We start from the raw sequence: 72,089 nt of genomic DNA on the forward strand, positions 1-72,089 counted from the left end.
GCCTATAAATGTTGTAAGCTCGATGAAATGTCTTGGTTTGTTTCTTGATTCTGGTTTGGTATTTGACGTGCATGTGAATTCTTTAGTGTCCAAGGTAAATTTTGTTTTAAAAAGTTGTACTGTTTGAATATAGTTTTGCCAAAGAAGATTAGAATTCAGTTGGTCCATGCCCTGATTATGCCTCATTTTTTATATTGCATTGATATTTTTGGGGGTAGTTGTGGTTTTGTTTTTCGTAAGTTGAAACTTTTGTTTAATAGGGTTATGCGATATGTTTTTTGTGTTAAACGTCGTTATCATATATATATCTCCTTCTGTGAAAGAGTTTCTTGGTTGTTCATTTGATTGCTTTGTGAGTTTAAGGTCTATGTTGTTCTTCTACAAACATTTTAAATTGCAAACACATTCTTCTCTTTTGGAACTCTTTAAGTTTTCTAGATCTGTAAGGAACACGCAAATACTTATACCACGCTTGACTCCTCTGTTGGAAAAATCCTTCTATGTTAGAATTGCTCGTATTTTCAACAATCTGCTGCCAAATCTTAAGATATTTAATTCTTCCTTAAAATGATATAAGCGTAAATTATATGATCACTTCAACCAACATATTGTTTAAAATTTTTCATGATTTTCTTGTTTGTTTTTGTATTTCTCTTGCATAGCTGACTCATCTTATTCTTAAATCAATTTTTTGTTAATTTTTTAATGTTTAATTTTAATTATCTTTAAGATTAAGAATATTATAAATAATTTTAGAGTAGTTATATATAGAAGTTCTTGGAACCGTCCATGGCCCAAGGGGCTAGGTAACTGTGTTAATTGAATATAAATAAATAAAAAAAAATATTATTCTAATTATAATTATTACAAATATTCATATATACCCTTAACTTTATCTTTGCACTGTAACGATTCAAACACATTCCACATAATTTTTAATAACTAACTGTTTCAAAAATGGCAAATAGAAACCAAACCTAGTAGGTCATCAAGCTGAATAGCGAGTAGAAATAATCCTTCTAGAACTTCTCAAAATCAACATAGTGCAAGCACTTCGGGAGCAACACTCTTAAACAATAACACTTTAGGTAATCAATCTTTGCCAAACAATAATGCTTCGGATCAAAACATCTTGAACATGTCAACACACTCTGCGAGTAGAAATAATCGTTCTAGAACTTCTCAAAATCAACATATGCAAGCACTTCGAGAGCAACACTCTTAAACAATAACACTTTAGGTAATCAATCTTTGCCAATCAATAATGCTTCGGATCAAAACATTTTGAACATGTCAACACACTCTGCAGCGGTTTTTAATCAAACAGTTGTCCAAAATGTAATTCCACCTTTAATGGCATGCAATGTTCCACCACCAACAGGACTTCAAACGACATCCCCACCAGGTACTATTACCGCTGTAGGTAGTCCAGAATTTGGTAGTGCAACCGCCCAAGAGGTAAGAAACCAATTTGAGAAGAATTCTTGACACCAACCCCTATTAAAAAATGTAAATTTAGAGGCCCTTATTAATAGTAATGATAGTCCAAGTTTAAGAGAGTATATAACTGCCTTTGTTAGAATAGCTTAAAACCAAGCCCTAAGACCAATGGAAGAGAGATTAGCAGTGATGATACCTCAAGTGGTCAGAAATTCAATTGATTCCTTGAGAAATTCGTCCTTCAATCCTCAGGATCCGAACAAGAACCAACGTTAAATTCTCACGACATTCCAAATAACTTCCAACAGAGACAAAACAAACCAACAACAATAAAAGAGAACACTATTCCCAGAATTTTAGTCAAAATTTTGCAATTGGTTATAAACCAATGACACCACTACAATTGCAAAAATGGGGACTAAAATTTGATGGCTCGTCAAAAAATATTAGCATTGAGGAATTTGTATTCAGAGCTGAATCCTTAAGAATGGATTACAGTTGTCCTTGGGATATTTTCGTCAAAGAATTTCATCATTTGTTAGCAGGAAGAGCATATGATTGGATATGGCAATTCCGTCAGCAAACTCCTTTGTGCGAATGGGAATTTTTGAAGTACAATCTTATAAACAAATTTAGAAATTTCGAATCTGATTTTGAAATTCAAAGAAAGATTATAGAGCGTCGACAGCTTCCCAACGATGCTAATATTTCTAAGCGTATGCATTATCGGCAACCACAACAACAATTTAGGAGAATCCATGAGATTGAATTTGACAATGACTCTTGAGACCCGACTTCTGATGTTGAAGCTATTCATGCAACAACAACAGCAAAGCAAATTACATGTTGGAATTTCAAGAAGACAGGTCACACTTACATAGAATGTGAAGTCGAACAACGAAATATTTTTTGCTACAAATGTGGGTTCGATGGAGTTACATCACCTAAATGTCCTAGATGTGTGGGAAACCGCTTCAAGAGCATGGGGAACGCTGGGAATCCATGTTCGCAGAAGGACACATCCCAGTAAAACTATCGATTCCAGACATACCAACAACAACTACTACCCAGACATTTAACTATAAGCCAACATCAATACATGTTGCGAAATCAATTTGTCCAACAACAACAAAACTAATTTATATTCTTCCAGAAAGGAAACTTATTGCATCAGCATACCTGGAAGTCGATAACGACATTAGGCCTTATATGAAAGTGAAACTTAATGAAATCGAATTCATAAGTTGCCTAGGTAGCAATTGCATAGCAAATGCTGAGAAAATGAATGTCCAGGTTTTTAATTTTAAATCTTGTCTGAGAACAGCAGACGGCAAATTGTAGGAAAAGTTAAATGTGATGTACAATGCGGAAATAAGGTTAGCAATATGACATTTTACTTAGTCCCAAGCTTGAAACAAAGTCTTATATCGTTTGAACCAAACATAATCAACAAAGAAGTATTAGAGATTGATGAGGAAAGGAAAATGCATGATCTTACGTATGAGCAAAATTTAAAGTTAGAGACTGCTAAGTTCTCATTTCGTTGCTATACGAAGTATGGTCTAGGGAAAACTCATATGGAACAGCATTCCATCGATATTGAAAATTCAGCTCCTATGAAGAGTCCCGTGAGTCCCGCAGTACAAAAACTCATGTACGACGAACTATGCTGGACCGTATGCTGGAACTAGATGTAATGGAGATAGCACGAAATGCAGAATGGAACAACAGAGTTACCCTGGTCATAAAACCTAATAAAAACAGGTTATGTTTAGACGCAAGGGAACTCAATAAAGTGACGCGTAAAGATGCATATCATTTATCTAATATCGAAGGTTTGTTAGCTAGACTCGGAGATACGCATTTAATATCAGCAATAGATCTAAAGGACGCATTTTGGCAAATTCCTTTGGAGGAATCAAGTCATTTGACAGCATTCACGGTCCTAGGTAGGCCGGTAGTGTGGTCTAGTGTGTTTTAAGAACTTCGATGTCCATATAGAAATGCTCAAGACTGTAAGAGATAGACTAACAAACGCTGGCTTAACAATAAATATGAACAAGTCAAAACTCTGTTATAGAGAACTTCGATATCTTTGTTATATTGTTGGAGCAGGAAAGTTAAAACCTGATCCAGGAAAAATTGAAGTCATTATGAATATCAAATCACCCAATAATCAGAAAGATTTTAGGAAATTTCTAGGTACTGTAGGGTGGTAACGTAGATTTATTCATGATTTTTCCACATTAATATCCCCTCTTACAGATACCTTAAAGAAATCTCCAAAGTTTATAATGACCCCTGAAGCAATTAAATCTTTCGAAAAATTAATAATATGTATAGTCCCAGTCCAGTACTATCCAGTCTCGATTTCTCAAAACCTTTCTTTGTGCAGTGTGACGCATCGAACGTCGGAGTTGGTGCTGTTCTTTTTCAAAAGGATGACGACGGTGGTAAACATCCTATCGAATACTTCCCCAAGAAATTGAACAGCGCAACTATTCTACTACAGATAAAGAGTGTCTAGCAGTCATCTTGGCTATTGAGCGGTTCAGAGAGTATATAGAATATATAGAATATATAATATATGACCACTCAAGCCTACAATGGCTGATGAGATAGTAGGATTTGAATGGACAGTCGTAGATTTTGAATGGACAGCACGATGGGGTTTAAAATTACAAGGCTACAGGTTCACTATTGAACATAGAAAGGGAACGAAAAATGTTGTACCTGACATGCTCTCACGCTTAGACATGGAAGAAATTTCTGTTGACAAAACATCCATACTAAACTTCGATTCAGATGAAGTCAAAAACCCGAATTACCTAAGTCTTATTGACACAATCGAGCAAAATAAAGATAGACTACCTGACTTAAAGGTACAAGAAGGAGTCAAAGGGTCAAATTCAATACAATTGATATAGAAAGCGAGGACGCTTGTTGGAAGATTTGTCCACAAAATTGTAAAAAAGGTCGCATGAGATAGACACATGTCATGGTGGAATAGCTAAAACTGTACATTATATACGACAGTACTTCTACTGGCCTTCAATGGTCACAGACATAAGAGATTTTTTAAGAAATTGTGATACTTGTAAGGAAATAAAGCATCCTAGACAAACACTTAGACCCCTAATGGGAAATGAAGTGGTCACATTACGATCATTTCAGAAGATCTACATTGACTTTTTAGGGCCTTACTTTAGGCCAAAGACAGGAAAGTGTTTTATATTCATAGTTTTAGATGACAAAACTAAATTCGTTTTGCTCAAAACAATGACTAAAGCAATCATATCTCAAGTAAATCAATTTCTTGTGGAAGAGGTATTTTATAAATTTGGAGTTCCTGAACGTATTCATTCAGATAATGGAAAACAATTAAGGGTTAAGGAAAATGTTTGGTATAAAACATTTTCGTACAGCAATACATGTACTACAAGCTAATGCAAACGAAAGGGTAAACCAAACAATCCTTAGTAGCATTCGTAGTTACCTACAAAAAGATCACACAAGATGGGATGAAAAGTTGTCCAAAATTGAATGTGCACTACGCTCAACACTTCATGCTTCTACAGGTACAACACAATACTTCGCTTTACCAGGCTACCAAATGATAACAAAGAAACTAAATGCCTTAGAAGACGGTGAAAAAGTTCTAGTACCTAAATCTGACCAAATAATACATAACAAGATCAACAAAAAGATACATGAAGCCTATGAACGAAACACAAGATCATACAACAAGAGAACTAGATTTATAACCTCTAAACCTGGACAGGAAGTCTTCCGAAAGAATTTTGTGCCAAGCAATTTTGCAATAGGTATAAATTCTAAACTCTGCAAACCGTGGATTAAGTGTAGGATCAGAAAACCCCTAGGAAACTGGTTATACCAAATTGAAAACCTTAAAGGAGATCTAATAGGGACTATCCACGCACAACACCTTAAGCAACAGTATTAGTACCTTTTAACTAATATTAATCTTAATAACTAATTTTCTCAAAGAAAATATTAGTGACAATAGTATAATCAATTTCAAAATATACTTATATTCAAATTCCCCAATTTACTATAACAATCTTCATACGAAACGAACTGTCAGTGTTTTCATAGATTTCAGATTCCCTTAAGCTTACCTAATTGGAATAATAATTACTTCAATTGGAATAATACCTTCCTTTTTCCCATCATGTTTATTCGCATGTTATCTGCAAACACACAACAACAAACCTCTGAATATGCATTATATGCATTTTCGATACATATAACTGGGAAATAAAAAAAAAATATTAAGTTTGTAAATAATCGAGTATCATTAACATATCTTATAATGCATGCAGTTAAAAATATATCCATTTACTACGAGAAGTTAAAATATTGCCGTAGAATCATCTGCTTATTGAAAATCAGATTACATTTAGTAGAGTCAATATTCATAAATATTAACTTGAATGTTCCATATATTTTCTATAAATGCTTCTGAAAATAAAAACAAAGATAGAAATTTGTACAATGAGTAACAAAACTTTGTATCTCAATTAGACTTACCAAAATCTGCTTTAAATTCCCAACTGGACCAATAGAGTACATACACAGATGTAGGTAAATATTCCTGCTAACATTCTACATCCTTCATAACACAAAAAATAAAACAAACACTTGTTGCAATTTAATATAACAAATAAACTGCTTGGAGAATTCTTCTCCTTGTGTAAAATCTCCATTATTTATTTTTCCTTTACGTTGTTGTATTGCTGGCCATGACAAAGGCCTGTTGCAAATATCCAACAAAACCTTTGACACCATAAACACACAAGTTTTCCAATTGCCTTCGACAGTACATAACAACAAAGTGACATATTTTTACATTTTTTGTTGATAAATTCTGCTTGTTGTGTTTTTAATGTAAATATTTTCCTGCCAATCCAAAGATTCAAACAAACGTCCCTTATTACCTGCAAAGAAAAAACGTTAACAACATGTGGTACGTGGAACTACTATATTTGCCTTTTTATTGTCTTCCGTACATATATTCCCAACTCTTTTACACTACACAGGTTACGTAAAAAGAGCTGGCTTTGTGACAGTCACCCTCGGGCTGTGGACACAACACACTTAATATACTTCAAAATGACTTTTTATTTTGCAATTTAGCGGTTTAATGTTTCGAATGTAAAATTACAGGTATACCACAATCGTATTTTGACCATCTTTATATTATCTAGTCATAACTACACTGCAGTATTACAACAGTTCGTAACAACAAATCGTATTATATGTTGGACAAAAATTGAAAAAAGCTTTAATAATTGCTATAAAAAGAGCTTGAGCTGCTTTAAATTATTTGAATTTTCAAAACTATTATAGAATTATTAATAAATTCTAATAAATTTTGAATTCAAAAAAAAAAAAAAAATTAAATGCTGCCTTGATCAATGCTAGAGAGCCATCTATACACAACACTCAACACTAAAAATTGATACCACTAGAAAATGGAATCAATTTTACCATCTCTTAAACTCCAACATGTGAGTTTCAACCTTCACAAAGTCACCATGACATTGTTCTTCCATTTCAAACGTTGAAGTTCTACAGTAAGATATATAATAACAATTAAAATTAAAAAGGTGAAGTTTTTTAAGTCTTGTGTTATTGTGATAGTGGTAATTAAACGTTTCATTTCTTTTAGTTATATTAATAAAAACTAAAAATTGGAAAGTTTAATGTTGAAATATTAATAAAGAAATATTAAAAATTGAGAATATTAACACAAAACTAAAACAATCCAAATAAGGCAGAAATCAGAAGTGCTTCAAGTGCGACTTTAACACCGCCGCAGTCGCCAAGTTGCTAGATGTAAATGGAGACAATACATATTCTGGGTATTAACTGTCATTAAGATACCTGTATATGTTTAATTCATCATAAGGACACTATTATAAGTGAGCACAACCATAAAATATAAATCAAAAAATGACATCTACCACGATCTAGATGAAGAAGTTACCTTTCTCAAAATTGGTATGCTTAAATCTAGATTTCGTAGTAGTTAGCTAAATCATGCTTTTGATAGAAGTTCCACAACAGTCACACATTTCACGCGTGGTTAGTTTGACATAAAATTAACATATTTGGAAATTAAAATGTAAGGCATATGTTTAGGCGTTAAAAGACCTAAACATTAGGGTAGACCGAAGAAAAACCCGATAAATTTAAATTAATTAAAAAATCAATATATAAATAAAAGTAAATCAAAAGGAGAATATATATATATATATATATATATATATATATATATATATTAAAAATTAAGAATAATAATAACAAAAATGCAATAAAAATTTAATTTAACTATTGAAATATTTTGAGTCATTTTGTTAAGAAAAAAGATGTTTTGAACTTTAAAATAATGGGTTGAATATTTATTAGTGTGTGGTAAATTATATTTGGGGTATTTTCACTTGAGTCTGATGGCACAGAAAATACCATAGATGACTGTAAAAGTCATATGGGGAGGAAAAAGCCATCGAGGTTACCATCTAAACCTCACATGGAATGGAATGGAAATCTCATTTGTATTTATTTTGAATTGAAATGTTAAATATGGTTATAAATCGAACTGCATCCGTTTCCTTTGTACCGTTTTTCTATTTTTAAATTTCATTTTGAATTTCCGTTACAAAAAAATAATTACAGCTAAATTGTTAGGTGGTTTGTTCATGTAATCGACCTGGAGGGTTTGGATTGAATTATCTATATCCATGGGCATAAAGTCTCCTAAATGTCATATTGTCCAACTTTAGACAGATATGTAATGCTTGTGGCAAGGATGTTGATTCGCGCACGCTGATTACTCCCACACATATTTCTCTTTAAGTTGTTATACAATATATTTCTCTAATATCGGAATCCTTGTGTTGTTAAGACTTACCTTAAAAGCTAACACTCAACAGAAAATCAAGACGGAACTAACAAGACATATTTAAAGAAAGTTGTAGCCTTGGCGCGAATTTGTTAAAATTTGAAATTGACACAACAAACAGATTTCAACGACAAGTGACGCAAGAAACTGCACCATGATTCCATTTCAAATAAATGGACACAAATCTTTCCTAAATTTAACAATGTAAATTGATTCAAAAAATATAATATAGTTATAGCACAGTGCAGCAAGTGAGTTCTTTCAGAAGAAAGCTTCACTGGTGGATAATTAAAAGTCATCAAATACCCACAATTATGGATTCGCCTTTATTACAAAATATTTTTACATTTATACAAAAACTGATAGTTATGGGCTATTTTCACAAATCAAAAACGAAATCCGCAGTTACGGATTTGTTACGAAACCCAAATTTTTGAAATCCGCAGTGACAGACTAGCCTTAAAAAAGAAAAGAAAAATGGAGTTGTAACCATTTATGTAACATTTATGTTGTAACAATATGAGATTTTTATTTCGAAAAAACAAAAAATATTGTGTATTAGCTACGAATAAATATGTACGTAGAACCTGCTGAAAATTGAAAGCTGTGATCTTCAATAGCTCTAGGGTACAAGTCCTCTTCTATCAATATATAAACAGAACTCGACTTAAAGCAATTATATTCGGCTAAAAACTCTTTGATAATTTTTTGTTGTTGCTTCGTCAAATCGCTAGGGGTTGCATAAATTTATACTCCAACTTGAGCAATGAATTCTGTTGCGAAATAGTGTTAAGAAGTTCGGTCCCAATATAAAATTGCGGCATAACGTGGAACTGGCAATCAGAACTTTGGTTTCCAAAAGTGACATGTAATTCAACAGATTTTGCGATTGTAACAGCTGGTCCATCTTTCAAGATGACATTTGCTTGTCTTCTGCAAATTGTGTCCCGTTTCGCCGCTTGCAGATACTAGCCTCCCCTCTATTGTTCTCCACATTTAAATGCGGCACCATTTTGCGCTCCTCTCTTTGAATATAGTGCACTTTTCTGTGGTTCTTTGGAAATACAGTTTCTATTTTGTGGATGATCGTCACGATTTGATTCGATGATCCTTATGATTCCTACGATAATCACCCTGTCGGGTAAAATGTTGTTGATGGCGAGACGGCTCTTGCCTTCCAGCGTTTGGAATACTTTCGACGAATAACCATTGGTAGTTCGATTGGGTATTTCTAAAGATCCTTTCTAATATTTTGTTCCTCAGTTACGTCGGTATGCTGCATTAAATGCTCGATGGCTAACAGATATTCCTTAAATGGTTCTCTGTGCCGCTGGGTGCGTTTTCTTAATTCGTCATCCAGTTCTCGAAGTACCTCTAGATAGCTTATTTAAATCGACAGCATACGTTTCAGCTAAATTTTCGACCCATAAACACATATCCTACTGGGTCTATTCCATCACGAAATCGAATATTTCATTTGTATATTTGACGTAGGAGTGACAATGCAAGTGTCTTATTGCTGTCGACTTGGGTCCGACATATATTTGAAAGTGCACCTCCTTTATCGAATTGGGCTCAGTTACATTTTCTTAGCTTAGTCTCTTGGTTACGATTGCAGTTTCCTCTTCGTTTGTAGTACAAATATGCTTCGTCTTTATTAGAACCACACGGTGATAGGCTAAAAACTCGTAGCATGTTTGATGATGGTATTTTCATCGGGGATTTGTACGGAGTCGAACACTCGTGCTTGTATTCTAGGAATCTTGATAAACCCGGTTCTTCGTAATCGAGTCTCGTCCACTTTACCAGCAGAATTCTGGCTGAAATTAGTAAGATAAGATATTAAATCTTCCTTTATTTTCCTTTTTTATATTTATTTTTTTTTCTTTTCAAATTTCCCTTGACACTATAATATTTATATATTTTTTAATTTGACAATAATGCAGCCAAAAGAGGGATGTACTGACGTTCAATCGCATCAGTACAGCTCGAGGAACACTGCGTATTTCTTCCACGCCCACCTTCCGCTTACGTTCATTCGCGTCAGTACAGCCCGAGGAATAGAGCGGATTCCCACGACACCCAACTTCATCTAACGTTCAGTCGTGTCAGTACAGCTCGAGGAATAGTGCGTATTTCTACGACACCCACCTTTCTCTGACGTTTAGTCGAGTTAGGGACTATTGCATAGAATACTTAGATTCAATTCAACCAACAGACGACTTCCCCGAGAATGTGCAACGCACCTCTTTTTAAGCGATTTTGGCTGGTGATGATCACTTGAACTGTCACCACATTCATGGTTGAACTTCCACTTGAAATACTGCTATTGGCCGCTACGGGCTCTGCTTTGTATACAAATTTAAATGCTACCTTCTCCACTTTAGCTTTAGCCGTTAATTAAACACAATATCTTGATTATTTTTATAACTTAAAGGTAATTCTTCCAATTAAGTTTCATGTAATAAATATAAAATATTCATTTTCATATGATGTATAATAAAATAATGTTAATGATTGCAAAAATATGAAATATGTACGCCAAAAGCGCATATCGTAACTTTTGAGCCAAGCTACTCGAGCAAAAATAGAAGGTTCAGTCATACATGATCTATGTGGGAAATGAATATTCAATTGGAAAATCAAATAATTTCTTATTATTCAAAGGGAATTATCGGACATACGGCTTCGTATACTTCCTAAAAAACAAAAAAAAAATGTTCTGGAGAAATTAATGCAGTTTTGTGAAGAAAAAAAAAAACCAATGGACACTCTGTAAAAAGTCTACCAGAGTTTTTCTAGTAAAATAAAAATAAACTCTTTCTGAAAATGTGTATTAAACAAGCGTTAACCAAAACATCAGCGCCACAGGAGAATGGTTTTAATGAAAGGCAGAATGCCGCACTGGTTGAGAGTACCAAAGCTATGTTATACGAACATGATTTACCAATTTATCTTCGAAAAAGCTACAAATATGGCGGTTTATGTTAAAAATCACATAGCTTCGTATGTTTTAATTGGTAAAACTTCTTATGAATTATGGTTTGACAAGAAACCACCAATGATTTTATTACACGCTATTAAAGGCAGACCAAACAAGACTTGAAGCGGAGATAAAAATAGAAATTCAATGACAAACAACAGCGATATTGAATTGTGTATTGCACAATTGAAGCCGACATCATTAGAAGAACTTTTGAATAGTGAGGATTTGCGCAATTTGATGGAAGCAAATGACGAAGAACTAAAGGAATTAAATAAAAACACATGCATTTTGGTGGAGAGAACAAACGAATTTAATTTTTTGTTCAGCCTCTGGGTATTTAAACGTAAGTGCATATCTAGTGGAGACAGCGAAAGATACAAAGCAAGATTGGAGGTGCAAAGATGTTTTTAAAAGGCTGGTGTCATTACAATGAGTTGTACTCTCCCGTGGTTAGATACAAATCGGTAAGTCATATTGAGTAGTACTGCAGACAAAAAAACACTCAGTGCAAAATTTTAGTTTCCTATCACATGCCGCGATGACAACATACGGACGAACATGTCTAAATTGATTTAGAATTTCTCTCTTATCAATACTTTGTTGGGTCTTAAATGATTATTTGCATAATACAATCACTGCTTAATTCTATATATGTATATAAGACGTGCAATATTCTTGATTGGAATTATTTGAGCATTGTAATCAACAAACGGCCACTTATGCAAAATATAGTATATGTACGTTGTATTTGTATGTATTTGTTTTAGATACGGAACCATTTAGTGGTGAATTGATATTTTTGTTGAAAAGTCATTTGTTGACGAAGAACTTTTCATTGCAGAGTTGAATAATATAGTATTATAACAAATTATTTAAAATACTGACCAGATTTATTTTTGAATTTAAAATTTAATTTGAAGCTTAACAAGTAATGTGGACAGTTTTCATCACCAGCTCTCCGAACACTAATTAAGTTTTTTATCGCTTTTTGCATAGTAAGGTATGTTATGCTGTTAAGTTAGGAACTGTCTAGGTTTATTTGAATGGATTTTTTATTGTTATTAGCCCGCAAAATTTAAATCTGGTTAAAGTGCAATTGTAGTAAACATCGAACAGAGCAAGTGAAAGAATAAAAAAAGTGAATTTGGGGCATTCTATTTTCTATGAATGTTATCCCTATTCCTTTTGTCACAGTTGTGTTGTGATATCATACTCGAATAATATAAATCCGACAAATATGAGCATCAATTCTCTGACCTAAATTGCATTGAGACAGGAGATAGGTATATACACATAGTTATGTTGTTACATATTTATGCTTGACAGGTTGATCCTTGTTTGTTGTTCCAGCATACACACACCCTCTATCCAGACGTACCGCAGCCTTCGCTTAGCCATCAGTAATAAACATACATACGTTGATTAGTTCCTCAGTTTTGTTATGTGTGCGCTACGCCCTCTTGTGCGTCGATTGAAGTCAAGTACCACATTTGGTACAAATTTTAAATTTTTGAAAGCATTTTTTGACACATTTTTCTTCATTCCAAAACTATTTCTCGATATTTAATTTATTTTTTTTTTTTTTTTTTGGTGGGAATTTTTTGGGATAGTTTGATACGTTTTTTACTTTGGAATTTTGAAGATTTTGGAAAACTCTTTCGGGTTTTCTACAACATCGTTTAAAAGATAATTCTTTGAAAGTTTTACTTAGAAATCATGTCGCAATATCCGCTTGTTGTTTTCAATTGCAAATTGATGGCGCAACATAAAGTAAAAGTCATTCATGAAGGCAGTTCGTATTCTGCTAATGTGTTGACAGACCGTCCTGCTAAATTCGACCTCAGGAATTGACATTAGCAGGCAGTCATTTCTGACCTAATACGTTGAACATGTGTAAAAATATATAATTGCTTTAAGTCGAAAATATATATTGCAATCAAAAGGTGACGAGATTTACCTTAGAAGCTAACACTCAACAGTAAATCAAGACGGAACTACCAAGACAGACTTGAGGAAAGTTGTAGCTGTGGCGCGAATTTGTTGAAATTAGAAATGGACACAACAAACAGATTTCAATCTATTTTTTTATAAATGAAAATGATCATGTAACGAAAATGACGACAATGTTGCTTATTGCGTTGATGTTGAATACTGTATTTAGTACACTGCAACATCGCCTGAAAGTAACATAGGCTATATACATTTTTGAAATTCCACTTGGAGAAATGAAATTTGGAATGTGTAGCGGAAATTAAAAAGAATATACGTTTGTCAAATTATAGTGAAATCGGTTCAGATTTGGATATAGCTCCCATATATATTTTCGCCACCGAAGCTGGAACCAATTACGACCAACAAATACCAATTTTCAGACAAATCCGTGAAAAAATGTGGCAAAAATAATCAAATTACCGAAGATCGGGAGGTACCGTTATAAGGGGGCTATACCAAAACGTGGACCTATAATTAGAATGTCTCGCCACACGAACTAGGACCCATTATGACCCGCAAATACCAATTTTTAGACAAATCAGTGAAAAAATGTGGCAAAAACCATCAAAATACCGAATATGGGGAGGTACCGTTATATGGGGGCTATACTAAATCATGGACCCATACATGCACTGTTTCGCCACCGGAGCTGGAACCCATTATGACCAACAAATACCAATTTTCAGACAAATCCGTGAAAAAATGTTGCAAAAATCATCAAATTACCGAATATCGGGAGGTACCGTGTGTTTTTAATGTAAATATTTTCCTGCCAATCCAAAGATTCAAACAAACGTCCCTTATTACCTGCAAAGAAAAAACGTTAACAACATGTGGTACGTGGAACTACTATATTTGCCTTTTTATTGTCTTCCGTACATATATTCCCAACTCTTTTACACTACACAGGTTACGTAAAAAGAGCTGGCTTTGTGACAGTCACCCTCGGGCTGTGGACACAACACACTTAATATACTTCAAAATGACTTTTTATTTTGCAATTTAGCGGTTTAATGTTTCGAATGTAAAATTACAGGTATACCACAATCGTATTTTGACCATCTTTATATTATCTAGTCATAACTACACTGCAGTATTACAACAGTTCGTAACAACAAATCGTATTATATGTTGGACAAAAATTGAAAAAAGCTTTAATAATTGCTATAAAAAGAGCTTGAGCTGCTTTAAATTATTTGAATTTTCAAAACTATTATAGAATTATTAATAAATTCTAATAAATTTTGAATTCAAAAAAAAAAAAAAAATTAAATGCTGCCTTGATCAATGCTAGAGAGCCATCTATACACAACACTCAACACTAAAAATTGATACCACTAGAAAATGGAATCAATTTTACCATCTCTTAAACTCCAACATGTGAGTTTCAACCTTCACAAAGTCACCATGACATTGTTCTTCCATTTCAAACGTTGAAGTTCTACAGTAAGATATATAATAACAATTAAAATTAAAAAGGTGAAGTTTTTTAAGTCTTGTGTTATTGTGATAGTGGTAATTAAACGTTTCATTTCTTTTAGTTATATTAATAAAAACTAAAAATTGGAAAGTTTAATGTTGAAATATTAATAAAGAAATATTAAAAATTGAGAATATTAACACAAAACTAAAACAATCCAAATAAGGCAGAAATCAGAAGTGCTTCAAGTGCGACTTTAACACCGCCGCAGTCGCCAAGTTGCTAGATGTAAATGGAGACAATACATATTCTGGGTATTAACTGTCATTAAGATACCTGTATATGTTTAATTCATCATAAGGACACTATTATAAGTGAGCACAACCATAAAATATAAATCAAAAAATGACATCTACCACGATCTAGATGAAGAAGTTACCTTTCTCAAAATTGGTATGCTTAAATCTAGATTTCGTAGTAGTTAGCTAAATCATGCTTTTGATAGAAGTTCCACAACAGTCACACATTTCACGCGTGGTTAGTTTGACATAAAATTAACATATTTGGAAATTAAAATGTAAGGCATATGTTTAGGCGTTAAAAGACCTAAACATTAGGGTAGACCGAAGAAAAACCCGATAAATTTAAATTAATTAAAAAATCAATATATAAATAAAAGTAAATCAAAAGGAGAATATATATATATATATATATATATATATATATATATTAAAAATTAAGAATAATAATAACAAAAATGCAATAAAAATTTAATTTAACTATTGAAATATTTTGAGTCATTTTGTTAAGAAAAAAGATGTTTTGAACTTTAAAATAATGGGTTGAATATTTATTAGTGTGTGGTAAATTATATTTGGGGTATTTTCACTTGAGTCTGATGGCACAGAAAATACCATAGATGACTGTAAAAGTCATATGGGGAGGAAAAAGCCATCGAGGTTACCATCTAAACCTCACATGGAATGGAATGGAAATCTCATTTGTATTTATTTTGAATTGAAATGTTAAATATGGTTATAAATCGAACTGCATCCGTTTCCTTTGTACCGTTTTTCTATTTTTAAATTTCATTTTGAATTTCCGTTACAAAAAAATAATTACAGCTAAATTGTTAGGTGGTTTGTTCATGTAATCGACCTGGAGGGTTTGGATTGAATTATCTATATCCATGGGCATAAAGTCTCCTAAATGTCATATTGTCCAACTTTAGACAGATATGTAATGCTTGTGGCAAGGATGTTGATTCGCGCACGCTGATTACTCCCACACATATTTCTCTTTAAGTTGTTATACAATATATTTCTCTAATATCGGAATCCTTGTGTTGTTAAGACTTACCTTAAAAGCTAACACTCAACAGAAAATCAAGACGGAACTAACAAGACATATTTAAAGAAAGTTGTAGCCTTGGCGCGAATTTGTTAAAATTTGAAATTGACACAACAAACAGATTTCAACGACAAGTGACGCAAGAAACTGCACCATGATTCCATTTCAAATAAATGGACACAAATCTTTCCTAAATTTAACAATGTAAATTGATTCAAAAAATATAATATAGTTATAGCACAGTGCAGCAAGTGAGTTCTTTCAGAAGAAAGCTTCACTGGTGGATAATTAAAAGTCATCAAATACCCACAATTATGGATTCGCCTTTATTACAAAATATTTTTACATTTATACAAAAACTGATAGTTATGGGCTATTTTCACAAATCAAAAACGAAATCCGCAGTTACGGATTTGTTACGAAACCCAAATTTTTGAAATCCGCAGTGACAGACTAGCCTTAAAAAAGAAAAGAAAAATGGAGTTGTAACCATTTATGTAACATTTATGTTGTAACAATATGAGATTTTTATTTCGAAAAAACAAAAAATATTGTGTATTAGCTACGAATAAATATGTACGTAGAACCTGCTGAAAATTGAAAGCTGTGATCTTCAATAGCTCTAGGGTACAAGTCCTCTTCTATCAATATATAAACAGAACTCGACTTAAAGCAATTATATTCGGCTAAAAACTCTTTGATAATTTTTTGTTGTTGCTTCGTCAAATCGCTAGGGGTTGCATAAATTTATACTCCAACTTGAGCAATGAATTCTGTTGCGAAATAGTGTTAAGAAGTTCGGTCCCAATATAAAATTGCGGCATAACGTGGAACTGGCAATCAGAACTTTGGTTTCCAAAAGTGACATGTAATTCAACAGATTTTGCGATTGTAACAGCTGGTCCATCTTTCAAGATGACATTTGCTTGTCTTCTGCAAATTGTGTCCCGTTTCGCCGCTTGCAGATACTAGCCTCCCCTCTATTGTTCTCCACATTTAAATGCGGCACCATTTTGCGCTCCTCTCTTTGAATATAGTGCACTTTTCTGTGGTTCTTTGGAAATACAGTTTCTATTTTGTGGATGATCGTCACGATTTGATTCGATGATCCTCATGATTCCTACGATAATCACCCTGTCGGGTAAAATGTTGTTGATGGCGAGACGGCTCTTGCCTTCCAGCGTTTGGAATACTTTCGACGAATAACCATTGGTAGTTCGATTGGGTATTTCTAAAGATCCTTTCTAATATTTTGTTCCTCAGTTACGTCGGTATGCTGCATTAAATGCTCGATCGCTAACAGATATTCCTTAAATGGTTCTCTGTGCCGCTGGGTGCGTTTTCTTAATTCGTCATCCAGTTCTCGAAGTACCTCTAGATAGCTTATTTAAATCGACAGCATACGTTTCAGCTAAATTTTCGACCCATAAACACATATCCTACTGGGTCTATTCCATCACGAAATCGAATATTTCATTTGTATATTTGACGTAGGAGTGACAATGCAAATGTCTTATTGCTGTCGACTTGGGTCCGACATATATTTGAAAGTGCACCTCCTTTATCGAATTGGGCTCAGTTACATTTTCTTAGCTTAGTCTCTTGGTTACGATTGCAGTTTCCTCTTCGTTTGTAGTACAAATATGCTTCGTCTTTATTAGAACCACACGGTGATAGGCTAAAAACTCGTAGCATGTTTGATGATGGTATTTTCATCGGGGATTTGTACGGAGTCGAACACTCGTGCTTGTATTCTAGGAATCTTGATAAACCCGGTTCTTCGTAATCGAGTCTCGTCCACTTTACCAGCAGAATTCTGGCTGAAATTAGTAAGATAAGATATTAAATCTTCCTTTATTTTCCTTTTTTATATTTATTTTTTTTTCTTTTCAAATTTCCCTTGACACTATAATATTTATATATTTTTTAATTTGACAATAATGCAGCCAAAAGAGGGATGTACTGACGTTCAATCGCATCAGTACAGCTCGAGGAACACTGCGTATTTCTTCCACGCCCACCTTCCGCTTACGTTCATTCGCGTCAGTACAGCCCGAGGAATAGAGCGGATTCCCACGACACCCAACTTCATCTAACGTTCAGTCGTGTCAGTACAGCTCGAGGAATAGTGCGTATTTCTACGACACCCACCTTTCTCTGACGTTTAGTCGAGTTAGGGACTATTGCATAGAATACTTAGATTCAATTCAACCAACAGACGACTTCCCCGAGAATGTGCAACGCACCTCTTTTTAAGCGATTTTGGCTGGTGATGATCACTTGAACTGTCACCACATTCATGGTTGAACTTCCACTTGAAATACTGCTATTGGCCGCTACGGGCTCTGCTTTGTATACAAATTTAAATGCTACCTTCTCCACTTTAGCTTTAGCCGTTAATTAAACACAATATCTTGATTATTTTTATAACTTAAAGGTAATTCTTCCAATTAAGTTTCATGTAATAAATATAAAATATTCATTTTCATATGATGTATAATAAAATAATGTTAATGATTGCAAAAATATGAAATATGTACGCCAAAAGCGCATATCGTAACTTTTGAGCCAAGCTACTCGAGCAAAAATAGAAGGTTCAGTCATACATGATCTATGTGGGAAATGAATATTCAATTGGAAAATCAAATAATTTCTTATTATTCAAAGGGAATTATCGGACATACGGCTTCGTATACTTCCTAAAAAACAAAAAAAAAATGTTCTGGAGAAATTAATGCAGTTTTGTGAAGAAAAAAAAAACCAATGGACACTCTGTAAAAAGTCTACCAGAGTTTTTCTAGTAAAATAAAAATAAACTCTTTCTGAAAATGTGTATTAAACAAGCGTTAACCAAAACATCAGCGCCACAGGAGAATGGTTTTAATGAAAGGCAGAATGCCGCACTGGTTGAGAGTACCAAAGCTATGTTATACGAACATGATTTACCAATTTATCTTCGAAAAAGCTACAAATATGGCGGTTTATGTTAAAAATCACATAGCTTCGTATGTTTTAATTGGTAAAACTTCTTATGAATTATGGTTTGACAAGAAACCACCAATGATTTTATTACACGCTATTAAAGGCAGACCAAACAAGACTTGAAGCGGAGATAAAAATAGAAATTCAATGACAAACAACAGCGATATTGAATTGTGTATTGCACAATTGAAGCCGACATCATTAGAAGAACTTTTGAATAGTGAGGATTTGCGCAATTTGATGGAAGCAAATGACGAAGAACTAAAGGAATTAAATAAAAACACATGCATTTTGGTGGAGAGAACAAACGAATTTAATTTTTTGTTCAGCCTCTGGGTATTTAAACGTAAGTGCATATCTAGTGGAGACAGCGAAAGATACAAAGCAAGATTGGAGGTGCAAAGATGTTTTTAAAAGGCTGGTGTCATTACAATGAGTTGTACTCTCCCGTGGTTAGATACAAATCGGTAAGTCATATTGAGTAGTACTGCAGACAAAAAAACACTCAGTGCAAAATTTTAGTTTCCTATCACATGCCGCGATGACAACATACGGACGAACATGTCTAAATTGATTTAGAATTTCTCTCTTATCAATACTTTGTTGGGTCTTAAATGATTATTTGCATAATACAATCACTGCTTAATTCTATATATGTATATAAGACGTGCAATATTCTTGATTGGAATTATTTGAGCATTGTAATCAACAAACGGCCACTTATGCAAAATATAGTATATGTACGTTGTATTTGTATGTATTTGTTTTAGATACGGAACCATTTAGTGGTGAATTGATATTTTTGTTGAAAAGTCATTTGTTGACGAAGAACTTTTCATTGCAGAGTTGAATAATATAGTATTATAACAAATTATTTAAAATACTGACCAGATTTATTTTTGAATTTAAAATTTAATTTGAAGCTTAACAAGTAATGTGGACAGTTTTCATCACCAGCTCTCCGAACACTAATTAAGTTTTTTATCGCTTTTTGCATAGTAAGGTATGTTATGCTGTTAAGTTAGGAACTGTCTAGGTTTATTTGAATGGATTTTTTATTGTTATTAGCCCGCAAAATTTAAATCTGGTTAAAGTGCAATTGTAGTAAACATCGAACAGAGCAAGTGAAAGAATAAAAAAAGTGAATTTGGGGCATTCTATTTTCTATGAATGTTATCCCTATTCCTTTTGTCACAGTTGTGTTGTGATATCATACTCGAATAATATAAATCCGACAAATATGAGCATCAATTCTCTGACCTAAATTGCATTGAGACAGGAGATAGGTATATACACATAGTTATGTTGTTACATATTTATGCTTGACAGGTTGATCCTTGTTTGTTGTTCCAGCATACACACACCCTCTATCCAGACGTACCGCAGCCTTCGCTTAGCCATCAGTAATAAACATACATACGTTGATTAGTTCCTCAGTTTTGTTATGTGTGCGCTACGCCCTCTTGTGCGTCGATTGAAGTCAAGTACCACATTTGGTACAAATTTTAAATTTTTGAAAGCATTTTTTGACACATTTTTCTTCATTCCAAAACTATTTCTCGATATTTAATTTATTTTTTTTTTTTTTTTTGGTGGGAATTTTTTGGGATAGTTTGATACGTTTTTTACTTTGGAATTTTGAAGATTTTGGAAAACACTTTCGGGTTTTCTACAACATCGTTTAAAAGATAATTCTTTGAAAGTTTTACTTAGAAATCATGTCGCAATATCCGCTTGTTGTTTTCAATTGCAAATTGATGGCGCAACATAAAGTAAAAGTCATTCATGAAGGCAGTTCGTATTCTGCTAATGTGTTGACAGACCGTCCTGCTAAATTCGACCTCAGGAATTGACATTAGCAGGCAGTCATTTCTGACCTAATACGTTGAACATGTGTAAAAATATATAATTGCTTTAAGTCGAAAATATATATTGCAATCAAAAGGTGACGAGATTTACCTTAGAAGCTAACACTCAACAGTAAATCAAGACGGAACTACCAAGACAGACTTGAGGAAAGTTGTAGCTGTGGCGCGAATTTGTTGAAATTAGAAATGGACACAACAAACAGATTTCAATCTATTTTTTTATAAATGAAAATGATCATGTAACGAAAATGACGACAATGTTGCTTATTGCGTTGATGTTGAATACTGTATTTAGTACACTGCAACATCGCCTGAAAGTAACATAGGCTATATACATTTTTGAAATTCCACTTGGAGAAATGAAATTTGGAATGTGTAGCGGAAATTAAAAAGAATATACGTTTGTCAAATTATAGTGAAATCGGTTCAGATTTGGATATAGCTCCCATATATATTTTCGCCACCGAAGCTGGAACCAATTACGACCAACAAATACCAATTTTCAGACAAATCCGTGAAAAAATGTGGCAAAAATAATCAAATTACCGAAGATCGGGAGGTACCGTTATAAGGGGGCTATACCAAAACGTGGACCTATAATTAGAATGTCTCGCCACACGAACTAGGACCCATTATGACCCGCAAATACCAATTTTTAGACAAATCAGTGAAAAAATGTGGCAAAAACCATCAAAATACCGAATATGGGGAGGTACCGTTATATGGGGGCTATACTAAATCATGGACCCATACATGCACTGTTTCGCCACCGGAGCTGGAACCCATTATGACCAACAAATACCAATTTTCAGACAAATCCGTGAAAAAATGTTGCAAAAATCATCAAATTACCGAATATCGGGAGGTACCGTTATATGGAGGCTATACCAAATCATGGACCCATACATGCAATATTTCGCCACCGGAGCTGGAAACCGATATGCCCCGCAAATACTAATTTTTAGACAAATCCGTGAAAAAATGTGGCAGAAAAAAAAAACTAAAATACCGAATATCGGGAGGTACCTTTATATGGACTATGCAATGTTTTGCCACACGCTCAGGGACCCGTTATGACCTACAAATACCAATTTCCAGACAAATCCGTGAAAAAATGTGGCATAAATCATCAAAATACCGAATATCGGGAGGTACCGTTATATGAGGACTATACCAGAACGTGGACCGATATATCTCATTTTCAATACCAACCATCCTAGACACAATTCAAATAGCTCTGCTAAATTTTGGCGCCGATTTCACGTAATTGATGCGCCAAACAAGATATGTATGTCCAATTTTAATAAAATTTAAAACAAGTAACGGGATTGGGGGGCAAAAATGAATTTGTCAAATTATATTGAAATCGGTTCAGATTTGGATATAGCTTCCATATAAATTTTCGACCGATTTCATGTATTTGATGCACCAAACACGTTATGCATCTCTAATTTCAATGAAATTTGGAATGTGTAGCGGAAATTAAAACAAATATACATTTGTCAAATTATATTGAAAGCGGTTTAGATTTGGATATACCTCCCATATATATTTTCAACCGATTTCGTTTATTTGATGCACCAAACACGATATGTATGTTCGATTCCAGAGAAATTTGGAATATGTGACGTAAATAAATTAGTCAAACTAAATTAAAATCGGTTCAGATTTGGATATAGCTCACAAATATATTTTCCGCCGATTTCACATATTTGATGAACAAAACACGATACGTATTTTCGATTCCAATGAAATGTCGAGTGTCTAAATTTGGTACAAAAATAAATTTGACAAATTTTATGCAAATTCGTTCAGATTTGATTATAGCTCCCATATATATTCTCGTCCGATTTCACATATTTAATGCACCCAAAGCGAAAGAGACGAAATCTGGCACCAGAAAAAAATTGGCAAAATATCTTGAAATCAGTTGAGGTTTGGGTATATCTAACATATATATTTCGGCCGATTTCATATATGTTATGCACAAAACATGCTATATATGACCGATACCAATGAAATTCAAAATGTGTGGCGGAATTTGGTTACAATAATAAATGTGACAAATTAATTGCAAATTAGTAAAGATTTGGATATAGCTCCGATTTCACATATCTGACTCACCAATTTCAATGAAATATGAAAGGTGTGGCGGAGTTTGGTGTAAAAGTATGTTTTTTAAAATTATATTTAAATCGGATCAGATTGGTATATGATTTAAATAAGAACCATTGATCCACAACGCTTAGGATAACACTAAAAAACAACACAACAATTAATTTCAAATACGCTTATCACGGGGAATAAGTTTGCTATGAAATAAAAAAATCCGAGGGACAAACCCTTCGTGTATGCATGTCATGTTACTGCTTTTCTAATGGTTTTGTTTATTTACGCATTAAAGTAGAGCAATATACATTTTTTATATTTTAAATTTGTTTTTTTTGTATTTATTCGTAAATAAAATTTTGAATGCATATTGAAAATACCAGGGATTCATCGGTAATTTTCCTGTAGAAAATGAAGGCGCTTAGAAACCGAACCAAAGAAATATTGGTGGAAACACAATATTTCTCCCAGATGGATTTCAGAATGCATAGGAAAAAAAGAATGAAATAAAAACACAAAAGGATTAGAGTACTGAATTAAACAGTATAGAAATATCCTTTATTGAAAGAAAATTTTAGGTTTTTTTGAAAGTAAGTAAAAAGAGAAAAGGAAAAAGTCAGTGAAAGCACAGACGACATGTTTCGAAAATGAAAGCAGAACGCATACATATACGAATAAGTAAGCGGCAATGTCAAAGTGTATGTGAGAAAAATCATTGAAAAAGAATCAGGAAAACCTGAGATGCCAGAAGTTAGGATATTTTCCTTTCACCCACGATTTTCACTTTAACATCGCCGCCACCTTGCAGTTACACTGCAATGAACGAAATAAGAACAAGGTCATGTCGTGTGTACTTTTCCGGATTACAACGTAATCTAAAAGGAATGTACGTTATCAGAAAAAAACGTTGAAGGAAAGAATATATGTAGCTGAAAAGGAAAGTTTGTGTTTCGTTCATAAGAATAAAAATAAATACAAAATAGTGCAAATTTTTCAATGGAATTCAGTTTTGGTTTAGTTTAGAATATACATAGGATGTTTGTTTCAGGATAGAAACTAGGACGAATAAGGTCCATAAATGGCCCAGCCAAATATGGTGTTGATGGCAGTCCTGGTCTTGAAATGGTACCTTCTATGACTATTTTAGTGTACAAGTCAGCTCCAATTATGTCGATGGTAGAACGCTCATAGAATTTTGAGTCGGCCAGGCATAAGTTGACATAATTGTCCTTGAAGTCTGCAGGCAAGTCTTTGGAAGGAGTTTTAATGTTTACCTTCATCATCGCTTCGACTTTCTGTGCAGAATCAAACCGGGATGTCAGGGTTAGAGGGCACAACGATTCCTTGTCCAAGGAGAGCGTCGTCATATTCTTGGAGTCGGTCAACCTTTTTAATACTCTGCTGACAGTTGAACCTGAATCCAGTAGGCATCGTGCTGTCAACTTCACTTTCCTATCCGAAATCCGAACGACCACTGTCGGGACCAAAACAATAGTATTTTGGTGTATCAGCGATAATAGTGTTTTGGCAGTAATGCCGTTGGTAGCTGAAGGTGTAGCTTCGGGATGCGCGCGATCTGTGAGCTGGGCACGACCTTCGGGTTGAGGACGTCGGTGATGTTGAGTGCGTTCAGTCGATGGGCGAAATAAGGTGTGGTGCCGCTTGTGGCACTTCTTGCAACCCTGCGATGAAAAGCAGCTGCCGTGGGAATGCTCGTGTGCGAGTCAATTTTTGCAATATTTGTATTTCTTCACGACATTGAGACGGCCAGATGTACTCATGCCCATAAATTTCCGGTATAGGCGCAATGGATGTCGGGTGTGACAGATATGGCAAGAATATGCCAGACGCTGTTTCTCCACGCTGGAGCGGATGATTGAACGAGCACGCGATGGCGATCGGTTAGACATATTGTTCTACTTGGCGTAGAAGGAACGAATATAACGGATTGTTACAGATTAGACATCAGGAACAGATTGGATGGAAGAAAGTATTAGTTTTGGGCGGATAATACGACGATTTTCGTGACTGGCCGGGTGATAGTTCCCCGTTGGGTAACTATATCCGCGACTCATACACATTCGTCTGAACCCAAATATACTTTCGAAATTCGTCCTAGACGCCACGCGTTCAGTGGAAGATAGTCATCGATGACGGCTACTAACGAATCGACGGTGACGTTAGGTTCAGAAGTTTGCCATTTATTGCGTTTCTGAAGCTCACGCAAGTATTCGCTTTTCCATCGTGAACAGAATGTCTGGTGAATTGCCTTCAGTTTTTTCGAACGATTGAGAATGGAAGTGGAAGAAGTATCAATTTGAGGATCGACGGGAACCAGAATAGGAGTCCCAATAAAGAAACGCGCGGGAGTTAAGGCAGCAAAGTCAGAAGGATCCTGCGAAATTGGTGACAATATCCTGGAATTAAGGCAAGCTTCTATGCGGGACAACAAAGTGGAAAATTCTTCGAATGTAAACTTCATTGAACCTGCGAACTTACGGAAGTAAGCCTTGAAGCTCTTAACTCCGGCTTCCCACAATCCACCCATATGGGGAGCACCGGGAGGTATAAAATGCCAAGTTAGTCCTTGTAGAGCATAAGGCGGTGACTCCGTCACGGGAGGCTTGCAGGAAGTTTTGGGCTAAGATCTTCGAAGCCCCTACGAATGTTGTTCCATTGTCGGAATACAAATGCAACGGACAACCTCTGCGTAAAACAAAGCGATGAAACGCTGAAAGAAACGTGGATGTGGAAAGATCCGAAGTGAGTTCTAAATGGATAGCCTTCGTTGTGAAACACACGAAAACGCATACGTATCCTTTAGTGATGCGACAAGACCGACCGTTGTATATTTTTAAATCGAATGGACCAGCAAAATCTAGAGTTCGTGCAGAAGGGCAGCCATTAGTTGCTTCTGACAACGTTTTTTGTAAAGGATGCAAACTTTACACTTGTTAATTGTGGTCTTGATGAGGTTTTCCACCTTAAGAATCCAATATTGAGAGCGAATTACTCTCAGAACTAGCTGGAAGATTCTCCATCTCCCAAAAGCGTGAAATCTCTTTATGCAAAGAGATTTCGCAAAAATTAGAGATTATGTTGACCACCCTGGACGAATTCTTACCTATGGGGCCCGTCAAGATCCATCCGAAGACTGTCTCTTGGGCCAGAAGAAAGCCGCATATACCTGATCTTGAATTGGAAAGCATTAGGGCTGGCAGCACATCGCTGCCAAAAAGTAGGTCAACTTGTGAGCTCTTGTAGAAGTTAAGTTCAGCCAACGAAATATTTGGAAGATCTTTGAACGAAGCAGTCGGAATAGAATGACTTGGCAGATTCCCCGAAAGTTTAGGAATTACAAAGGCAGTAATTGTTAATTCAAAGTTGTTGTCAAATTGTGAGGAAAGAATGAAAGATCACTGTTTACGTACGCTGGCAGAATTAGAATCATTCAAACCTGAAATTTTTTTTATTAAACAATGATTCTGAAATAAAAGTTCCCTCGGAAACAGAATAAAAATGGGATCCAAGCTAGCCACGCCAATTTCGTAGGTCTTGAGAACAGAGATGCATGAATTAATGTTTCTTTGGAGGTGTTTTAAACTCTGAGAAGATTCAGAAGGAACTGAAGGAAGATTGAATAAAACTTTAAGCTGGCCATTTACGAGAATTCGCTTATTTTCGTCGCGATCGCACAAGCTGGGCCAGGCTTGGCTGAAACCACTATTAGTAAGAGGACTCTTCTGAACTTTCTTTTGCTTCGCCTTTGGTCTTGTGAACTAAATGAAATAATTTCTCAACTGGACAGTAAGTAAGGTACGTCGTCTTATACTTAACTCGAATTGTCTCTAGTTTAGAAGCTGTGTCTTCATCACCCGACTCTTCGTCTCCATTGCACTCGGATTCAGGATCTCGGATGTATGTATCATACTCGAACTTGATTTTTACCCATATGGACTTAATTTCTTCAATGTGAACATTGATAGAATGAATGGAGCTGACTGGAAGGTGATTATCACTAATATTCGCATCAAATCCCACAATCGTGTTGGCAAGACGAATGAAAGCGTCGAGAGACATTTTGGAATAAGTTACTTCGAATTAGATATACGAGGATAATAACTGAAATGGGGAGGAAAAAGCCATCGAGGTTACCATCTAAACCTCACATGGAATGGAATGGAAATCTCATTTGTATTTATTTTGAATTGAAATGTTAAATATGGTTATAAATCGAATTGCATCCGTTTCCTTTGTACTGTTTTTCTATTTTTAAATTTCATTTTGAATTTCCGTTACAAAAAATAATTACAGCTAAATTGTTAGGTGGTTTGTTCATGTAATCGACCTGGAGGGTTTGGATTGAATTATCTATATCCATGGGCATAAAGTCTCCTAAATGTCATATTGTCCAACTTTAGACAGATATGTAATGCTTGTGGCAAGGATGTTGATTCGCGCACGCTGATTACTCCCACACATATTTCTCTTTAAGTTGTTATACAATATATTTCTCTAATATCGGAATCCTTGTGTTGTTAAGACTTACCTTAAAAGCTAACACTCAACAGAAAATCAAGACGGAACTAACAAGACATATTTAAAGAAAGTTGTAGCCTTGGCGCGAATTTGTTAAAATTTGAAATTGATACAACAAAATGGTTCTCTGTGCCGCTGGGTGCGTTTTCTTAATTCGTCATCCAGTTCTCGAAGTACCTCTAGATAGCTTATTTAAATCGACAGCATACGTTTCAGCTAAATTTTCGACCCATAAACACATATCCTACTGGGTCTATTCCATCACGAAATCGAATATTTCATTTGTATATTTGACGTAGGAGTGACAATGCAAGTGTCTTATTGCTGTCGACTTGGGTCCGACATATATTTGAAAGTGCACCTCCTTTATCGAATTGGGCTCAGTTACATTTTCTTAGCTTAGTCTCTTGGTTACGATTGCAGTTTCCTCTTCGTTTGTAGTACAAATATGCTTCGTCTTTATTAGAACCACACGGTGATAGGCTAAAAACTCGTAACATGTTTGATGATGGTATTTTCATCGGGGATTTGTACGGAGTCGAACACTCGTGCTTGTATTCTAGGAATCTTGATAAACCCGGTTCTTCGTAATCGAGTCTCGTCCACTTTACCAGCAGAATTCTGGCTGAAATTAGTAAGATAAGATATTAAATCTTCCTTTATTTTCCTTTTTTATATTTATTTTTTTTTCTTTTCAAATTTCCCTTGACACTATAATATTTATATATTTTTTAATTTGACAATAATGCAGCCAAAAAAAAAAAAAAATGTACTGACGTTCAATCGCATCAGTACAGCTCGAGGAACACTGCGTATTTCTTCCACGCCCACCTTCCGCTTACGTTCATTCGCGTCAGTACAGCCCGAGGAATAGAGCGGATTCCCACGACACCCAACTTCATCTAACGTTCAGTCGTGTCAGTACAGCTCGAGGAATAGTGCGTATTTCTACGACACCCACCTTTCTCTGACGTTTAGTCGAGTTAGGGACTATTGCATAGAATACTTAGATTCAATTCAACCAACAGACGACTTCCCCGAGAATGTGCAACGCACCTCTTTTTAAGCGATTTTGGCTGGTGATGATCACTTGAACTGTCACCACATTCATGGTTGAACTTCCACTTGAAATACTGCTATTGGCCGCTACGGGCTCTGCTTTGTATACAAATTTAAATGCTACCTTCTCCACTTTAGCTTTAGCCGTTAATTAAACACAATATCTTGATTATTTTTATAACTTAAAGGTAATTCTTCCAATTAAGTTTCATGTAATAAATATAAAATATTCATTTTCATATGATGTATAATAAAATAATGTTAATGATTGCAAAAATATGAAATATGTACGCCAAAAGCGCATATCGTAACTTTTGAGCCAAGCTACTCGAGCAAAAATAGAAGGTTCAGTCATACATGATCTATGTGGGAAATGAATATTCAATTGGAAAATCAAATAATTTCTTATTATTCAAAGGGAATTATCGGACATACGGCTTCGTATACTTCCTAAAAAACAAAAAAAAATGTTCTGGAGAAATTAATGCAGTTTTGTGAAGAAAAAAAAACCAATGGACACTCTGTAAAAAGTCTACCAGAGTTTTTCTAGTAAAATAAAAATAAACTCTTTCTGAAAATGTGTATTAAACAAGCGTTAACCAAAACATCAGCGCCACAGGAGAATGGTTTTAATGAAAGGCAGAATGCCGCACTGGTTGAGAGTACCAAAGCTATGTTATACGAACATGATTTACCAATTTATCTTCGAAAAAGCTACAAATATGGCGGTTTATGTTAAAAATCACATAGCTTCGTATGTTTTAATTGGTAAAACTTCTTATGAATTATGGTTTGACAAGAAACCACCAATGATTTTATTACACGCTATTAAAGGCAGACCAAACAAGACTTGAAGCGGAGATAAAAATAGAAATTCAATGACAAACAACAGCGATATTGAATTGTGTATTGCACAATTGAAGCCGACATCATTAGAAGAACTTTTGAATAGTGAGGATTTGCGCAATTTGATGGAAGCAAATGACGAAGAACTAAAGGAATTAAATAAAAACACATGCATTTTGGTGGAGAGAACAAACGAATTTAATTTTTTGTTCAGCCACTGGGTATTTAAACGTAAGTGCATATCTAGTGGAGACAGCGAAAGATACAAAGCAAGATTGGAGGTGCAAAGATGTTTTTAAAAGGCTGGTGTCATTACAATGAGTTATACTCTCCCGTGGTTAGATACAAATCGGTAAGTCATATTGAGTAGTACTGCAGACAAAAAAACACTCAGTGCAAAATTTTAGTTTCCTATCACATGCCGCGATGACAACATACGGACGAACATGTCTAAATTGATTTAGAATTTCTCTCTTATCAATACTTTGTTGGGTCTTAAATGATTATTTGCATAATACAATCACTGCTTAATTCTATATATGTATATAAGACGTGCAATATTCTTGATTGGAATTATTTGAGCATTGTAATCAACAAACGGCCACTTATGCAAAATATAGTATATGTACGTTGTATTTGTATGTATTTGTTTTAGATACGGAACCATTTAGTGGTGAATTGATATTTTTGTTGAAAAGTCATTTGTTGACGAAGAACTTTTCATTGCAGAGTTGAATAATATAGTATTATAACAAATTATTTAAAATACTGACCAGATTTATTTTTGAATTTAAAATTTAATTTGAAGCTTAACAAGTAATGTGGACAGTTTTCATCACCAGCTCTCCGAACACTAATTAAGTTTTTTATCGCTTTTTGCATAGTAAGGTATGTTATGCTGTTAAGTTAGGAACTGTCTAGGTTTATTTGAATGGATTTTTTATTGTTGTTAGCCCGCAAAATTTAAATCTGGTTAAAGTGCAATTGTAGTAAACATCGAACAGAGCAAGTGAAAGAATAAAAAAGTGAATTTGGGGCATTCTATTTTCTATGAATGTTATCCCTATTCCTTTTGTCACAGTTGTGTTGTGATATCATACTCGAATAATATAAATCCGACAAATATGAGCATCAATTCTCTGACCTAAATTGCATTGAGACAGGAGATAGGTATATACACATAGTTATGTTGTTACATATTTATGCTTGACAGGTTGATCCTTGTTTGTTGTTCCAGCATACACACACCCTCTATCCATACGTACCGCAGCCTTCGCTTAGCCATCAGTAATAAACATACATACGTTGATTAGTTCTTCAGTTTTGTTATGTGTGCGCTACGCCCTCTTGTGCGTCGATTGAAGTCAAGTACCACATTTGGTACAAATTTTAAATTTTTGAAAGCATTTTTTGACACATTTTTCTTCATTCCAAAACTATTTCTCGATATTTAATTTATTTTTTTTTTTTTGGTGGGAATTTTTTGGGATAGTTTGATACATTTTTTACTTTGGAATTTTGAAGATTTTGGAAAACACTTTCGGGTTTTCTACAACATCGTTTAAAAGATAATTCTTTGAAAGTTTTACTTAGAAATCATGTCGCAATATCCGCTTGTTGTTTTCAATTGCAAATTGATGGCGCAACATAAAGTAAAAGTCATTCATGAAGGCAGTTCGTATTCTGCTAATGTGTTGACAGACCGTCCTGCTAAATTCGACCTCAGGAATTGACATTAGCAGGCAGTCATTTCTGACCTAATACGTTGAACATGTGTAAAAATATATAATTGCTTTAAGTCGAAAATATATATTGCAATCAAAAGGTGACGAGATTTACCTTAGAAGCAACACTCAACAGTAAATCAAGACGGAACTACCAAGACAGACTTGAGGAAAGTTGTAGCTGTGGCGCGAATTTGTTGAAATTAGAAATGGACACAACAAACAGATTTCAATCTATTTTTTTATAAATGAAAATGATCATGTAACGAAAATGACGACAATGTTGCTTATTGCGTTGATGTTGAATACTGTATTTAGTACACTGCAACATCGCCTGAAAGTAACATAGGCTATATACATTTTTGAAATTCCACTTGGAGAAATGAAATTTGGAATGTGTAGCGGAAATTAAAAAGAATATACGTTTGTCAAATTATAGTGAAATCGGTTCAGATTTGGATATAGCTCCCATATATATTTTCGCCACCGAAGCTGGAACCAATTACGACCAACAAATACCAATTTTCAGACAAATCCGTGAAAAAATGTGGCAAAAATAATCAAATTACCGAAGATCGGGAGGTACCGTTATAAGGGGGCTATACCAAAACGTGGACCTATAATTAGAATGTCTCGCCACACGAACTAGGACCCATTACGACCCACAAATACCAATTTTTAGACAAATCAGTGAAAAAATGTGGCAAAAACCATCAAAATACCGAATATGGGGAGGTACCGTTATATGGGGGCTATACTAAATCATGGACCCATACATGCACTGTTTCGCCACCGGAGCTGGAACCCATTATGACCAACAAATACCAATTTTCAGACAAATCCGTGAAAAAATGTTGCAAAAATCATCAAATTACCGAATATCGGGAGGTACCGTTATATGGAGGCTATACCAAATCATGGACCCATACATGCAATATTTCGCCACCGGAGCTGGAAACCGATATGCCCCGCAAATACTAATTTTTAGACAAATCCGTGAAAAAATGTGGCAGAAAAAAAAACTAAAATACCGAATATCGGGAGGTACCTTTATATGGACTATGCAATGTTTTGCCACACGCTCAGGGACCCGTTATGACCTACAAATACCAATTTCCAGACAAATCCGTGAAAAAATGTGGCATAAATCATCAAAATACCGAATATCGGGAGGTAAAAATGAATTTGTCAAATTATATTGAAATCGGTTCAGATTTGGATATAGCTTCCATATAAATTTTCGACCGATTTCATGTATTTGATGAACCAAACACGTTATGCATCTCTAATTTCAATGAAATTTGGAATGTGTAGCGGAAATTAAAACAAATATACATTTGTCAAATTATATTGAAAGCGGTTCAGATTTGGATATACCTCCCATATATATTTTCAACCGATTTCGTTTATTTGATGCACCAAACACGATATGTATGTTCGATTCCAGAGAAATTTGGAATATGTGACGGGATTTTGATTAGTAAATAAATTAGTCAAACTATATTAAAATCGGTTCAGATTTGGATATAGCTCACAAATATATTTTCCGCCGATTTCACATATTTGATGAACAAAACACGATACGTATTTTCGATTCCAATGAAATGTCGAGTGTCTAAATTTGGTACAAAAATAAATTTGACAAATTTTATGCAAATTCGTTCAGATTTGATTATAGCTCCCATATATATTCTCGTCCGATTTCACATATTTAATGCACCCAAAGCGAAAGAGACGAAATCTGGCACCAGAAAAAAATTGGCAAAATATCTTGAAATCAGTTGAGGTTTGGGTATATCTAACATATATATTTCGGCCGATTTCATATATGTTATGCACAAAACATGCTATATATGACCGATACCAATGAAATTCAAAATGTGTGGCGGAATTTGGTTACAATAATAAATGTGACAAATTAATTGCAAATTAGTAAAGATTTGGATATAGCTCCGATTTCACATATCTGACTCACCAATTTCAATGAAATATGAAAGGTGTGGCGGAGTTTGGTGTAAAAGTATGTTTTTTAAAATTATATTTAAATCGGATCAGATTGGGATATGATTTAAATAAGAACCATTGATCCACAACGCTTAGGATAACACTAAAAAACAACACAACAACTAATTTCAAATACGCTTATCACGGGGAATAAGTTTGCTATGAAATAAAAAAATCCGAGGGACAAACCCTTCGTGTATGCATGTCATGTTACTGCTTTTCTAATGGTTTTGTTTATTTACGCATTAAAGTAGAGCAATATACATTTTTTATATTTTAAATTTCTTTTTTTTTTAATTCTTAAATAAAATTTTGAATGCATATTGAAAATACCAGGGATTCATCGGTAATTTTCCTGTAGAAAATGAAGGCGCTTAGAAACCGAACCAAAGAAATATTGGTGGAAACACAATATTTCTCCCAGATGGATTTCAGGATGCATAGGAAAAAAAGAATGAAATAAAAACACAAAAGGATTAGAGTACTGAATTAAACAGTATAGAAATATCCTTTATTGAAAGATAATTTTAGGTTTTTTTGAAAGTAAGTAAAAAGAGAAAAGGAAAAAGTCAGTGAAAGCACAGACGACATGTTTCGAAAATGAAAGCAGAACGCATACATATACGAATAAGTAAGCGGCAATGTCAAAGTGTATGTGAGAAAAATCATTGAAAAAGAATCAGGAAAACCTGAGATGCCAGAAGTTAGGATATTTTCCTTTCACCCACGATTTTCACTTTAACATCGCCGCCACCTTGCAGTTACACTGCAATGAACGAAATAAGAACAAGGTCATGTCGTGTGTACTTTTCCGGATTACAACGTAATCTAAAAGGAATGTACGTTATCAGAAAAAAACGTTGAAGGAAAGAATATATGTAGCTGAAAAGGAAAGTTTGTGTTTCGTTCATAAGAATAAAAATAAGTACAAAATAGTGCAAATTTTTCAATGGAATTCAGTTTTGGTTTAGTTTAGAATATACATAGGATGTTTGTTTCAGGATAGAAACTAGGTCGAATAAGGTCCATAAATGGCCCAGCCAAATATGGTGTTGATGGCAGTCCTGGTCTTGAAATGGTACCTTCTATGACTATTTTAGTGTACAAGTCAGCACCAATTATGTCGATGGTAGAACGCTCATAGAATTTTGAGTCGGCCAGGCATAAGTTGACATAATTGTCCTTGAAGTCTGCATGCAAGTCTTTGGAAGGAGTTTTAATGTTTACCTTCATCATCGCTTCGACTTTCTGTGCAGAATCAAACCGGGATGTCAGGGTTAGAGGGCACAACGATTCCTTGTCCAAGGAGAGCGTCGTCATATTCTTGGAGTCGGTCAACCTTTTTAATACTCTGCTGACAGTTGAACCTGAATCCAGTAGGCATCGTGCTGTCAACTTCACTTTCCTATCCGAAATCCGAACGACCACTGTCGGGACCAAAACAATAGTATTTTGGTGTATCAGCGATAATAGTGTTTTGGCAGTAATGCCGTTGGTAGCTGAAGGTGTAGCTTCGGGATGCGCGCGATCTGTGAGCTGGGCACGACCTTCGGGTTGAGGACGTCGGTGATGTTGAGTGCGTTCAGTCGATGGGCGAAATAAGGTGTGGTGCCGCTTGTGGCACTTCTTGCAACCCTGCGATGAAAAGCAGCTGCCGTGGGAATGCTCGTGTGCGAGTCAATTTTTGCAATATTTGTATTTCTTCACGACATTGAGACGGCCAGATGTACTCATGCCCATAAATTTCCGGTATAGTCGCAATGGATGTCGGGTGTGACAGATATGGCAAGCATATGCCAGACGCTGTTTCTCCACGCTGGAGCGGATGATTGAACGAGCACGCGATGGCGATCGGTTAGACATATTGTTCTACTTGGCGTAGAAGGAACGAATATAACGGATTGTTACAGATTAGACATCAGGAACAGATTGGATGGAAGAAAGTATTAGTTTTGGGCGGATAATACGACGATTTTCGTGACTGGCCGGGTGATAGTTCCCCGTTGGGTAACTATATCCGCGACTCATACACATTCGTCTGAACCCAAATATACTTTCGAAATTCGTCCTAGACGCCACGCGTTCGGTGGAAGATAGTCATCGATGACGGCTACTAACGAATCGACGGTGACGTTAGGTTCAGAAGTTTGCCATTTATTGCGTTTCTGAAGCTCACGCAAGTATTCGTTTTTCCATCGTGAACAGAATGTCTGGTGAATTGCCTTCAGTTTTTTCGAACGATTGAGAATGGAAGTGGAAGAAGTATCAATTTGAGGATCGACGGGAACCAGAATAGGAGTCCCAATAAAGAAACGCGCGGGAGTTAAGGCAGCAAAGTCAGAAGGATCCTGCGAAATTGGTGACAATGTCCTGGAATTAAGGCAAGCTTCTATGCGGGACAACAAAGTGGAAAATTCTTCGAATGTAAACTTCATTGAACCTGCGAACTTACGGAAGTAAGCCTTGAAGCTCTTAACTCCGGCTTCCCACAATCCACCCATATGGGGAGCACCGGGAGGTATAAAATGCCAAGTTAGTCCTTGTAGAGCATAAGGCGGTGACTCCGTCACGGGAGGCTTGCAGGAAGTTTTGGGCTAAGATCTTCGAAGCCCCTACGAATGTTGTTCCATCGTCGGAATACAAATGCAACGGACAACCTCTGCGTAAAACAAAGCGATGAAACGCTGAAAGAAACGTGGATGTGGAAAGATCCGAAGTGAGTTCTAAATGGATAGCCTTCGTTGTGAAAAACACGAAAACGCATACGTATCCTTTAGTGATGCGACAAGACCGACCGTTGTATGTTTTTAAATCGAATGGACCAGCAAAATCTAGAGTTCGTGCAGAAGGGCAGCCATTAGTTGCTTCTGACAACGTTTTTTGTAAAGGATGCAAACTTTACACTTGTTAATTGTGGTCTTGATGAGGTTTTCCACCTTAAGAATCCAATATTGAGAGCGAATTACTCTCAGAACTAGCTGGAAGATTCTCCATCTCCCAAAAGCGTGAAATCTCTTTATGCAAAGAGATTTCGCAAAAATTAGAGATTATGTTGACCACCCTGGACGAATTCTTACCTATGGGGCCCGTCAAGATCCATCCGAAGACTGTCTCTTGGGCCAGAAGAGAGCCGCATATACCTGATCTTGAATTGGAAAGCATTAGGGCTGGCAGCACATCGCTGCCAAAAAGTAGGTCAACTTGTGAGCTCTTGTAGAAGTTAGGGTCAGCCAACGAAATATTTGGAAGATCTTTGAACGAAGCAGTCGGAATAGAATGACTTGGCAGATTCCATGAAAGTTTAGGAATTACAAAGGCAGTAATTGTTAATTCAAAGTTGTTGTCAAATTGTGAGGAAAGAATGAAAGATCACTGTTTACGTACGCTGGCAGAATTAGAATCATTCAAACCTGAATTTTTTTTTATTAAACAATGATTCTGAAATAAAAGTTCCCTCGGAAACAGAATAAAAATGGGATCCAAGCTAACCACGCCAATTTCGTAGGTCTTGAGAACAGAGATGCATGAATTAATGTCTCTTTGGAGGCGTTTTAAACTCTGAGAAGATTCAGAAGGAACTGAAGGAAGATTGAATAAAACTTTAAGCTGGCCATTTACGAGAATTCGCTTATTTTCGTAGCGATCGCACAAGCTGGGCCAGGCTTGGCTGAAACCACTATTAGTAAGAGGACTCTTCTGAACTTTCTTTTGCTTCGCCTTTGGTCTTGTGAACTAAATGAAATAATTTCTCAACTGGACAGTAAGTAAGGTACGTCGTCTTATACTTAACTCGAATTGTCTCTAGTTTAGAAGCTGTGTCTTCATCACCCGACTCTTCGTCTCCATTGCACTCGGATTCAGGATCTCGGATGTATGTATCATACTCGAACTTGATTTTTACCCATATGGACTTAATTTCTTCAATGTGAACATTGATAGAATGAATGGAGCTGACTGGAAGGTGATTATCACTAATATTCGCATCAAATCCCACAATCGTGTTGGCAAGACGAATGAAAGCGGCGAGAGACATTTTGGAATAAGTTACTTCGAATTAGATATACGAGGATAATAACTGAAATGAAGAATCGAATAATAAAATCCAAATCGCAAAACAGAACAGAAAGCTTCCTTGGAATATCAAATTTAGGGCAAAAAAATTAACTGTGATAAATTTCATAAAAAACTGAATTTTAAACCAAAAGAAAAAATGTTCAAACAAGATAGAAGGCGGCAAGAAAAATACGCAATTTTTTCCTCGTTCTTATTAAAAAAAAGATTATTATTCAATTTTTATAATATTATTTACTTTAACAGATATATTTTTCTCAATAAAAGTGTTTATAGAGAACATATTATGTCGGACGAAATGATTAAATCGTTTAGAAAAAGAAATAATTATTTTGAAGAAACAATATCAATGTAATATAATTATGCACGTAAAATACTATTGAGAACGAACTTATTTTCAATGCAGAAAGCAACAACGACAACCACACACTGCAATATCGCCAAACAGCGGGATTGGAATACAACGAAAGCGAGAAAAAATTAATTGTTGTTGTCACTTGTTGATCGAAAAAAAAATCACAAATTTATTTATTTATTTAATCTATTAGTCTATGGATAATTCCTTACAGACTATATATGTAAATAACTAATAATTGTATAATTAAAATTAAGAATTTAAAAACATAATTATTTTACTTTTTATAGTATTAATATCCATTATAAAATCGAAAAAATTATAAAGCGCGTTAAAATCTTTTGAAATTCTTGTTAAAGGATCAGCATTTGCATAGTTCATCCTGGAGAATTGAATTGCTAGTGGTGCATAGTGGCGGGTAGTACGTTGAGGAACATTGAAATTTATGTTGTTAACAAGAAAACCAGCTGAAATATCGCCCATAATCACAGCATAAAGAAATGAGACATTTAGCATTTTTCTATGGCTTTCCAGAGTTGGCAGAAAAGTTCAAACTTCGTAGACAGAAAAGTAGGAATTGTTTTTGAACAGACTCGATGCGGTCGCTGTGTGTTTTATAAATTGGATCCCATATGACCGAAGAGTATTCCAAACTTGGGCGAACAATTGACATGTATAAATTTTTTGAAACATAAGGATCCTTAAACTCTTTACTCCAACGTTTCACAAAACCAAGAACTGATTTTGCTTTGTTTATAGAAACAGAAATATGAGATTTAAAGATAAGTTTACAATCCAATACAACTCCAAGATCAACGAATGTATCAAATATAATACCACACAGCGCAAACTTTAGATTGAGTAGCTATGATCGAACGAATATTCAAGAGGATGCAAAAACATTTGAAAACAAGAAAGCTCTTTTCCGAAATTTTAAGAGAAAATAATATTTGAGTTAAATCACTGCACAATCGGAGTTTGCACTGTTCTCTTAATATACCAAAAAACGAAAATGATTTACACGCTTCCACCGAAAACGTGTATTGAACGAAATGATGTTTTGCCGATGGCAAATGCACTTTTTATTTTCAGAAAAATTTGCACTTCTATAGTGTTCTTTTACTATAGAAGTGCAAATTTAGGCAAGTGCAAAGAAGGCACAAACTTACCTTAATGTTGAAGAAAAAAATAACGAAGTTTTTAATCCAAACTGGAACAGAACTATCGGTTTAAGCTGAAATCCGGTTCGTGGAGGACCAAATAAAAATACCAGGGATTCGTGGGTAATTTTCCTGTAGAAAACGAAGGCGCTTTGAAACCTAACCAAAGAAATATTGGTGGAAACACAATATTTCTTCCAGATGGATTTCAGGATGAATAGGAAAAACAAATGAAATAAAAACACAAAAGGATTAGAGTGTTGAATTAAACAATATAGAAATATCCTTTATTGAAAGGATATTTCCTAACAACTGTTTGAAAGCAAAAAGGCGTATTTAAAATGCACTATATTTATTATTGATGTAGCTAGTTTAATAAATATTTGTGATTTATTTTTTTACATGTTCAATTCACAGAATAAAAAAAATCTAATTAAATTTTAAATTTAAGCATTGAAATTATTGGAAATTTCCTAGCAGAAAACTGTTAATTAATTAGTATTTGGACACATAAATATTCATATTAAATAAATGTACACAATTAAATAACATAATAAATTAAAAAGCAGTAAGTTCGTCCGGGCCGAACTTTGGATACCCTTCAATAATTGGAACAAATTTGGAAATGTTCAGAAAATAATTCGTAAAAAATTCTGTTAAAATCTTAAAAATACCGAATATTGGGAGGTACCGTTATAGGGGCTATACGAAGACGTGAACCTGCACAGACAATTTTCTGTCATAAGCTGTAGCATCCATTACGAACTTGCGAAATGCCAAATTTGAAACAGTTCCGATGAATAATGTCGTTAAAATTATCAAAATACCGATTATAGGGAGGTGCCGTTATATGGGCGCTATATGAAAACATGACCCATTTACGAACTCAGCTTGCCTACTGGCAAAATAAACATGTGTGCAAAATTTTAGCCCTCTATCTTAATTCGTTCGAAAAATTTATTACAACAGACGCTAAATCGACTTAGAATTTTACGCTGATCAAAAATATATATACTTTGTTGGGTCTGCCGTGAGTATTTCGAGGAATTACAAACGGAATGACAAAGTAAATATACCCTTCATAGTATGATGGAGGGTATAAAAATCTTAAATTTTTACGTATATTAAACTAAGAAACATAAATACAAAAATAAGTTAGGTACTGCATCCAAATCAAACAAATCATTGTTCTCATTATCTGGCCATAAAACTATGTTAAAAAATATTTAGTTTTTTTATATGTTTCCATAGATGAAATACATTTACAAACTATAAATGGAATATTATAATTATGACATTTGTTTTCTCGTTGAAGGCCATACTTGATATGTAGTAACGAATTGATGGAGTTTAAATTTAATCTATTTTTATACCCACCACCTTGGAAAGGAGGGTATATTAACTTTGTCATTCCGTTTGTAACATCCTTAAATATTCGTCGTAGACCCCATAAAGTATATATATATTCATAATCAGCATAAAATTCTAAGTCGATTTAACGATGTCTGTCTGTTGAAATCACGATATAGCCTGCATTATTTAACGTAGAGCGCCAAAATTTAGCAGAGCTATTTACATTGTATCTAGGATGATTGGTATTGAAAATTAGATATATCGGTCCACGTTCTGGTATAGTCCCCAAATAACGGTACCTCCCGATATTCGGTATTTTGATGATTTATGCCACTTTTTTCACGGATTTGTCTGAAAATTGGTATTTGTTGGTCATAATGGGTTCCAGCTCCCTTGGCGAAACATTGCATGTATGGGACCATGATTTGGTATAGCCCCCATATAACGGAACCTCCCGATATTCGGTAATTTGATGATTTTTGCAACATTTTTTCACGGATTTGTCTAAAAATTGGTATTTGGTCCTAGTTCGTGTGGCGAAACATTGTAATTATATGTCCACGTTTTGGTGTAGCCCCCATATAACGGTACCTCCCCATAATTGGCATTTTAATGGTTTTTGCCACATTTCTTCTAATGTTTCTTTTACCCTAAGTTGGAGGGTATTAAAAGTTTGACCCGGCCGAACTTAATGTTTTTTTACTTGTTTATTTTAGATTTATAAAAATTTATAGCACTATAACATACTTAAAAGACCTAATACAACGTTGGATATGTCTTTAAATGGGTTATTTCCTAATGCATATCTAAGGTTACTAACTTCAATCCAAAAATCATGTGTTTAATGACGATTAATCCATTATATTAGTTTAATGTTTTTAATACTAAAGACATATTTCCCTCTCTATTTGTATTATTTAATTGTGATGTGGAAGTGAAATTGTTTTTAAGAATATAAACAAATGTAATTATTATAATTGTTAATTATGTTTAAAATTTTAAAATATTAAAATGCATGTTATTTGTTTTTTTAAAGTTCAATCCCTGATGAAGATCGTCGATGCCGATCGAAATATTGGAAATAAAATGATGAAACAAAATTAATTGTTTTTTTATTCTACTGACCTCAAGCCAAAATAAAATAAGAAAGAAAAATTATTTAAAAATTCTTCAACGTTAAACAAGGAATTTTTTTGAAGTGTTTTCCTATTACTGTTATGATATCTTTTTTAAATTTGTCATGTTCATTTAATTCGGGACACGCCTTTTCAAAACAATGTCCCAAATCGTTGTCTATATCGTCTTCCAAAAAGTTAAAAGTTTTAATGGTAACTGTTATTTTATTTCTCAGACTTTGCAACAAACGAAACAAATCGGTATGTAATTTAACATGGTCAGCATCGTCATGTACATATCTTTTAATAAACTTGATTAGGAAAATGCTTTTCAGTGTCTGAACACACTGCCAACAGTGTGGTAATTCTTATTTATCTTTAATTTGAACAGTGTTGGCTTGTTTGTTCGGGATACCATAGTGTTTTGTTGTTACAAAATGGTCAGGCTTTATCCCTTTATTGTTGTTTTTATAAAAACAAAGTTTTTTATTAGTGGAGAACGATGGTAATGTTTACCAGGGGGTAAGGCAGGGAATACCTAGGTTTCGCAAAGAGCCACCAATCCTCTTCAGTTCCTTTGTTTTTGTCTGGGATATTCTCCCTAGAAGTTATTTTAAAAATAACTTCTATGACAAAAAGCATTTTTTTACCCGAGTGGCGAGATCGTAAGCTCAATAGAAGGAACCAAAGTATTAAATAAAACTAAAATTCTTTTGGAAAGCCTTCTAAATCTAACAACCGCACTTATAAACATTTACATCTTTCTCCACTTGTTATGCTTTCGTTCAACCTGAACGAAGTAGCATAATCATGTAAGTTGATTTTGTCTGTTATAACCAAACAACGTGTTTAAAAAACAACAATAAAGGGATAAAGCCTGACCATTTTGCAACAACAAAATATCTTTAATTTGTTTAAATAAGCCGTTACTTAGTCCTGTCATTACCGCCGCGTTATCCGTACCTATTGCAATTAGTTTACATTGATCTATTACAAATATATTCATAAGGCTGAAAGGGGCGTAATCTAATTCCCTTAACAATTCACTTATAAAGTACTATAAAGTTATCTGCACACATTTTGTCCGGTGTATGGAAAACTTTGCACTCTTGCTGTTAAGACAGTCAACCATTTGGAAGAACTGTGTAGTAGCCAATTTATTGACAGCAAGAGTGCAAAGTTTTCCATACACCGGACAAAATGTGTGCAGATAACTTTATAGTACTTTATAAGTGAACTGTTAAGGGAATTAAATTACGCCCCTTCAGCCTTATGAATATATTTGTAATAGATCAATGTAAACTAATTGCAATAGGTACGGATAACGCGGCGGTAATGACAGGACTAAGTAACGGCTTATTTTACTGGAAAAACTCTGGTAGACTTTTTACAGAGTGTCCATTCGTTTATATTTCTTCACAAAAATGCATTAATTTCTCCAGAACATCTTTTTTGTTTTTAGGAAATATACGAAAACGTATGTCGAATAATCCCCCTTTAATGAAAAGAAATGATTTGATTTTCCAATTGAATATTCATTTATCACATAGATCATGCATGACTGAACCTTCTATTTTTGCTCGAGTAGCTTGGCTCAAAAGTTGCGATATGCGCTTTTGGCGTACATATTTCATATTTTTGCAATCATTAACATTATTTTATTATACATCAAATGAAAATGAATATTTTTTATGTATTACAGAAACCTTAATTGAAAGAATTACCTTAAAGTTATTAAAATAATCAAGATATTGTGTTTAATTAACGGCTAAAGCTAAAGTGGAGAAGGTAGCATTTAAATTTGTATACAAAGCAGAGCCCCTAGCGGTTAATAACAGTATTTCAAGTGGAAGTTCAACCATAAATGTGGTGACAGTTCAAGTGATCATCACCAGCCGAAATCGCTTAAAAGGAGGTGCATTGCACATTCTGTTGGTTGAATTGAATCTAAGTATTCTATGCAATATTTCCTAACTCGATTAAACGTCAGAGAAAGGTGGGTGTCGTAGAAATACGCACTATTCCTCGAGCTGTACTGACGCGAATGAACGTAAGCGAAATGTGGGCGTGGAAGAAATACGCAGTGTTCCTCGAGCTGTACTGATGCGATTGAACGTCAGTACAGCCCTCCTTGGGCTGCCTCATTGTCAAATTAAAAAATATATAAATATTATAGCGTCAAGGGAAATTTGAAAAGAAACAAGTAAAAAAGCAGTAAGTTCGGCCGGGCCGAACTTTGAATACCCTCCACCATTTGGAACGAATTAGAAAATTTTCAAAAAAATAAAATCCAATAAAAATTCTTTAAAAATCTTTAAAATATCTAATATAGGAAGGTACCGATATATGGGGGGATATACGATATTGTGGACCTATAAAGACAAATCTATGTCTGCGTGTAAAGTACTCACAAGGAACTCTGTGTGTGGATTTTCAGACAATACGATTGGAAAATGTGGCTAAAATCATCAAAATACCGAATATCGCGGGAGCTATACGATATCGTGGACCTATATGAACAATTCTCTGCCGAGGTATAAAGTACCCACAAGGAACTCCTTGTGTGGATTTTCAGACAATTCCGTTAAAAAATGTGGGTAAAATCATCAAAATACCGAATATCGGGGGCTACCGTTATATGGGGGCTATACGATATTGTGGACCTATATAGATAATTCTCTGCCGAGGTATAAAGTACCCACAAGGAACTCCTTGTGTGGATTTTCAGACAATTCCGTTTAAAAATGTGGGTAAAAGCATCAAAATACCGAATATCGGGGGGTACCGTTACATGGGGGCTATACGATATCGTGAACCTATATGGACAATTCTCTGCCGAGGTATAAAGTACTCACAAGGAACTCCTTGTGTGGATTTTCAGACAATTCCGTTTAAAAATGTGGGTAAAATCATCAAAATACCGAATATCTGGGGGTACCGTTATATGGGGGCTATACGATATCGTGGACCGATATAGCCCATCTTCGAACTTGACCTGCCTGCAGAAAAGAGAGAGATCTGTGCAAAATTTTAGCTTCCTATCTTAATTCGTTTAGACTGTAGCGTGATTACAACAGACGGACGGACAGGGCTAAATCGTCTTAGAATTTTACGCTGATCAAGAATATATATCCCTTATCCTTATCCCTTTATTGTTGTTTTTATAAAAACAAAGTTTTTTATTAGTGGAGAACGATGGTAATGTTTACCAGGGGGTAAGGCAGGGAATACCTAGGTTTCGCAAAGAGCCACCAATCCTCTTCAGTTCCTTTGTTTTTGTCTGGGATATTCTCCCTAGAAGTTATTTTAAAAATAACTTCTATGACAAAAAGCATTTTTTTACCCGAGTGGCGAGATCGTAAGCTCAATAGAAGGAACCAAAGTATTAAATAAAACTAAAATTCTTTTGGAAAGCCTTCTAAATCTAACAACCGCACTTATAAACATTTACATCTTTCTCCACTTGTTATGCTTTCGTTCAACCTGAACGAAGTAGCATAATCATGTAAGTTGATTTTGTCTGTTATAACCAAACAACGTGTTTAAAAAACAACAATAAAGGGATAAAGCCTGACCATTTTGCAACAACAAAATATCTTTAATTTGTTTAAATAAGCCGTTACTTAGTCCTGTCATTACCGCCGCGTTATCCGTACCTATTGCAATTAGTTTACATTGATCTATTACAAATATATTCATAAGGCTGAAAGGGGCGTAATCTAATTCCCTTAACAATTCACTTATAAAGTACTATAAAGTTATCTGCACACATTTTGTCCGGTGTATGGAAAACTTTGCACTCTTGCTGTTAAGACAGTCAACCATTTGGAAGAACTGTGTAGTAGCCAATTTATTGACAGCAAGAGTGCAAAGTTTTCCATACACCGGACAAAATGTGTGCAGATAACTTTATAGTACTTTATAAGTGAACTGTTAAGGGAATTAAATTACGCCCCTTCAGCCTTATGAATATATTTGTAATAGATCAATGTAAACTAATTGCAATAGGTACGGATAACGCGGCGGTAATGACAGGACTAAGTAACGGCTTATTTTACTGGAAAAACTCTGGTAGACTTTTTACAGAGTGTCCATTCGTTTATATTTCTTCACAAAAATGCATTAATTTCTCCAGAACATCTTTTTTGTTTTTAGGAAATATACGAAAACGTATGTCGAATAATCCCCCTTTAATGAAAAGAAATGATTTGATTTTCCAATTGAATATTCATTTATCACATAGATCATGCATGACTGAACCTTCTATTTTTGCTCGAGTAGCTTGGCTCAAAAGTTGCGATATGCGCTTTTGGCGTACATATTTCATATTTTTGCAATCATTAACATTATTTTATTATACATCAAATGAAAATGAATATTTTTTATGTATTACAGAAACCTTAATTGAAAGAATTACCTTAAAGTTATTAAAATAATCAAGATATTGTGTTTAATTAACGGCTAAAGCTAAAGTGGAGAAGGTAGCATTTAAATTTGTATACAAAGCAGAGCCCCTAGCGGTTAATAACAGTATTTCAAGTGGAAGTTCAACCATAAATGTGGTGACAGTTCAAGTGATCATCACCAGCCGAAATCGCTTAAAAGGAGGTGCATTGCACATTCTGTTGGTTGAATTGAATCTAAGTATTCTATGCAATATTTCCTAACTCGATTAAACGTCAGAGAAAGGTGGGTGTCGTAGAAATACGCACTATTCCTCGAGCTGTACTGACGCGAATGAACGTAAGCGAAATGTGGGCGTGGAAGAAATACGCAGTGTTCCTCGAGCTGTACTGATGCGATTGAACGTCAGTACAGCCCTCCTTGGGCTGCCTCATTGTCAAATTAAAAAATATATAAATATTATAGCGTCAAGGGAAATTTGAAAAGAAACAAGTAAAAAAGCAGTAAGTTCGGCCGGGCCGAACTTTGAATACCCTCCACCATTTGGAACGAATTAGAAAATTTTCAAAAAAATAAAATCCAATAAAAATTCTTTAAAAATCTTTAAAATATCTAATATAGGAAGGTACCGATATATGGGGGGATATACGATATTGTGGACCTATAAAGACAAATCTATGTCTGCGTGTAAAGTACTCACAAGGAACTCTGTGTGTGGATTTTCAGACAATACGATTGGAAAATGTGGCTAAAATCATCAAAATACCGAATATCGCGGGAGCTATACGATATCGTGGACCTATATGAACAATTCTCTGCCGAGGTATAAAGTACCCACAAGGAACTCCTTGTGTGGATTTTCAGACAATTCCGTTAAAAAATGTGGGTAAAATCATCAAAATACCGAATATCGGGGGCTACCGTTATATGGGGGCTATACGATATTGTGGACCTATATAGATAATTCTCTGCCGAGGTATAAAGTACCCACAAGGAACTCCTTGTGTGGATTTTCAGACAATTCCGTTTAAAAATGTGGGTAAAAGCATCAAAATACCGAATATCGGGGGGTACCGTTACATGGGGGCTATACGATATCGTGAACCTATATGGACAATTCTCTGCCGAGGTATAAAGTACTCACAAGGAACTCCTTGTGTGGATTTTCAGACAATTCCGTTTAAAAATGTGGGTAAAATCATCAAAATACCGAATATCTGGGGGTACCGTTATATGGGGGCTATACGATATCGTGGACCGATATAGCCCATCTTCGAACTTGACCTGCCTGCAGAAAAGAGAGAGATCTGTGCAAAATTTTAGCTTCCTATCTTAATTCGTTTAGACTGTAGCGTGATTACAACAGACGGACGGACAGGGCTAAATCGTCTTAGAATTTTACGCTGATCAAGAATATATATACTTTGTTGGGTCTAAAATGATTATTTCGATGAGTTACAAACGGAATGACGAACTTAATATACCCTCCATACCTTTTTTTGGTGGAGGGTATAAAAAACAATAAATATAAACAAGTAAAAAAACATTAAGTTCGTCCGGGCCAAACTTTTAATACCCTCCACCTTAGGGTAAAAGAAACATTAGAAGAAATGTGGCAAAAACCATTAAAATGCCGAATATCGGGATGTAGCGTTATATGGGGGCTACACCAAAACGTGGACCTATAATTACAATGTTTCGCCACACGAACTAGGACCCACAAATACCAATTTTTAGACAAATCCGTGAAAAAATGTTGCAAAAATCATCAAAATACCGAATATCGGGAGGTACCGTTATATGGGGGCTATACTAAATCATGGACCCATGCATGCAATGTTTCGCCACCGAAGCTGGAACCCATTACGACTAACAAATACCAATTTTCAGACAAATCCGTGAAAAAATGTGGCAAAAATCATCAAATAACCGAATATCGGGAGGCACCGTTATATGGGGGCTACACCAAAACGTGGACCTATAACTACAATGTTTCGCCACACGAACTAGGACCCACAAATACCAATTTTCAGACAAATCAGTGAAAAAATGTGGCAAAAACCATCAAAATACCGAATATGGGGAGGTACCGTTATATGGGGGCTATATCAAATCATGGACCCATGCATGCAATGTATCGCCACCGAAGCTGGAACCCATTACGACTAACAAATACCAATTTTCAGACAAATCCGTGAAAAAATGTTGCAAAAATCATCAAATTACCGAATATCGGGAGGTATATACCAAATCATGGACCTATATACCAAATCATAGACCCATGCATGCAATGTTTCGCCACCGGAGCTGGAAACCATTATGACCCACAAATACAAATTTTTAGATAAATCCGTGAAAAATGTGGCAAAAAAAACTAAAATACCGAATATCGGGAGGTACCTTTATATGGGGGCTATACCACAACATGGACCTATTCATGCAATGTTTTGCCACACGCTCAGAGACCCGTTATGACCTACAAATACCCATTTCCAGACAAATCCGTGAAAAAATGTGGCATAAATCATCAAAATACCGAACATCGGGAGGTACCGTTATATGGGGACTATACCAGAACGTGGACCGATATATCTCATTTTCAATACCAACCATCCTAAACACAATTCAAATAGCTCTGCTAAATTTTGGCGCTCTACGTCAAATAATGTGGGCTGTATCGTGATTTCAACAGACAGACAAACAAACAGACGGACAGACAGACAGATGGACAGACGGACATCGTTAAATCGACTTAGAATTTTATGCTGATTATGAATATATATACTTTATGGGGTCTAAGATGAATATCTCTTTTCCAAGGTGGAGGGTATAAAAAGGAAAATAAAGGATGATTTAATGTCTTATCTTACTGAATTAAGCCATGATTCTGCTGGTAAAGTGGAAAAGACCCGGTCACGAAGAACAGGTCTTTTCAAGATTCTTAGAATACAAGAACGAGTGTTCGACTCCGTACAAATCCCTATGAAAATACCATAATCAAACAAGCTACGAGTTTTTAGCCTATCACCATTTGGTTAAAATAAAGACGAAGAATATTTGTACTACAAACGAAGAAGAAACTGCCATCGTGACCAAGAGACTAAGCGAAGAAAACGTAACTGAACCCAATTCGATAAAGGAGATGCAACTTCAAATATATGTCGGACCCAAGTCGACAACAATAAGACACCTGAATTGCCCCTCCTACATCAAATATACAAATTAAATATTCGTGATGGAATAGACACAATAGGATTTGTGGAATGGGTCGAAAAATTAGCTGAAATGCATGCTGTCGACTTGAATAAGCTATCTAAATTTAATCCAGACATACTTCCGGATAAATCACTAGTCTGATTGCGATATATTAATGGTCACTGGAAGAGATGGAGTGAAATTAAACGAGATTTCTTTAAGTTTTTCTTGCCACCGATGTATTTCGAGAAACTGGATGACGAATTAAGAAAACGCACCCAGCGGCACAGAGAACCATTTAAAGATTACCTGTTAGCGATCAAGCATTTAATGGAGCATACCGACGTGACTGAGGAACAAAAATTAGAAAGGATCTTTAGAAATACCCAATCGAACTACCAATGGTTATTCGTCGAAAGTATTCCAAAGCCTGGAAGGCAAGAGCCGTCTCCCCATCAACAAAATTTTACCCAGCAGGGTAATTATCGTAGGAATCATGAGGATCATCGAATCAAATCGTGACGATCATTCACAAAATAGAAACTATATTTCCAAAGAACCACAGAAAAGTGCACTATATTCAAAGAGAGGAGCGCAAAATGGTACCGCATTTAAATGTGGAGAACAATAGATGGGACGCTAGTATCTGCAAGCGGCGACACGGGACACAGTTTGCAGAAGACAAGCAAATGTCATCTTGAAAGATGGACCAGCTGTTACAATCGCAAAATCTGTTGAATTACATGTCACTTTTGGAAACCAAAGTTCTGATTGCCAGTTCCACATAATGCCGCAATTTTATATTGGGACTGAAGTTCTTAAAACTATTTCCCAACAGAATTCATTGCGCAAGCTGTTCCATCTTTCAAGATGACATTTGCTTGTTCTCGCTTATAAATATGATTTTCTTTTAAGTCTTCTGCAAACTGTGTTCCGTGTCGACGCTTGCAGATACTAGCCTCCCCTCTATTGTTCACCACATTTAAATGCGGTATCATTTTGCGCTCCTCTCTTTGAATATAGTGCACTTTTCTGTGGTTCTTTGGAAATACAGTTCCTATTTTGTGGATGATCGTCACGATTTGATTCGATGATCCTCATGATTCCTACGATAATTACCCTGTTGGGTAAAATTTTGTTGATGGCGAGACGGCTCTTGCCTTCCAGGGTCTGGAATACTTTCGACGAATAACCATTGGTAGTTCGATTGGGTATTTCTAAAGATCCTTTCTAATTTTGTTCCTCAGTCACGTCGGTATGCTGCATTAAATGCTCGATCGCTAACAGATAATCCTTAAATGGTTCTCTGTGCCGCTGGGTGCGTTTTCTTAATTCGTCATCCAGTTTCTCGAAATACCTCGGTGCCAAGAGAAACTTAAAGAAATCTCGTTTAATTTCACTCCATCTCTTCCAGTGACCATTAATATTTCGCAATCAGACTAGTGATTTATCCGGAAGTATGTCTGGATTAAATTTAGATAGCTTATTCAAATCGACAGCATGCATTTCAGCTAATTTTTCGACCCATTCCACAAATCCTATTGTGTCTATTACATCACGAATATTTAATTTGTATATTTGATGTAGGAGGGGCAATTCAGGTGTATTATTGTTGTCGGCTTGGGTCCGACATATATTTGAAGTTGCATCTCCTTTATCGAATTGGGTTCAGTTACATTTTCTTCGCTTAGTGCCTTGGTCATGATGTCAGTTTCCTCTTCGTTTGTAGTACAAATATTCTTCGTCTTTATTGGAACCAATTGGCATTAGGCTAAAAACTCGTAGCTTGTTTGATTATGGTATTTTCATAGGGATTTGTACGGAGTCGAACACTCGTGCTTGTATTTTAAGAATCTTGAAAAGCCTGGTTCTTCGTGACCGGGTCTTTTCCACTTTACCAGCAGAATCCTGGCTGAATTCAGTAAGATAAGAGATTAAATCATCCTTAATTTTCCTTTTTTTTTAAATTTTTTTCCTTTCAAATTTCCCTTGACGCTATAATATTTATATATATTTTAATTTGACAATGAGGCAGCCCAAAGAGGGCTGTACTGACGTTCAATCGCATCAGTATAGCTCGAGGAACACTGCGTATTTCTTCCACGCCCACCTTCCGCTTACGTTCATTCGCGTCAGTACAGCCCGAGGAATAGAGCGGATTCCCACGACACCCAATTTCATCTGACGTTCAGTCGCGTCAGTACAGCTCGAGGAATAGTGCGTATTTCTACGACACCCACCTTTCTCTGACGTTTAATCGAGTTAGGAAATATTGCATAGAATACATAGATTCAATTCAACCAACAGACGACTTCCCGAGAATGTGCAATGCACCTCCTTTTAAGCGATTTCGGCTGGTGATGATCACTTGAACTGTCACCACATTTATAGTTGAACTTCCATTTGAAATACTGTTATTGGCCGCTAGGGGCTCTGCTTTGTATACAAATTTAAATGCTACCTTCTCCAGTTATTTTAATATTTAAGTTATTTTAATAACTTTAAGGTAATTCTTTCAATTAAGTTTTCTGTAATACATAAAAAATGTTCATTTTCATTTGATGTATAATAAAATAATGTAAATGATTGCAAAAATATGAAATATGTACGCCAAAAGCGCATATCGCAACTTTTGAGCCAAGCTACTCGGGCAAAAATATAAGGTTCAGTCCTGCATGATCTATGTGATAAATGAATATTCAATTGGAAAATCAAATATTTTCTTATCATTGAAAGGGGATTATTCGACATACAGTTTGATATATTTCCTAAAAAACAAAAAAGATGTTCTGAAGAAATTAATGCATTTTTGTGAAGAAATATAAGCTAATTGACATTCTGAAAAAAGTCTACCAGAGTTTTTATAGTAAAATAAAAATAAACTCTTTCTGAAAATGTGTATTAAACAAGCGTTAACCAAAACATCAGCGCCACAGGAGAATGGTTTTAATGAAAGGCAGAATGCCACACTGGTTGAGAGTACCAAAGCTATGTTATACGAACATGATTTACCAATTTATCTTCGAAGAAGCTACAAATATGGCGGTTTATGTTAAAAACACATAGCTTCGTATGTTTTAATTGGTAAAACTTCTTATGAATTATGGTTTGACAAGAAACCACCAATTATTTTATTCCACGCTATTAAAGGCAGACCAAACAAGACTTGAAGCGGAGATAAAAATAGAAATTCAATGACAAACAACAGCGATATTGAATTGTGTATTGCACAATTGGAGCCAACATCATCAGAAGAACTTTTGAATGTTGAGGATTCGCACAAATTGATGGAAGCAAATGAAGAAGAACTAACGGAATTAAATAAAAACACATTAACTTTGGTGGAGAGAACAAACGAATTTAATTTTTTGTTCAGTCTCTGGGTATTTAAACATATCTAGTGGAGACAGCGAAAGATACAAAGCAAGATTGGGGGTGCAAAGATGTTTTTAAAAGGCTGGTGTCATTACAATGAGTTGTACTCTTCCGTGGTTAGACACAAATCGGTAAGTCATATTGAGTAGTACTGCAGCATAGGCATTTTGTAGTTTGGTTTTAAAATGGCATATTTACACGGAATAATTCAGGAAAATATATTTTTGAATCAGCCGTTTTGTTTCGATAAAGATAATCGAGTATGTTGGTCTTAAACAGACCACTTACTAATGGAACAAGAGAGTTGTGGGTTCAATACATTGTATCAATACTTTGTTGGCTCTTAAATGAATATTTGCATAATACAATCACTGCTTATGATTCTATATATGTATGTTGGAAGTGCAATATTCTTGATAGGAATTATTTGAGCATCGTAATCAACAAACGGATACTTATGCAAAATATAGTATATGTACGTTGTTTTTGTATGTATTTGTTTTATTGTTTTAGATACGTTACCATTTAGTGGTAAATTGATATATGATATGAATAATCGGATATTATGAATTAAAGATCAAGTTAGATGGCTGTTTGTTGAAGAAGTCATTTGCTGACGAAGAATTTTTCATTACAGAGTTGAATAATATAGTATTATAACAAATTATTCAAAATACTGACCAAATTTATTTTTGAATTTGAAAATTAATTTGAAGCTTAACAAGTAATGTTTACAGTTTTCATCACCAGCTCTCCGAACACTAATTAATTTTTTTTATCGCTCTTGGCATAGTAAGGTTTGTTAAGCTGTTAAGGTAGGAATTGTCTAGGTTTATTTGAAATATGATCATGTTGTAGTTTGTTGCGTCACTTTTATAATTGCAACATTTGTGTGTAATTTTCTGTTTTTAACGGATTCGCACCACAGCTATTACCTTCCTTAATCTATCTTGGTAGCTCGCGGAGGTAGCAAGCTAAATCTCATCCCCTTTTGATTACAATATCAATTCAATTTAAAAAGAAACTAAAGCATTTTTGTTTTCTTTCTATTTTTTATTCGGAACTCAATTTCGACGCGTAATATTTGATTCTGTCGAGCCGGATTCACCCTCTCGGACTAATATTTGGTCCTTTAGAGCAGCGATCAATATACTAACGAACATTAAAAACAGTCCTTTGCAATTGATGTCTTTTGGTTTGTTTTTCGTCTATGTTTCTGTTGAAGAAGTAATCAACATCAAGCAATCTTCAACATTTTCGTCAACATCGTCATCATTATTCCCATCATCATATTCATTCATTAAGAAAAGATCGGTGGTGTGGATTTTAATTTGTTGTTTGCCCGCAAAATCTAAATTTTGTTAAAGTCCAATTGTAGTAAACATCGAACAAAGCAAGTGAAAGAATAAAAAAGTGAATTTGGGGCATTATATTTTCTATGAATGTTATCCCTATTCCTTTTGTCACAGTTGTGTTGTGATATCATACTCGAATAATATAAATCCAACAAATATGAGCATCAATTATCTCAGCTAAAATTGCATTGTTCGGTGTTAACAATTAGAGATAGGTATATACACATAATTATGTTGTTACATATTTATGCTTTACAGGTTGATCGTTGTTTGTTGTTCCAGCATACACACACCCTCTATCCATACGTACCGCAGCCGTCGCATGGCCATCAGTAATAAACTAACATACGTTGATTAGTTCTTCAGTTTTGTTATGTGTGCGCTACGCCCTCTTGTGCGTCGATTGAAGTTAAGTAACACATTTGGTACAAATTTTAAATGTTTTGCTTTTTGAAAGCATTTTTTGATCCACTATTTTTATTCCAAAACTATTTCTCGTTTGATTTTTTTTTTTTTTTGGTGGAAAAATATTGGATTTTTTGATCACTTTTGGTAAATCTTTGGAACATTTCCAATTGATTTAATGTTTAGTTTGGAATTATGAAGACTTTGTAGAACACTTTTAGTTTCAGATTATCGATCGATTATAATTAGTTTGTTTGCAAAGTTTACCAAAAACTACACTTTGGGAACAAAGTACCAAAAAATCAATCCGAGATTTCTTTGTGGAAAGATTTCTGATGGAGGGAATTCGTCCCTCACTTGTCTTTACGACCTGAGGAAAGTTGAACCATTATCCATCAGCAGAATCAATTGTTTCTTTAGGGAACAGACATTGCAAAAGTCATTCATTAAGGCAGCTCGTATTCTGCTAATGTGTTGACTGACCGTCCTGCTGAATTCGACTTCAGGAGTTTACATTAGCTTGCAGTCATTTTTGACCTAATACGTTGAACATGTGTAAAAATATGTAAGTGCTTTAAGTCGAGTTTATATTTTGATAGAAGAGGACTTGTACCCTAGAGTTATTGAAGATCACAGCTTTCGATTTTCATCATTCACCATTCATTTTCTACTTACTTATTTATTCGTAGTTAATACACATTATTTTTCAAAATAAAAATCTCATATTGTAAAATGGTCACAACTGCATTTTTCTTTTCTTTTTTAGAGCTAATCCGTCACTGCGGCTTTCACAGACTTGGTTTTTGCATCAATTCCGTAACTTTTTGTGAAAATAGCCCATAGCTTTTAACTGTGACGCGAATTTTGTGAAATTTAAAATTGACACGACAAAGATTTCAAATAATGTACTATAGGACATGTGACGCAAGAAACTGGACCATAATTCCATTTCAAATAAATGGACACAAATCTTTCCTAAATGTAACAATATAAATGTATTCAAAAACATTATATAGTTATGGCACAATGCAGCAAGTGAGAACTTTTAGAAGTAAGCTACACTGATGGGTAATTAAAAGTCATCAAAGACCCACAATTATGGATTCACTTTTATTACAAAGTATTTTTACATTTAAAAGCAATAACGAAATCCGCAGTTACAAATTTGTGAAATCCGCAGTGACGGATTAGCTCTAAAAAAGAAAGGAAAAATGCAGTTTGGACCATTTTACAATATGAGATTGTTTCGTAAAAAACTACGAACAAATATGTACGTCGAAAGCTGTGATCTTCAATAACTCTAGGGTACAGGTCCTCATCTATGAAAATATAAACCGAACTCGACTTAAAGAAATTACATATTTTTACACATATTCTATGTATTAGGTTGGAAATAACTGCTTGCGAATGTAAATTCCTTTAATCGAATCCAGCAGGACGGCTGATATTTTTAGGACAAAGAATTTTCTAGATACTTCGAAACCGGTAGTGAAAAACTAACACCGAAAATGGTATTTTCTTTTAAAGTCGATGTATTACAAAATAGGACTTAGAGGTCTGTCAACACATAAGCAGAATACGAACTGCCTTCATGAATGACTTTTACAATGGCCGTTCCCAAAAGAAACGATTGATTTTGCGCAGCCTGAAATGTCCCTCGAACTATATATCCATCCGATGCGAAGGAATGGAAAACATTGATGTCGAGAGAATGGCTAGTGCCTGGGGAAGAACTCGAGGTGAAGCCTAACTGACAAAAGCGTAATTAGGGGTGTTTCCATTGGACATGGACTAATCCGTTGGACCATCTCTGTGTAGTAGAGTGTAATAACTTCCTTGCGCAACCATTTTATACACAAGAGGTGACGCTGTACCGTAGAAAAGCATGCCCACAGGTCATATTTTTGAAATCTGAGATAACGAAAAACCACGCGATTAATCCACGTGTATTGATAATGGTTTAACTTTCCTCAGGTCGTAGAGATAAGTGGGGGACGAATTCTCTCCATCAGAAATCTTTCCACAAAGAAATCTCGGTTTACTTTTTGGTACTTTGTTCCCACAGTGTAGATTTTGGTGTACTTTCAACTATTTATATAAGTTATCATGAGGAACCCTCGTGTTCCCGTATTCCCACAGTTTGGCTGCACTAAAGCAACAAAAACCCCACACGAGCTGTTAAGTCAGCGCATTAAACACCTTATTCTAAACACCTTATTCATTTGGTTGCACCCAAACCAACTACTTACAACCATTCATGGGAAACCTTCATGCTCCGTATTCCCACAAGTAACACGAGCCGCCTATTCAACACTCCACTGCAGGTTAATAGCCCAATATTCTACACGGGCCACTGTGTCAGCAAGAAATGCAATGGCAACGTTGGCAGAGCTCATAATGTGGTGGCTTAGTTTTAAGTAACAGCATTATTGTAAGTTCAGTTTTTAACTCATACTCAATGAATAAAGTTTAATCCATTTATTTTGATTAATTATGAATAAAGTTTAATTTATTCATTTTGATTAATTGGCGCCCAAAAACTCTAAAAAAGTTAGAACTGTGAAAAGTGAAACTACAAAATATAAAATAAAAATACAAATCCAAAAAAAGGAAAAGTAAAAACCAACGTGGTTCACTTCGCGAAAAGAACTCTAAAAAAGTTAGAACTGTGAAAAGTGAAACTACAAAATATAAAATAAAAATACAAATCCTAAAAAAGGAAAAGTAAAAACGTACGTGGTTCACTTCGCGAAAAGAACTCTAAAAAAGTTAGAACTGTGAAAAGTGAAACTACAAAATATAAAATAAAAATAAAAATCCTAAAAAAGGAAAAGTAAAAACGTACGTGGTTCACTTCGCGAAAAGAACTCTAAAAAGTTAGAACCGTGAAAAGTGAAACTACAAAACATAAAATAAAAATCCTGGGAGGAAAAAAATATAAATAGGAAAGAAAACTCAGTCAAAACTGTACCAAAATACCCTTAAGAAAAAAGGACTCAATTGTGTTCGAAAATAAGCTTAAGTCACCAAGGAACGAATATCCTTGGGCAGCGAAAGGCGACATCGAAGACGATCTACAGAATCACCAAGGAACGAATATCCTTGGGCGGCGAAAGAAAGTGAAAAACAATCAGAAGGCTCATCAGGAAACACACATCCCGAGGCAAGAAGTGGAAGAAGCTACCGAAGATCAGCAACAGAAATTAATTTTAATTAATTTAACTAACATTTAAGGATGATAAGGTAAGTGAAGTGCCATTTTTTTGTTTTAAAGTGAAAATTGAAATAAAAAAGGAGAACATTTAACCAAATTCATTCAAAAATATTTTTTTTGGGAATACTCCATTTTTGCGAATAATTTATGAGTCAGGAATTAGAAGACTTATTAGGCAAATTAAGTTTAGAAACAAAAGAAACCATGAACGCCGAACAAGTAAGTGAGGTAGTTAGAGCAGAAGTGAGCAGAGCATTGGCCGCTCAAAAATTAGAATTCGACAGGAAAATAACTGCGATTAACAGTAGACTTGCTACTGACAAACCTAAAATTGAAAAGTTTACGAAAGTTCGGATAAATACGCTGGTACCTTGTGATATCACCTTAGATGCCATAAAGTCTCTTCCGGAATTTTCCGGACAGCCAGGCACCTATGTGTCATGGCGCGAGGCAGCGCACAATGCATACAGTTATTTGAAAAATACGATGGCAGCGAACGCCACTATCAAGCGGTGATTATTCTTAGAAATAAAGTGCAAGGTGCCGCCGATGCAGTACTTTCATCCTTTAGCACGGTATTAAGTTTTAAAGCAATCATTGCCCGTCTCGATTTTAATTACGCGGACAAACGTCCGACATATCTGATCGAACAAGAACTGTCCACGCTGAGGCAGGGTTCGATGCAGTTACTAGATTTCTACGATGAGGTAGAAAAGAAATAAACCTTGTTAGCCAATAAGACAATCATGTCATATGAAAATAGTGTAGCAGACACTATAAACGAAAAATACAGAGCCGATGCACTTAGGGTTTTCATATCAGGTTTAAGGAAACCCCTTTGTGATATCCTGTTTGCCTCAAGACCAACAGACCTCCCTTCTGCATTGGCCTTAGCACAAGAAGTGGACGCTAATAACGAGCGCTACGCTTTCGCGAAAAATTTCGCAAACAGATCTGATAGTTCCTACAACAGAAAGGCAAGTTCTGCCCAAAATTCCCCTAATACGGATCACAATGTGGGACAGAAGAACCCACATTTTTGGTTACCAAACAGAAACAGGCTGGTCAACCGCAGAACAACTTAAATAACCAAAAGCCACACACCAGTGGTAACTTCGCCGATCATAGACGTGTCGAACCTATGGAAGTATCCCAATTTAGTCAAAAAATAAACTACGAAAGTCACGACTATAATGACAGGTCACAGGGAAATACACAGAAACGAGCGTCGAATTCAGGGCGATACACAGGACCAAAACTACATCGTGTGAATCATCTTAGCGAAGAACACGAATCAATGGACGAGTCAACGTATGATGAAGATGCGGAACAGGCCGTAGACGAAATTGAGAGCGACGAGCTTAATTTTTTAGGGGAAGGTCCCTCCTGCCTTGGATTTCGAGGTCAATAGGAGGGAAAGAAATCAAACTCCTTGTCGACACGGGGGCTTCAAGGAGTTACATCAAACCCTTACCGGAACTAAAGGGAGTAAAGGAGATCCAAAATTCATTTGCAGTAAAATGAATTCATGGAGTTACTCCCATCAAACTTAAATGCAAAATTAAAATTTTCGGCGTTACAGAAGATTTTTTTATTTTACCCGAGTTGAAATCATCTGATGGCGTTATTGGCCTTGATTTATTGAATAAGGTACACGCATCCATTGATTTAAAAACTAACACAATTACACATGACCATGGAAAAGAAGTTATTTTATTTATTACCAGCCAGGATATAAATCATTTACAACTTCAGGCTAAGTCGGTACCAAGGGAGTTCAAAGACGCATTCTTTAGAGTAATTGCCAACGTAAACGGAGTATTTGCAGACCCCAATGAAGCTCTCCCATACAATACGAATGTGGTTGCGACCATCCGCACGGAAAACGAAGACCTAGTTTACTCAAGACTGTACCCGTATCCACTGGGCGTTGCGGATTTTGTTAATAAAGAAATTCAGGATTTACTGGCAAACGGTATCATTCGATAGTCTAGGTCCCCCTATAACAACCCAATATGGGTCGTTAAGAAAAAGGGCTTTGATGAAAATGGACAGGAAAAAAAGCGATTAGTTATAGATTTTCGAAAACTTAATGATAAAACTGTCAGTGATAGGTACCCGATTCCAGAAATAACGGAAACTCTATCCAACCTTGGTGGGAGTAAATTCTTCACTACACTAGATCTAAAATCAGGTTTCCACCAAATTCAGTTGTCTGAACCCGATAGAGAAAAAACTGCATTTTCTGTAAAAAACGGAAAATATGATTTCTGCAGACTGCCCTTCGGTATGAAGAACGCGCCCAGCATTTTCCAAAGGGCGATAGACGATGTGTTAAGAGAACACATCGGTAAGAGATGTTTCGTCTACGTCGACGATGTCATTATATTCTCGAGAAACGAGCAAGACCATTTAAAAGATACGGAAGTAGTGATGCGAAGTCTATTCGAGGCCAATATGAGGGTATCGGCAGAAAAATCAAAATTTTCCCAAACCGAGGTCGAATACTTAGGGTTCTTAGTTTCAGAAGGAGGAATTAAAACTTGCGCTGAAAAAATTGAAACAATTCGAAATTTTCCTGAGCCCGGCACCTTAAGAGGTCTAAGGTCATTCTTAGGCTTAGCGGGATACTACCGCTGCTTCATACGCGACTTCGCCAAGATTGCGAAACCACTATCAAACATACTGAGAGGAGAGTACGGCCGAGTTACTGCAACACAGTCGAAAAAAATCAAGATTGATTTGACTAGTGAACAGAAAAAAGCCTTTATTAAAATAAAATATATACTTGCCTCCGAAGACGTAACCTTAACATACCCAGATTACAAAAAAGCGTTCGATTTAACTACAGACGCATCCTCCCATGCTATAGGTGCTGTCCTTTCACAGGAGGGAAAACCTATAACAATGATTTCCCGCACTTTGACAATTAGCGAGGAACATTACGCTACTAATGAACGGGAATTATTAGCCATTGTCTGGGCACTTAAAACGCTTAGAAACTACCTTTATGGTGTATCAAAATTAAACGTATTCACGGACCACCAACCATTAACCTTTGCCGTTTCGGACAGAAATCCGAATTCTAAAATTAAAAGGTGGAAAGCTTTCATTGATGAATGCAACGCAAAGCTAATCTATAAACCAGGCAAGGAAAACGTAGTTGCAGATGCGCTGTCCAGACAGCACATTAATGCTTTAGACAATGCGAGTGTTGAAACAATCCACAGCGAAGAATCATCTACCAACACGATTGAGAGAACCGATAAGCCGGTAAATTGCTTCCGTAATCAGATACTTGTTGAGGAAGGGAGAAGAGAACTTTCATTATTTTTGGGAAAAAGACGAGACACTTGATTACATTCCGAACCAATGACGATTTAATTAAAAATCTACAGGAAGCCGTGAACGTAGATGTAGTAAATGCTCTGCAGTGTGATTTGCACACATTGGCAAGATTCCAGCATAAATTGATCGAACTCTTTCCAACCGTGAAATTCAGGCACACAGAAAAGTTAGTTATTGATATAACAGATCCTAACGAACAACAAGAAATTATCGCAGCCGAACACAATCGAGCACACCGAGCAGCCCAGGAAAACGTGAAGCAAATAATTGAAGACTATTTTTTTTTTCCAAAAATGGAAAAGAAGACTAAACAATTTGTAGCAAATTGTCGCGTATTCTCTCAAGCGAAGTATGACCGCCATCCAAAAAAGCAACTCATTGCTCAAACGCCCATACCCACATATTGTGGAGAAATTCTCCACATTGATATATTTTCAACAGGGTCGAAATATTTTTTGACTTGCATTGACAAATTTTCAAAATTTGCAATAGTACAGTCCTTAAAGTCTAGGACGATAGTAGACGTTAAGCCTCAGCTTCTGCAGTTGCTCAATGTGTTTTCAAATACGAAAACTATTTACTGTGACAACGAGAAGTCGCTCAATTCACATAGCATCAAGGCCACGTTAAAGAACCATTTCGACATCGATATTGCGAACGCTCCACCCTTGCACAGTACCTCAAATGGACAGGTAGAGCGATTTCACAACACACTGATGGAAATATCTAGATGTCTTAAACTTGACAAAAATTTAGATGATATCGAAGAGATAGTTCTTTTGGCTACCATCGAATATAACAGGTCAATACATTCGGTAACTGAGATGAAACTTATTACAGCCTTTCATTCCTCGGAAGCCGACGCACAAATAGTATCGCATATAAAAAACACTCAGATCAAAAACTTAGAAGCGCACAATAAGAATAGACAAGATAGGGATTTTGCCGTTGGGGAGAAAGTGTTCGTAAAAAATAACAGAAGGCTAGGTAATAAACTTACACCTCTTTACACCGAAGAGGAAGTTGGAAAAGACCTGGGTACCACCGTTCTCATAAGGGGGAGGAGGGTCCATAAGGACAAACTCCGCTGAATTTTCTTCCTTTCTAGAATTAGCACAAGTTATATGCGGGAGACGAATTAAAAAAAATATTTTTTTTTTATAACAAACGTTTTCAGAATCGCTTTAAAATTGGTTATAGCCATATTGGTATCAGCGACATCTGGACGACTAATAGACTACTCACAGACAAGCGAGAAGCTTGAACTTTATAGGGACGGTACTGAAATATATTGCAGGGATCCCAGACCATGACGACTTTGACAGACTAACAAACAAGGTAGAACAACTAATCGACTCCCAGGACAGACAGTTTACTATCAACACGTAGGTACAGAAAGAAATTAATAGTCTCACCATTACAGTAAATAAAATCTTGAAGACAGAAAAACACAGAGAAATAGACACTAGCCACCTTTACGATATTCTATTAGCTAGAAACAGAGCAATAATAACAGACTTAGACAATCTTATCACTTCTATCACATTCGCAAAAATTGGAGTCTTGAACCCCATCCTTTTAGACAGTAACGAAATAAACTTCATAATAAAAAATGAGCACTTCACGAACCTCTCCGTGGCCGATGTTATGGCTGTAGCTAATATTAAGATTTTGCAATACGATAATGTTATTTACTTCCTAATAAGATATCCTATTCCTAAGCTTAGATGTAAGAAAATTACTATTTTACCAGTAGCTCACGGCCACCAAATGCTCCATCTACAAGAATCCACCTTAGCGGTATGCCATAATCGTACCTTAGCGGTAAGGAACTGCAGCGACACGATACCAACTTTTTGCCTACCGTCATCAGCCACATCATGCGCTCTACAACTACTGACACGTAACACTGCAAGCTGCAGCACCACATTCAACAATCTCACGCCGATTACACCAATAGGCGATGGATTGGTAGTCATAAATGACCAACTGGCAATGGTAGATGAAAGTAATGAAGCTCCTGTTACAATTAATGGCACTTACCTGGTCGTTTTCAAAGATCATGTAAAAATCAACGATTCGTTATATTACAACGAGAATTCGACGACTCCTCTGCAACCTGAAACTCCATGGGCTTCTGAGATCAACCTGACACAACACACTGAGATACTAAGTGCCCCCTATCTGCACCACGTGAACCAACGGAACCTCCAACACATCCACCATTTACAACGTGTGGTCGATCAGGGCCAATTGCAGGTTTATCAACCATTGGTGGTTTTGCGATTGTGGGACTGGCAGGTTACCTATTACGACGAAGAACCATCACAAAAAAGAAGATCATCATAACCAGGTCAGTTGAAGATGCAATCAAAAACGCTATTACGAGGACCGAGGACGGCCCCCACTTAGAAGGGGAGGAGTTATCATGAGGAACCCTCGTGTTCCCGTATTCCCACAGTTTGGCTGCACTAAAGCAACCAAAAACCCCACACGAGCTGCTAAGTCAGCGCATTAAACACCTTATTCATTTGGTTGCACCCAAACCAACTACTTACAACCATTCATGGGAAACCTTCATGCTCCGTATTCCCACAAGTAACACGAGCCGCCTATTCAACACTCCACTGCAGGTTAATAGCCCAATATTCTACACGGGCCACTGTGTCAGCAAGAAATTCAATGGCAACGTTGGCAGAGCGACAGCGGCGCAGCATAATGTGGTGGCTTAGTTTTAAGTAACAGCATTATTGTAAGTTCAGTTTTTAACTCATACTCAATGAATAAAGTTTAATCCATTCATTTTGATTAATTATGAATAAAGTTTAATTTATTCATTTTGATTAATTATATGTCGTGGGCGTTGTTTCAAAAATACCAATGAAGATGCCGAAATCTTATGGATACTAACCTAGGTTGAGAACACTATATATTTGAGGCGCATCAACAAAACTGTTAACAACACAAGGATTCCGATATTGGAGAAATAGATTGTATAACAACTTAACGAGAAGTATGTGTGGGAGTACTCAGCGTGCGCGAACCAATATCTTTGCCACAAGCATTACATATTTGTCTAAAGTTGGACAATATGACATTTAGGAGAATTTATGCCCATGGATATAGATAATTCAATCCAAACCCACCAGGTCGATTACATGAACAAACCACCTAACAATTTAGCTGTAAAACAAGCGAAATGTTTTCAAGCTCTAGTGAGTAAGTTTCAACGGAATGTTCATATAAATACTGATTGTATGAAGAAGGAAACCTTTTATGATTACTATCGGCCGGAAGATGGTACTGTGAGCCACCATAACCAGAACGTGGATTTTGAATACGATGACTTATATCATATGGTTGAGAACCTTTTATGATTACTACCGGCCGGAAGATGGTACTGTGAGCCATCATAACCAGAACATGGATTTTGAATACGATGACTTTCAACAAATTTCTGAGGAAGTAGCAAGGCTCGAATAGAGAGAGGAAGAAACTGATGATGTCCAGCTTGCTGTTAATTTTTTAGATTAAACTGTTCCTCATTACCATATTTCGAAGCAAAAATGGGGAACGACAAAAAAATTTAAAATGTTACTAGATACTGGCAATAAAAATTACATTAACCCAAAATTTATAAAATTGTTTGATGATACTCCCATAATTTTTTTTCTTCTACAAGAACTAGAAACATTTGATGCAATATTAGGAAACGATAGTTTAAAGAATTCTCAGCTGTCATTCATACAGCCGAGGATTATTTCACCGATAACTGAGGTAGAAAAGTCCCAATCAAACAGTTCATTTCTCAGAATGTAAATAATATCGAAGTTAGGACAAACCATATTTCGGAATATAAGAAGAAGTTAATCGGCGTAGAAGTTTATTTGCAGACCTGAACTATCAAAACAAAGATAAAGACAAAGTCAAACAATACATACCCGGACAGGAGATTTTTGTCAGAGTTAACAAAAGACTTGGAACAAAATTATCCAAAAAATGCAAACGAGAGCTAGTAAAGGAAAACAGACATTCAACCGCAGTGACCGAGGATGGGAGGGTCGTGCGTAAGACACATAAAAGGAACTAAATTTTATTACATTTACTTACAGATTATTTCTGCTGCATGGTTACTCTGTAGTAGAGTTCCAGATAATGGATTATTCTAACTCTAGACTAGTAGAGATCCGTACGGGATCCGCGAACATTCAGAACGGCTTGTTCAAACTTGTAAATACAATTGATTTGAGGCAGTACGAAAATTTGATAGAAACATAAGAAAATGGAATTGACATACGTGACAACAACAATAGCTAATTATTTCCTTACCTATCCTATCCCTAATAAAATCCTGTCTATTCAGACTTAAATCCAAGACAATGACAAATAGGTTTCTGGAATTTATTGGTAGCGCCTGAAAATGGTTAGCCGGTAGTCCGGACCACCATGATTTTGAAATAATAGAAGGTAAAATAAATAATAACAATTAACAATAACAACCAAATTGTAATTAACTAATTAACAATATATAAAGTAAATCAAATTTCAAAGATAACCAATAATATTTCTAAACTATTAGAGAGTAAAGACATGGAAGAAAAATTGTTAGATTTTAGATATAAGCTGGAAATTATTAAAGCAGAACTGTCTAATACAGAATATGTCATTCATTGAGCCAAATCAAACATTGTAAATTCATTCATTTTTTTTAATAAAGAGGGTAATACTTTAATTAAGATATTTTTTATAATGATAACATACCATTTTTTAATATGGATGAGTTTTTAAATTTTTCAAAGGTTAAAGTCGTTTCAAATAATAATGAATTAATTTATATTGTTAATATTCCTACAACTAATAATGAAAATTGTGACAATTTGCTAATTAAACCTGTAGGAAAAAATAATAATATAGTTAAGACAATATATAGAAATGTTTTTAGATGTAACGACAAGATATTTGGTATTGAGGATGACTGCAAGAATTGTAATAACATAAGTATTTGTGAAATTGATAATATCCTAGACAGAGGTATATCTGAATGTATTCCGAATATGCTAAGGAGTAAACCATCCTGCTGCACAACAACCAACGATGAACATGTGACACTAGTTGAAGAAATTGACGACAGCATATTACTATATTATTGGAAAAGAAATGAAACTCCCAATAATGAAAATAATTCACCCAAAAGTAAACCAGAGTTCTCTAATGCAGAGCAGGAAATAGAAATTGAGGAAATTTTTCAACTAGACACTCATTCAAAATCAAATTTATCACTAAAAGTACGAAGATTCATGACCTCCCATTTTTTTTCTTTTATGTGTGGGCAGTGGTACAGTGGTTATTCCAGATATTATTGGTCCTTTCAAAAGTTTACTCTCCATTTCGCAAATATACCGTAAACTCGGAATTTCTTGATGACCCGTTATATTGAGGAGCGTTGACACGGCTGGTACTGGAGTTTCTTAACGTAGTTTTTTAAATTCCGGTATATGGGGTTATTAATCGTTACTTATTCATCGAACGTAATGAGAGTCGTGCGATCACTGGTTGTCCATTTATGATGGCCATTTTATCATTAATTGTGATAACGCCATCATCTATAACTGTTAACGAGTGGTGCACTGCGTGATTTCTCCAGAATGAAGTTGTTGCGCACAAGTGGTATTGCTTTGTTCTCTACAGAATGTTGCAGTAAAGGTTGCCATGCAGTTTACGATTGGAATTATTCTGTCACCGCAATCAGCTATGTTGTTGTTTTCATCGAAATTAAGGATAGTGCCAATGTATTCTACTGGATGTATTACTATTCTCTTACAAACTAATTTCATACTAGCATACTTTATTATAAAATTTACAAAATTATCGTTTAACACGACCTTAATATTAGACACCTCAATAATATCGGTAATAGTAATATTTGTAGAGCATTCATTGATTAAATTCTCCAAATCACTGGAGTCTAAAATTTATGCGTTAATTATTCCTAATTTTGAAAGAGTGATAGAAAACATTAGGTTTTCAAATTCAAATTATAATAATTATATTTCTTGATAGTAGTTACTCATATAATCTGTGTTTTTCTGTTTTGTTTTTTCGTTATTTATCAAACTATTTATTGTTTCCGATAATTCGTTTATTTTTTATTGGGTTTTAGTGTTAAAGCTCTTTCTGTGTAAATTTAACAACTTTAAAGCGGTACCCAGAAAGTTTAGACTTCAAACATGAATATGATAAATCTTTAGTGTTTCTATAAGCGTCTTCATATGTCGTATATCTGAGTCCAATAACTGTCTCATATGTGATCTCGAAAAATGGATTCTCATTTCCGCAGTCTCACTTACGATCACTGAGTACATGGTTAAATTTGTTGAGTGTTTTAGTTATCCGAATTCTCCCAAAAAACGGCATTTCTGTCCATAATTGGTATGTAATTCGAATTGGTGTAATTAGTCATTTTTGTCGATATCGTCACGGCAAGAAGCAGAAGCGAAAAAGAAAAACAAAAGTAAACTTTATGTCAATTACCTCAAATTGTCTTTATGGACCACCCTCCCTTATATTAAGACTGTGGTCCCCAAGTCTGCTTCGACTGTTTCTTCGGTGTAAAATTGCGTTAGTTTGTTTCCTAATCGTTTATTTAATTTTACGAGGACTTTGTCCCCTACATTGAGTCAAGTCAGTTTTGTCTTGTCTGGTTTAACCATTGCAACTGAATATTTTGTGCATTCAAATTTTTTTCCCTAACTTCTGCCTTAAGTTCACTAGTCAGCGCATGAATTATGTCAATGGGTCGTTTATCCGTGACTGAATGAATTGTCCTATTGTATTCTATTGTTGCTTGATATATTAATTCGGCTGTGTCTTAAATGTTTCTTTCGATCTTCAGTCATCGTGCTATTTCTACCAAGGTGCTGTGAAATCTCTCTACCTGTCCATTTGAGCAACTATGAAGCGGTGGAGCATTGGAGATTTCTACGTTAACCCGATTATGTAAAATAGACTTGATTGTTTCAGAATTAATAGATGGTTCGTTGTTACAATATATTGTTTTTGTCCTCGCGTAATAGTTCATAGGCTGTAAATGGCGGATTTCACGTCTATAATTGTTCTGGAAGCAATTAATTGGACGATTGCAATTTTGGGACTTTATCAACGCAAGCGAGAATGTATTGCTTGTCAGTCGAGAAAATGCAACGTTTCCCCAGTACATGAAGGAATAGGCGTTTCTCCAAGAATTTGCCTTTGCCAATTTTTTCACGCCGTATAAATTGTTTCTGAGTTTCTTTATGGCCCATACTATGGCCACTAGTTCCCTTTCATTCGTAGCGAAATTTAATTCTCTATCTTTTAAAGCTCTTGAAATCATGGTTATTGGTTTTCCATCTTTGAACAAGACTGCACCTAAACCAGCAGACGAGGCGTCGTTGTCAATTCAAACGGCTTTTTGTTATCTGTGTATTGTAAAATCACATTTTCAGACGCAAGTATTTCCTTAAGTTTTTCGAACGTCTGGAGTTGCTTCTCATTACCTCTTCTGGGTTCATTTTTATGCCATTTCTAGAAACTATAAAGTCAAAATATTCAACGCTTTCTTGAAAAAATGTTATTTCCCATATTGGCAGTATATAATTTGTCTATTACCCATTCAATATGTTTGGCGTGATCTTCCGTTGTTTCAGAGAAAATGATGACATCGTCAACATAAACATGACATGATTTCCCGATTTGCTCCGTCAGGACATCACCAATGGCCCTTTCGAAAATACTGGTGGTATTCTTAAGGTCGAAAGGAAGTCTACAACATTCGTATTTCCCATTTCCGATCGAAAATGCCGTTTTTCCAGATCTTGTTCGGATAGTGTTTTTTGGTGAAAGCCTGATTTGAGATCAAGCGTCGTAAAAGATCTCGATTTACGATTTGAGAGAATAACGGTTATTTCGGGTATTGGGTATTTGTCATCGACAGTGACCCCGTTTAATTTCCTGAAATCGATCAGTAATCGTTTTTTAGTGTTGCCGTATTCATCTTTTCCCTTTTTATCAACGACCCAAACGGGATTGTTACAAGGTGAATAGTAGCTACAATATTCGTATTGTATAGGAGTAATTCTTTGGGATTTGCAAAAACGTCCAAAAATTTTCTTAAATTTTCCTGCGATATATGGGGGCACCTTTATGTCCTCCACTTAGAATGTACATTTACGCATTTTAAAAACTGGATCTTCTCGATTCCAGCTATAGTTTTCAATTCCCTACTCTCGAAATTCAATGTTGCACTTGTCTGTGTTAACAGACCAAGGCCAATGATACCGTCAAACGTTGAGAGTGAAGGACTATTAGTATTGAAAATATTCACCGTGGACTTTCTTTACTTGCTGTGAAGCCGTGCCAGTAAATTTGGCAATACCGCTATTTGGTGTTTTTCCCGTCTGCCAATTTGATCGATTTTGAAATGGTTGTGACAGGTTCTGATTTTGAGGGAAGCCCTGTATAGACGGGTTGAATTTTGATGATTGTCCGAATTGGACGGATTCGTTGACCTCCATAGGTTCTACCGAATAATTTTCATTCCCATTTGTACGATTTTGAATTCGCCTCATAAAATGGGGATTTTTATTGTAGCCACCTTCGTGTGCTGTATGTGGTTTATTTTTATTCTTGTCCCTATCTTATCGTGATAACTCTTGATCGTGATAACTCTTGATCAATTAAGTAACTCGGACGTCTGTCCGAGTACATGAAATTCAGGCGGGCAATTATGGCTTTAAAATTTAAAGCAGTATTAAAAGATGACAATACCATATCGACTGAACCTTTTAATTTGAATTACTGCTACAGCCTAGTAGTGTTTAGAACTGCAGCTGAATGGTTGAAATACCTTGTAGGCTGTGTGAACAGCCTGGCGCCAACATACGATTCATATTTGTCTTTGAATTTAGGTAGGGATTTCACGACGTCTGAGGACTCATCACAGACATTGTGGATTTATTTTAATTTCTTTGGAAGACCCAACTTCAGAGGTCGATATTGAAAATTTATCGTTAATATAACAAATATATAAATATATATATATATATATATATATATATATATATATATATATATATATATATATATATATATATATATATATATATATATATATATATATATATATATATATATATATATCCACAACGCGTAGGATAACACGAAAAAACAACACAACAATTAATTTGAAATACGCTTATTCAGGGGAACTATGTTACGGGGAAGTATGTTTGCTATGAAATATGTAAATCCGAAGGACAAACCTTTCGTGTATGCATGTCATTACTGCTTTTCTAATGGTTTTGTTTATTATTTGTTTATATTATAGTATATATATATATAGATATATAAATATTATGGTTTGCATGGCAGGATTTCGTGTGGCATAACGAGATTTAAAACGTCCCTCGTCTCGTACGATGAGTTGCGACGGTTGAAGGTCCATGAATCTCACTGAAACTTTGTAGCTTTTTTTTTTTCTAAGAATGTTTGTATTCTGGCACGATCACCAGTTACCGGTTCATTTACCGCCTTTTACTCCGGATCCCGAGTCCGTGGCGATTGAATTTTCCTTAGCGGCCGAAGTAGCCAATGTTCGATGATGGTTGGTTTCTTGTGTTTCGCCAAACAAACACGTGAGATCGGCGAATGTGATTCGGGCTTTGATTTTGGACAAGAAGTCCAGCCCCACTTCTAGTTCTTCCGTTGTATCAGACATCACGAGGAAACGTAGTTTCAGCTGGCGGTGTCTGTGTCGACTCTGGCAGCTATTTCTTTCCCGGCCAGGATTATTGTCGCCACCAGTTTTGTTGCTTCGACATATAGTGATGTCGTTAATTGAGGCTGATGTATTTCCCTGGACTCGCTTTCCCTCGGTTCTGGCGGATCCTGTGGTCGTTTTCCGGCCTAGACCTGCAGCATGCTATCGTTCGCATACCCCACCGGCCACAATTCCAGCAAAACAGAATCTGTGGGTTCTTGCACTGAGCTGCGAAATGTCCAAGTTGCCCATATCGCCTGCAACAGGTCTTTGCGTCTATGATATCCTGTCTGTGCTGTTCCCGTATTGAGCCCGCTCCTGGAGGTTAACTTTTTAAATCCCCCGCCATTTACAAAAGTTATATCAATGTAAGAAAATAGCGACGACGGATATGCCACAGATATTCCGGTAGGGCATTTCGGCAGATACGTTCCAGTTTTTGATTTTAGTTATATGTTGTATGCCGCATCAGATTCTGCATACACAGTGTATAGGATTTGAATGTTTCACGTGGTCTCTGCTTTCTTTTCCTAATTTCATCTTCCAACTTCTTGAAATAACGCGAAGGAAAGAAAAAGTGGAGAAAGTCTTCTCGAAAGGGTTTCCAAGTCTGCTAGTGTTGATTGTTGGTACGAAACCAGATTAGGGCATTATCTCGTAAGACCTCAGGCATCATTCTCTGGAGCTCACCTATATCCACCTGGTACATGAAGGCCAACTCTTCCAGTCGCTCGATAAACTCGTGGGGTCCATGTGTACCATCGTATGAGACATTCGATTTCCGTACCTGATATTCTAGTGCCGGGAATCCCTGGCTGTACCGCCTGTGTGGGTATTTCATCCTGCCTGATTGGACAGAGGATTCGGTGTACTAGTACTTGCGGCGGATTTACAGTGAGTACGGTGAATGTACGACCGGTGGTCTTTACGGGAGTGAAAAATTTAGTTTCTTGGCTGGTGAAGGACTTTCAATGTCGTTCTTGTAAATCCATTAGCCGCTCCTAATGTTCTTGATTGTGCTCCTCGGAGAGTAAGAGAGTAAAACTTAGTCGTAGTTCGTCTGCCGTTCCGGAAATAGGACATCCAAGTTCTTCCAAATAGAATTAAACGTCACAAAACATATAAACAACAATGAGGGCCAATCGACCAGGCAGGAAAAATCAACGAGGGGAATTCATAATATTTATTAAAAAATTCATAAAAAAAATAATAACAAACATAACAAGAATAATAACAACATTGGTGGGGACGAAAACGACGTCCCCCATTCGGTTAATCGCAACGAAAACTTTTCCCTATCTTTTGACCTGAACTCCCAGCCTTTGCCCCCTAATTATAAAAATGCCTTTGTACTATTGGTGGGGCACCGCACGCCGTAGAGCTTCCAGAAAACGACTGCAACTGGTGCATCACATTATTGGAAATAATCTCCCAGCATTCATATGGGACATCTGTATTGGAGTTCTGTGGCGAAGGCGGTATTACCACAACACTCGACAATGTCGGTACTTTCGGACTCCTCAACTGTTCCAACCGATGATTAACCCTGGGTTGGTTCTGCTCTCTGTCCGAACCAAAATCCGTTCGGAAGCCCTTTGTGATGTCTTGACACACCCTGCCCCTGTGCCGGTTGACTTCCGGTAGTCGGGGTTCTCGGCCCTTTACCAAAAAGGCAGCAATGTATCGTGTCGATTCTGAA

The sequence above is a fragment of the Musca domestica genome, unplaced genomic scaffold, assembly GCF_030504385.1.
Source record: "Musca domestica strain aabys unplaced genomic scaffold, Musca_domestica.polishedcontigs.V.1.1 91, whole genome shotgun sequence".
Taxonomy (NCBI): domain Eukaryota; kingdom Metazoa; phylum Arthropoda; class Insecta; order Diptera; family Muscidae; genus Musca; species Musca domestica.